This window comes from Silene latifolia, chromosome 6, assembly GCF_048544455.1.
Source record: "Silene latifolia isolate original U9 population chromosome 6, ASM4854445v1, whole genome shotgun sequence".
In the NCBI taxonomy this organism is placed as follows: domain Eukaryota; kingdom Viridiplantae; phylum Streptophyta; class Magnoliopsida; order Caryophyllales; family Caryophyllaceae; genus Silene; species Silene latifolia.
The window spans coordinates 39,495,993-39,557,862 of NC_133531.1; the positions used below are offsets into that span (position 1 = coordinate 39,495,993).

Genomic DNA, 61,870 nt, shown 5'->3' on the forward strand with positions numbered 1-61,870 from the left:
AAGGTGACGACAAGCTTCGTTACCTTACCGAGGCCTCTCCACCCGAGCCCACCACTAGGTCCACCGCGGCCACTAGGGAAGCCTATGAGGCTTACCAAAAGGAGTCCGCCGCAATGAAAAATGTCTTAATATTTGCGATGGAGGCGGAACTCCAAAGGAGAGCCTTCAAAATGGGCAATGCTAATGAGATTTACTCCAAACTTGTGACCATGTTTTCACAAACTCCGCGGATCGTCCAATATGAGGCGGCCGCGGCATTCTTTGATCTCGACTTCAAAGAGGGCCAAAAGGTTAGCCCTCATGTGCTCAAACTCATGGAGCTTGTCGAGACCTTGAAGATTCAAAAGGTTGAAATCCCCAAAGAACTCATCGTAGATAGGATTCTACACTCCTTGTCTAAGGTTAAGGCATATGTACAATTCCGGGTGAATTTCAATATGCAAGACAAGGATGTGTCTCTTGAGGAGTTGCACAAGTTACTTGTGCAAGCCGAGAGGGACATGGGGTTAAATGTGAACCCTCCCAAGGATGTGCTTAACATAAGCACAAAGAGTAAGGGGAAGTTCAAGAAGAATGGGAGAAAGGGCAAGAAGCAAGCTCCCACATTCACCAAAGCTAAGTCTTGTGAAGCTAGCACCTCCAAAGTCAAGAAGGGTCCTCTTGATAAGTGCCATTATTGTAATGGCATGGGACATTGGAAGAGGAATTGTTCCAAATATCTTGGTGATATCAAAGCTGGAAAGATCACTCCAGTAGGTAAATGACTAACCTTCTTTTATGTTTCTAAATTCAACTATGGTAATGTGATACAAAGTTGTGATAATGTATCTCCCTTTTTATTGTAAATAGGGCCTCCACCAAGCAAAGACAAGGGAAAAGAAAAACAAGCATGATAAACCATGGAGAAGCTAAGGATAGCTTTTATGGAGCCTTGTTTTTCATTGTCTTATTTTAAGTAATGTTTTGAATTTTTAGAACTTTAAGTTTCCGTGTTCGACATGGAAAGGTATTTTGGATAATGGTTTGTATTTTGGTGGTAATGATAGTGACTTGGTTTGCAACCCAAGTCACCCGTTTTATCATTTATCCTTTATGTTCTAAAATTTCATCTTTAAATGCTTGCGTTTTGAAACATAAGATTATTCACTTAAAAGTGATCAAATAGACAATTATAATGACGGGTTTCATTATATGTCCACATGCTTAAGGCTTGTGTATGATCATTTATAAAGTGACTTTGAGTCTATGAACTCTCTTAAAGGTATGTCAACCACCAAGTACACATATAAAATCAATAACAATTAGTCAACCTATGAGGTAGTTCTCCTTATACTTCAACATCATTAATTTGTGTCTCATATGCTATCTTTGAATGCTTAGTGTATTCATTCTAAAGATAGAGTGGGAGAAAAGATGAGGACACAACACAAGGCAAGATAATTGTGTACTTGTGTAAATAAAGATCTACGCAAGAGAGAATGATTTGAATGAAGGTATATCTATTTACATAGTATACCAAATAGATGAGATCTATAGTCTCAAGTTAGTTCTAAATGACTTAAGAGACCAAGTGAAGTAATCATAAGAGTTTATTCTCAAGATAACTACACGAGGAGACCAAAAGAAGTTTTGGAAGAATAATGACTAATGTAAAGTCTTAACAAGCTTTTGACTAAGGTTATGAATCATTTGACCAATAGTTTCAATCATGAGTTTTACTTAAGAGCCTAAATGAATCAAAGTAACATACTAGTTATGATCAAAATCAAATTGCAAAATTGATATTCCGATATCTTCTTTAGCCAATGTTTTAACCATACAAATGTCATTGCTTAACCTCCCTATGAAATGGTTAAATCTCCTTCCGAAAGGGTATTCCGAAGGACCTATTCTAAATATTATTCGTATTTGAATAATGACATTGCTACACATCATTATGACATGAGTGTGTTAGAGATTTAAAATCTCTTTCCATAAGGTTAAGATGAGACCACTTCAAAATAGGCATTTTGAAAGGATATGGTGGGAACATATATGGTTTTATCCTAGTAACTTGGCACGGCAATTTATATTTATATTCTTGACAAATTTTGATTGAGAAGTCAATTTCAAAACATGTTGAATTGAGTGGGAGTTAGGATATTCTCATGTGAAGACATGGAATTTAGTGGGACCTATCATCCTTGAATGTATAAAACCCATTACTCATTAAAGAATGACGAGCTAATACCTTCTTTCATAAAGAAGCTTTTGAGTTTTCAATTCTGGATGAAAATGGACAATGATGAATCCAATTACATCATGGGATGTTGGATTAGTATTAAGAGATACACATCACATCAACATACGCGTAGGTTATTCGTATGAATGAAAATGGGATTACCATTAGCAGTCATGGTAGTTCATTGAACCTGAGAACGGTTGATCTCATGATTATTAGTAACTAATGTTTCCGCCATTAGGATAATCATGTACATGTCCAATTTTGAATCGTATGCATAAGAGCATGATGATTGGTTGGTGTGCCACAACAGAAACGTCATGAATTCTCGAGTAGAATCCGATGAGCGATTTCAGTGATTGACGGAATGTTCCATTGTGTGTTAAGAGGTTGCACATACTGTAGAAAATCCGAGCACATATGAGGATTTATGAGAATCCCAATTCTTTCAAGCCAAGAAAGAGAAATGAGAATTTTTGGAAAGATGCCTGGTTGAATAAGAGGTTATTCATAAACAATCTTTCCTAGTAAAAGCTAGGACTGATGAGAAGTGCTAAGCTAAATAATCTTGTCAATTGCTACAAGATTCTACAAAACACATACCTAGTGCATTGTGTGTGGATGAATACTTGATCAGTACAAGTTATATTATTCATCGCAAATTTGTTCGTTATGAAATGATCAGTAAGAGAGTTCTTTCAAGTTAAAGAACCAAAAGCAAGGTCGAGAACCTTGATGTGTACTTGGTAAGATTCATGCTATGAGAGAGAACATGAATGTGAAGGAAAATGCAAGTGTAAGAAGTTTGAACACATGGACACATGGGATGTTAAACTTCTATTGCAAATCAATGAGTGTTTACACTTATGATAAACATCACAAGGTTGTAATATGATATTAACTACCCGAGTGTGATGTCGACATTTGTCGTTTGAGTTATTATTAACTCACATTGAACATTGTTATATCCAAACGGGTTGTAGAGACAATTGAACCCCGTTAAAGTGAACATGGATTAACATTGTTTTTGCCCATAGTTACTTATATGAGGTGACGTCTCGAAGTGACTAGAGTGTGAGGCGATTGATGGCAAGTTCAAATGCCATAGAGTCATGTGAGATGACTAGTCGATCACATAGGCAGATTGTTAGGAACATTTGGTCGGGCCTTATGACCGCTTATAGAGTTCTGGCAAATTTATATAGCCTGGTCGTGGCGAGAGCTACTATAGTATTCAAATGAGTCGATTCTTTTGACTAAAGACTATTCTCCTAAGATGGCACGATTTGATTAACTTTGATTTGTGTTACTACGACCTTCGTAAATGGGGTCAAATGGGCATATTTTGGGTTATGATGGCTGTGGCTAGTCGAAGGGAATGAGTGCAATAGGAATTGTCCACCCCTAGTCAGGGTTATAACAATATCTCAGGGCCACTCGAGGAGTAATGAACTGGAAATGCGTGGCCACGCTCGGAATGTATCCATGGTGGATAAATCCGGTCAATCAGTTATTCTCCAGATCGAGGAAACCACTCTCGATATGATCACTTGCAAGTACGACCTGAAAGACACCTTGCATTGAGTGGGAGATAGTAATAGGACAAGAGAATTGGTGACGCACACTTGTCGAGGACAAGTGGGAGATTGTTGGAATATGTGTCCTCCGACAATAATGCGATCACGACTGTTGATCATGATGATCACATGTTTAAGTCTCATTAAAATGAATACAATTGGGAAGTAATTTTGTTATCACAACTGGTCAACATATATCGGTAATGATTGAGTGACTAGAGTTTGACATTACTGTCGTGTGACGGTGGTGATCAGTTGACCCCCTAGGTCATACCTAAAGGGCAACCCTCTTAATTGATTATTTAATTAATCGTATAATGTTACGAGTTAATTAAATTACTTGAAAATTGACGGACGATTTTGGAAGTAAAATTTACGTATCATATTGAAATGTGATTAAATGAGATACGGTCTGAGTAATTAAATTGTATAGTTACTCGGATGAAATAAATTGTTTAATGTAACAATTAAATCGAATGAATTGTTATTAATACAATCAGTTGTGATTTATAAATTGGTAAAATATTTTTGGCACAAGTAATTATGAAATTACTAAGTCAATTTTTGTATGTGACGTATTTTATTAATACGTTGATTTTTAATATGATAAAAATTACATAACAAATATATGTGACATGTGACATGTAACATATAGACAATTGACAAAAATAATATGGATTCCATATTATCAAATGGACCGAAATATAGGAAGTGGATTAAGCTAATTAATTGTTTAATTAGTAGCTAAACATAATGATTGTTTTGCTTTTTAGCCATGCAACCCTACTACTCCTTGTGAAGACAAAAGTGATCATGCATTGGCTCCCCAAAAGCCTTCCTTCCAACCGGTTTTTCATGTGAAAAATCATCATTGGTTTTTCAATTTAATTTACCTATTACTCTAAAATGTGTTAGAGATTAATTCATTCCACACATCATCCAAAATATAAGTTTTCTAGAGAAATAAAATCCTCTCTTTATCTCTCAACAAAACTGAAAATATTCAAAGTGTTAACAATATTTTTGGTTCAATTTTCTTATAGATTAATATTATACTAGTATTATAATATTAATTAGATTAAGTGAAAGCCTTGGGTATTAAGCTTAGGGAGAGATCTTGCTCTTAGATCTTTGTTCTTCCATTGGAATAAGCTCAAGAACAAAAGAGAAAGGTGATCTCTTTTGTGCCCAAATATCCGAAATTTATTATGTAAGGACATGATTTCTCCTCTATTCATTTTATAGTTTGCATGCATAAGTTCCGTTATTAATTTTATGACAAATTATTAGACATATAAGAGTATGTTATAATATATATGAATTTACATTTCCTTCAGTGTGAACCATTTGTCCATGTTTATTAGTCATTGTGACTCGTTGTGTGAAACATTTGTCCATGTTTTTTAGTCATTGTGACTCGTTGTGTGAAACATTTGTCCATGTTTATTAGTCATTGTGGCTCGTTGTGTGAACCATTTGTCCTTGTTTATTAGTCATTGTTACTCGTTGTATGAACCATTTGTCCATGTTTATTAGTCATTGTGACTCGTTGTGTGAAGCATTTGTCCATGTTTATTAGTCATTGTGATCCGTTGTGTGAAGCATTTGTCCATCTTTTTAGTCATTGTGACTCCTTGTGTGAATAATTTATCCTTGTCATTGTGACTCGTTGTGTCAACCAATTGTCTTTGTTCATTAGGCATTGTGACTCGTTGTGTGAACCATTTGTCCTTGTTCATTTGTCATTGTGACTCGTTGTGTGAAACATTTGTCCTTGTTTATTAGTCATCGTGACTCGTTGTGTGAAACATTTGTCCATGTTTATTAGTCATTGTGGCTCATTGTGTGAACCATTTGTCCTTGTTTATTAGTCATTGTTACTCGTTGTGTGAACCATATGTCCTTTTATTGTGACTCGTTGTGTGAAACATTTGTCCATGTTTATTAGTCATTGTGACTCGTTGTGTGAAACATTTGTCCATGTTTATTAGTTATTGTGGCTCGTTGTGTGAACCATTTGTCCTTGTTTATTAGTCATTGTTACTCGTTGTGTGAACCATTCGTCCATGTTTATTAGTCATTGTGACTCGTTGTGTGATACATTTGTCCATGTTTATTAGTCATTGTGACTCTTTGTGTGAACCAATTGTCCTTGTTCATTAGTCATTGTGACTCGTTGTCTGAAGCATTTGTCCATGTTTATTAGTCATTGTGACTCGTTGTGTGAAGCATTTGTCCATGTTTATTAGTCATTGTGACTCCTTGTGTGAATACTTTATCCTTGTCATTGTAACTCGTTGTGTCAACCAATTGTCCTTGTTCATTAGTCATTGTGACTCGTTGTGTGAAGCATTTGTCCATGTTTATTAGTCATTGTGACTCGTTGTGTGAAGCATTTGTCCATGTTTATTAGTTATTGTGACTCCTTGTGTGAATAATTTTCCTTGTCATTGTGACTCGTTGTGTCAACAAATTGTCCCTGTTCATTAGTTATTGTGACTCGTTGTGTGAACCATTTGTCCTTGTTTATTAGTCATTGTGACTCATTGTGTGAACCATTTGTCCTTGTTCATTTGTCATTGTGACTCGTTGTGTGAAACATTTGTCCATGTTTTTTAGTCATTGTGACTCGTTGTGTGAAACAATTGTCCATGTTTATTAGTCATTGTAAGTCGTTGTGTGAACCATTTGTCCTTGTTTATTAGTCATTGTTACTCGTTGTGTGAAACATTTGTCCATGTTTATTAGTCATTGTGACTCGTTGTGTGAACCATTTGTCCTTGTTCATTTGTCATTGTGACTCGTTGTGTGAAACATTTGTCCATGTTTATTAGTCATTGTGACTTGTCATGTTAAACATTTGTCATTGTTTATTAGTCATTGTGACTCCTTGTGAGAACCATTTGTCCATGTTTATTAGTCATTGTTACTCGTTGTGTGAAGCATTTGTCCATGTTTATTAGTCATTGTGATTTGTTGTGTTAATAGTTTATCCTTTATTGTGACTCGTTGTGTGAACCAATTGTCCTTGTTGATTAGTCATTGTGATTCGTTGTGTGAAGCATTTGTCCATGTTTATTAGTCATTGTGACTCGGTGTGTGAATTATTTATCCTTGTCATTGTCATTCGTTGTGTGAACCATTTGTCCTTGTTTATTAGCCATTGTGACTCGTTGTGTGAACCATTTGTCCATATTTATTAGTCATTGTGACTCGTTGTGTGATACATTTGTCCATGTTTATTAGTCATTGTGACTCGTTGTGTGAACCAATTGTCCTTGTTCATTAGTCATTGTGACTCGTTGTGTGAAGCATTTGTCCATGTTTATTAGTTATTGTGACTAACAGTGTGAAGCATTTGTCCATGTTTATTAGTCATTGTGACTCCTTGTGTGAATAATTTATCCTTGTCATTGTGACTTGTTGTGTCAACCAATTGTCCTTGTTCATTAGTCATTGTGACTCGTTGTGTGAAGCATTTGTCCATGTTTATTAGTCATTGTGACTCGTTGTGTGAAGCATTAGTCCATGTTTATTAGTCATTGTGACTCCTTGTGTGAATAATTTATCTTTGTCATTGTGACTCGTTGTTTCAACAAATTGTCCCTGTTCATTAGTCACACTACTACACATACCTCGCATTGGTGACGCTTTTCTATTGATGCTTTTATAAAGCGTGGACCCGTAAATAACCCTCCAATATTTTTTTTTGAAAACCGCCATATCTATGCTAAATTAGATGGCGCAATTTCTAAATTCACTAAAATAATCCCCCGCTAATTAACTCACGCGCACCGCCAGCACTACTTCATCATTTCATCTTCTTCACAATAACAAACCCTAACCTTAAATTTTCTCGATTTCATCGCAAATTTCCGTTCAATCACCGGCAAAGACAATTCACGCTGCCAATCAATTCTAATTCTTCACCTCACAAAGACGATACAATCTGCTTATTGCATATCATAGGTAAGGTTTTCTCATTCATTTTCAATCGTTGTATGTTATTGTTGGTAATTTTAATTGCTTTATAATCGGGTTATGGGCGTTCTTTGTAATTTTGATCATCAAGAAATATTATTATGTTATTGCTTAGGTCCGGTGTTTGTTAGGGTCATAATTCAGGTCATTGATCAGTCATGAATAGTAAGTTATAATCGGGTTAGGGTTATGGGCGTTCTTCGTAATTCAGATCATTGATCAGTCATGAATAGTAAGTTTTTGATTCAAAGTAGTAGTTAAACCCTAGGATCTCTTTTATGCTTTGTGTTCTGGGATGAATCGGGTAACAATAAGGGGCTCAATTATATTTGAGCAAATGCCGTGAACGAGACCCACTTGCAACTCCATGACCGTCAACTATCGGTACATTGTCAGCTTGGTGCTTCGTGGCACTTGGGCTTGTTGGTTCAAATTCATTGACATTAACCATAACATAGTCTTCATGAACCGTCTCGAGTTCATTCCACTCAACTAACCGTGGAATCAAGGTAAATAGTTTCTTGGTTCAAAGAAGCCAGGGAAATTAGATATACAACAAATGTGTCTGTTAACTTCAAATGTGTATGTTAACTTCAAAGTACAGAACATCACCAAGTTGGATATCAAATAGCTACCGCGAAAGTATCCCTCATATTATTTCTTCTACTAATGTGTCTGTTAACTTCAATGGACTACTTATTAATTGCAATTGGTCTGGTGAGATAAACTCTAATTTATATGGTGCTGCAAATGTTAGGAGCAATTATCAAAGGTTCTAGTAGCAGCACGGTTTTCTGCTAAGTTGAATAAAAATTCTCTTACTAATAAGTTGAATAAAAATTCTCAATAGTTTTCCCTCCAAAAAGAATCTAGTTAAATAAGGAAACAAAACTCTATTTTTATTCAATTATTATCTTTTAATTAAGATTTAATCTTTAACCATTATAATCATTTTTTTAACTAAATTATTGAAGCAAATCAAACCGAGGAAGGCCTCATTTCACGCGGTTTTGGACCTCGTCACAATTTGAGGTCTAACACCAAAACCGTCTAAGAAGTCATGGCTCCAACCGTCCTAATTCTTATCTTGGGTGAGTTTGGGACGTTTTTGTGTAGGATCTTTTATCTCCTAGAGCTGCCATTCAGATTTTAATTCAAGAAACATTGCAATGGTACAAGGGGACCCAGTTTTGAACAATGAGCTTAATGTCGCTATCAATCTTTCTTCTTTTGTTCCAACAAAGCTCAAGGGACTTTTTGGCTGCAGCAAGGAGTCTTACACGGTTTCCTCAAGCCCCATTCAGTCCATATAATCATAAATAAGAAGTTGAGCTACAAACAAGGAAGATTGGACTATTAGTTTACTTTCTTTACTTTATGTCATTTTCATTTCAACATTGTCATAGTCCTTGGCTGCCGTTTTTCTTGGTCTTTAGCTACTCATTTTGTGGCCCTTAGATGTAACCTAGTTTTCTCTCTTATAATTCTTTGCTTAGTGCTAGAAGAACCTCCTTTGCTTAGTGCTAGGGGCTGAGTAAGTTCATTGCTTTGTGCTTGAACCAACTCTTAGTCTTAAACCTTGGCTTTGTGCTTGGTTTAGGTCTTATCCCAATACTCAATCCTTAGCATTTGGCAATCGTTTTAGCACTCAAATTCTGTCCAAATTGGAGTTCTAATAGTTTTATTCCAATTATAATCTTTTAGTTAAAATAAAACAAAATCTGGTACAAGGCTTATGCTTACTCAACTAAGCAAGATTACTCCAAATTCCGAGTATATTTAGATAATTAATTGCATTTTATCCTTCAAACTTCTGCATGTAGGATGTATATATTTCATTGTTACAACTTACAAGTTTAATTAGTAAAAAGCACGAGAAGGAAACAAAGAAGCATACCTTATACTAAATCAGAGAAACTCATTTCAAGGCTATTTGAAAATTGCGTGATGAACTTTCTATAGAAAACTATTATGCATCTGCATGCCAAGGTAACTGGACAGTCAGCACCGCCAGCACTACTTCATCATTTCATCTTCTTCACAATAACAAACCCTAACCTTAAATTTTCTCGATTTCATCGCAAATTTCCGTTCAATCACCGGCAAAGACAATTCACGCTGCCAATCAATTCTAATTCTTCACCTCACAAAGACGATACAATCTGCTTATTGCATATCATAGGTAAGGTTTTCTCATTCATTTTCAATCGTTGTATGTTATTGTTGGTAATTTTAATTGCTTTATAATCGGGTTATGGGCGTTCTTTGTAATTTTGATCATCAAGAAATATTATTATGTTATTGCTTAGGGTCTGGTCAGTGTTTGTTAGGGTCATAATTCAGGTCATTGATCAGTCATGAATAGTAAGTTATAATCGGGTTAGGGTTATGGGCGTTCTTCGTAATTCAGATCATTGATCAGTCATGAATAGTAAGTTTTTGATTCAAAGTAGTAGTTAAACCCTAGGATCTCTTTTATGCTGTGTTCCTGGACTGAATCGGGTAACAATAAGGGGCTCAATTATATTTGAGCAAATGCCGTGAACGAGAGACCCACTTCCAACTCCATGGCCGTCAACTATCGGCTGTCTGCAGTTGGTGCTTCTGTGGCACTTGGGCTTGTTGGTTCAAATTCATTGACATTAACCATAACATAGTCTTCATGAACCGTCTCGAGTTCATTCCACTCAACTGCCGCTGTGCGGAATCAAGGTAAATAGTTTCTTGGTTCAAAGAAGCCAGGGAAATTAGATATACAACAAATGTGTCTGTTAACTTCAAATGTGTATGTTAACTTCAAAGTACAGAACATCAGCTTGAAGTTGGATATCAAATAGCTACCGCGAAAGTATCCCTCATATTATTTCTTCTACTAATGTGTCTGTTAACTTCAATGGACTACTTATTAATTGCAATTGGTCCGTGAGATAAACTCTAATTTATATGGTGCTGCAAATGTTAGGAGCAATTATCAAAGGTTCTAGTAGCAGCACGGTTTTCTGCTAAGTTGAATAAAAATTCTCTTACTAATAAGTTGAATAAAAATTCTCAATAGTTTTCCCTCCAAAAAGAATCTAGTTAAATAAGGAAACAAAACTCTATTTTTATTCAATTATTATCTTTTAATTAAGATTTAATCTTTAACCATTATAATCATTTTTTTAACTAAATTATTGAAGCAAATCAAACCGAGGAAGGCCTCATTTCACGCGGTTTTGGACCTCGTCACAATTTGAGGTCTAACACCAAAACCGTCTAAGAAGTCATGGCTCCAACCGTCCTAATTCTTATCTTGGGTGAGTTTGGGACGTTTTTGTGTAGGATCTTTTATCTCCTAGAGCTGCCATTCAGATTTTAATTCAAGAAACATTGCAATGGTACAAGGGGACCCAGTTTTGAACAATGAGCTTAATGTCGCTATCAATCTTTCTTCTTTTGTTCCAACAAAGCTCAAGGGACTTTTTGGCTGCAGCAAGGAGTCTTACACGGTTTCCTCAAGCCCCATTCAGTCCATATAATCATAAATAAGAAGTTGAGCTACAAACAAGGAAGATTGGACTATTAGTTTACTTTCTTTACTTTATGTCATTTTCATTTCAGCATTGTCATAGTCCTTGGCTGCCGTTTTTCTTGGTCTTTAGCTACTCATTTTGTGGCCCTTAGATGTAACCTAGTTTTCTCTCTTATAATTCTTTGCTTAGTGCTAGAAGAACCTCCTTTGCTTAGTGCTAGGGGCTGAGTAAGTTCATTGCTTTGTGCTTGAACCAACTCTTAGTCTTAAACCTTGGCTTTGTGCTTGGTTTAGGTCTTATCCCAATACTCAATCCTTAGCATTTGGCAATCGTTTTAGCACTCAAATTCTGTCCAAATTGGAGTTCTAATAGTTTTATTCCAATTATAATCTTTTAGTTAAAATAAAACAAAACTGGTACAAGGCTTATGCTTACTCAACTAAGCAGTATTACTCCAAATTCCGAGTATATTTAGATAATTAATTGCATTTTATCCTTCGATTCTCATGGTAGGATGTATATATTTCATTGTTACAACTTACAAGTTTAATTAGTAAAAAGCACGAGAAGGAAACAAAGAAGCATACCTTATACTAAATCAGAGAAACTCATTTCAAGGCTATTTGAAAATTGCGTGATGAACTTTCTATAGAAAACTATTATGCATCTGCATGCCAAGGTAACTGGACAGTCAGCACCGCCAGCACTACTTCATCATTTCATCTTCTTCACAATAACAAACCCTAACCTTAAATTTTCTCGATTTCATCGCAAATTTCCGTTCAATCACCGGCAAAGACAATTCACGCTGCCAATCAATTCTAATTCTTCACCTCACAAAGACGATACAATCTGCTTATTGCATATCATAGGTAAGGTTTTCTCATTCATTTTCAATCGTTGTATGTTATTGTTGGTAATTTTAATTGCTTTATAATCGGGTTATGGGCGTTCTTTGTAATTTTGATCATCAAGAAATATTATTATGTTATTGCTTAGGTCCGTGGTGTTTGTTAGGGTCATAATTCAGGTCATTGATCAGTCATGAATAGTAAGTTATAATCGGGTTAGGGTTATGGGCGTTCTTCGTAATTCAGATCATTGATCAGTCATGAATAGTAAGTTTTTGATTCAAAGTAGTAGTTAAACCCTAGGATCTCTTTTATGCTGTGTTCCTGGACTGAATCGGGTAACAATAAGGGGCTCAATTATATTTGAGCAAATGCCGTGAACGAGAGACCCACTTGCAACTCCATGGCCGTCAACTATCGGTACTCTCCGAGCTTGGTGCTTCGTGGCACTTGGGCTTGTTGGTTCAAATTCATTGACATTAACCATAACATAGTCTTCATGAACTGTCTCGAGTTCATTCCACTCAACTGCCCATTGTGCGAATCAAGGTAAATAGTTTCTTGGTTCAAAGAAGCCGGGAAATTAGATATACAACAAATGTGTCTCATTAACTTCAAATGTGTATGTTAACTTCAAAGTACGTAACATCGCTTGAAGTTGGATATCAAATAGCTACCGCGAAAGTATCCCTCATATTATTTCTTCTACTAATGTGTCTCGTTAACTTCAATGGACTACTTATTAATTGCAATTGGTCCGTGAGATAAACTCTAATTTATATGGTGCTGCAAATGTTAGGAGCAATTATCAAAGGTTCTAGTAGCAAAGACGGTTTTCCGCTAAGTTGAATAAAAATTCTCTTACTAATAAGTTGAATAAAAATTCTCAATAGTTTTCCCTCCAAAAAGAATCTAGTTAAATAAGGAAACAAAACTCTATTTTTATTCAATTATTATCTTTTAATTAAGATATAATCTTTAACCATTATAATCATTTTTTTAACTAAATTATTGAAGCAAATCAAACCGAGGAAGGCCTCATTTCACGCGGTTTTGGACCTCGTCACAATTTGAGGTCTAACACCAAAACCGTCTAAGAAGTCATGGCTCCAACCGTCCTAATTCTTATCTTGGGTGAGTTTGGGACGTTTTTGTGTAGGATCTTTTATCTCCTAGAGCTGCCATTCAGATTTTAATTCAAGAAACATTGCAATGGTACAAGGGGACCCAGTTTTGAACAATGAGCTTAATGTCGCTATCAATCTTTCTTCTTTTGTTCCAACAAAGCTCAAGGGACTTTTTGGCTGCAGCAAGGAGTCTTACACGGTTTCCTCAAGCCCCATTCAGTCCATATAATCATAAATAAGAAGTTGAGCTACAAACAAGGAAGATTGGACTATTAGTTTACTTTCTTTACTTTATGTCATTTTCATTTCAGCATTGTCATAGTCCTTGGCTGCCGTTTTTCTTGGTCTTTAGCTACTCATTTTGTGGCCCTTAGATGTAACCTAGTTTTCTCTCTTATAATTCTTTGCTTAGTGCTAGAAGAACCTCCTTTGCTTAGTGCTAGGGGCTGAGTAAGTTCATTGCTTTGTGCTTGAACCAACTCTTAGTCTTAAACCTTGGCTTTGTGCTTGGTTTAGGTCTTATCCCAATACTCAATCCTTAGCATTTGGCAATCGTTTTAGCACTCAAATTCTGTCCAAATTGGAGTTCTAATAGTTTTATTCCAATTATAATCTTTTAGTTAAAATAAAACAAAACTGGTACAAGGCTTATGCTTACTCAACTAAGCAGTATTACTCCAAATTCCGAGTATATTTAGATAATTAATTGCATTTTATCCTTCAGCTTCTGCGGTAGGATGTATATATTTCATTGTTACAACTTACAAGTTTAATTAGTAAAAAGCACGAGAAGGAAACAAAGAAGCATACCTTATACTAAATCAGAGAAACTCATTTCAAGGCTATTTGAAAATTGCGTGATGAACTTTCTATAGAAAACTATTATGCATCTGCATGCCAAGGTAACTGGACAGTCAGCACCGCCAGCACTACTTCATCATTTCATCTTCTTCACAATAACAAACCCTAACCTTAAATTTTCTCGATTTCATCGCAAATTTCCGTTCAATCACCGGCAAAGACAATTCACGCTGCCAATCAATTCTAATTCTTCACCTCACAAAGACGATACAATCTGCTTATTGCATATCATAGGTAAGGTTTTCTCATTCATTTTCAATCGTTGTATGTTATTGTTGGTAATTTTAATTGCTTTATAATCGGGTTATGGGCGTTCTTTGTAATTTTGATCATCAAGAAATATTATTATGTTATTGCTTAGGTCTGGTCGGTGTTTGTTAGGGTCATAATTCAGGTCATTGATCGATCATGAATAGTAAGTTATAATCGGGTTAGGGTTATGGGCGTTCTTCGTAATTCAGATCATTGATCAGTCATGAATAGTAAGTTTTTGATTCAAAGTAGTAGTTAAACCCTAGGATCTCTTTTATGCTGTGTTCCTGGACTGAATCGGGTAACAATAAGGGGCTCAATTATATTTGAGCAAATGCCGTGAACGAGAGACCACTTGCAACTCCATGGCCGTCAACTATCGGGTGCTGCAGCTTGGTGCTTCTGTGGCACTTGGGCTTTTTGGTTCAAATTCATTGACATTAACCATAACATAGTCTTCATGAACTGTCTCGAGTTCATTCCACTCAACTACATTTGTCAGTGGAAATCAAGGTAAATAGTTTCTTGGTTCAAAGAAGCCAGGGAAATTAGATATACAACAAATGTGTCTATTAACTTCAAATGTGTATGTTAACTTCAAAGTACAGAACATCAGCTTGAAGTTGGATATCAAATAGCTACCGCGAAAGTATCCCTCATATTATTTCTTCTACTAATGTGTCTGTTAACTTCAATGGACTACTTATTAATTGCAATTGGTCTGGTGAGATAAACTCTAATTTATATGGTGCTGCAAAATGTTAGGAGCAATTATCAAAGGTTCTAGTAGCAAAGACGGGTTTTTCTGCTAAGTTGAATAAAAATTCTCTTACTAATAAGTTGAATAAAAATTCTCAATAGTTTTCCCTCCAAAAAGAATCTAGTTAAATAAGGAAACAAAACTCTATTTTTATTCAATTATTATCTTTTAATTAAGATATAATCTTTAACCATTATAATCATTTTTTTAACTAAATTATTGAAGCAAATCAAACCGAGGAAGGCCTCATTTCACGCGGTTTTGGACCTCGTCACAATTTGAGGTCTAACACCAAAACCGTCTAAGAAGTCATGGCTCCAACCGTCCTAATTCTTATCTTGGGTGAGTTTGGGACGTTTTTGTGTAGGATCTTTTATCTCCTAGAGCTGCCATTCAGATTTTAATTCAAGAAACATTGCAATGGTACAAGGGGACCCAGTTTTGAACAATGAGCTTAATGTCGCTATCAATCTTTCTTCTTTTGTTCCAACAAAGCTCAAGGGACTTTTTGGCTGCAGCAAGGAGTCTTACACGGTTTCCTCAAGCCCCATTCAGTCCATATAATCATAAATAAGAAGTTGAGCTACAAACAAGGAAGATTGGACTATTAGTTTACTTTCTTTACTTTATGTCATTTTCATTTCAGCATTGTCATAGTCCTTGGCTGCCGTTTTTCTTGGTCTTTAGCTACTCATTTTGTGGCCCTTAGATGTAACCTAGTTTTCTCTCTTATAATTCTTTGCTTAGTGCTAGAAGAACCTCCTTTGCTTAGTGCTAGGGGCTGAGTAAGTTCATTGCTTTGTGCTTGAACCAACTCTTAGTCTTAAACCTTGGCTTTGTGCTTGGTTTAGGTCTTATCCCAATACTCAATCCTTAGCATTTGGCAATCGTTTTAGCACTCAAATTCTGTCCAAATTGGAGTTCTAATAGTTTTATTCCAATTATAATCTTTTAGTTAAAATAAAACAAAACTGGTACAAGGCTTATGCTTACTCAACTAAGCAGTATTACTCCAAATTCCGAGTATATTTAGATAATTAATTGCATTTTATCCTTCACTTCATGTAGGATGTATATATTTCATTGTTACAACTTACAAGTTTAATTAGTAAAAAGCACGAGAAGGAAACAAAGAAGCATACCTTATACTAAATCGTAGAAAACTCATTTCAAGGCTATTTGAAAATTGCGTGATGAACTTTCTATAGAAAACTATTATGCATCTGCATGCCAAGGTAATCGGACAACAAGACCGCCAAAGACTACTTCATCATTTCATCTTCTTCACAATAACAAACCCTAACCTTAAATTTTCTCGATTTCATCGCAAATTTCCGTTCAATCACCGGCAAAGACAATTCACGCTGCCAATCAATTCTAATTCTTCACCTCACAAAGACGATACAATCTGCTTATTGCATATCATAGGTAAGGTTTTCTCATTCATTTTCAATCGTTGTATGTTATTGTTGGTAATTTTAATTGCTTTATAATCGGGTTATGGGCGTTCTTTGTAATTTTGATCATCAAGAAATATTATTATGTTATTGCTTAGGGTCTGTCGTTGTTTGTTAGGGTCATAATTCAGGTCATTGATCAGTCATGAATAGTAAGTTATAATCGGGTTAGGGTTATGGGCGTTCTTCGTAATTCAGATCATTGATCAGTCATGAATAGTAAGTTTTTGATTCAAAGTAGTAGTTAAACCCTAGGATCTCTTTTATGCTGTGTTCCTGGACTGAATCGGGTAACAATAAGGGGCTCAATTATATTTGAGCAAATGCCGTGAACGAGAGACCCACTTGCAACTCCATGGCCGTCAACTATCGGCTGTCTGCAGTTGGTGCTTCTGTGGCACTTGGGCTTGTTGGTTCAAATTCATTGACATTAACCATAACATAGTCTTCATGAACCGTCTCGAGTTCATTCCACTCAATCGCTACTGTGAAATCAAGGTAAATAGTTTCTTGGTTCACGAAGCCAGGGAAATTAGATATACAACAAATGTGTCTCATAACTTCAAATGTGTATGTTAACTTCAAAGTACGTAACATCGACTTGAAGTTGGATATCAAATAGCTACCGCGAAAGTATCCCTCATATTATTTCTTCTACTAATGTGTCATTAACTTCAATGGACTACTTATTAATTGCAATTGGTCCGTGAGATAAACTCTAATTTATATGGTGCTGCAAATGTTAGGAGCAATTATCAAAGGTTCTAGTAGCAAAGACGGTTTTTCTGCTAAGTTGAATAAAAATTCTCTTACTAATAAGTTGAATAAAAATTCTCAATAGTTTTCCCTCCAAAAAGAATCTAGTTAAATAAGGAAACAAAACTCTATTTTTATTCAATTATTATCTTTTAATTAAGATATAATCTTTAACCATTATAATCATTTTTTTAACTAAATTATTGAAGCAAATCAAACCGAGGAAGGCCTCATTTCACGCGGTTTTGGACCTCGTCACAATTTGAGGTCTAACACCAAAACCGTCTAAGAAGTCATGGCTCCAACCGTCCTAATTCTTATCTTGGGTGAGTTTGGGACGTTTTTGTGTAGGATCTTTTATCTCCTAGAGCTGCCATTCAGATTTTAATTCAAGAAACATTGCAATGGTACAAGGGGACCCAGTTTTGAACAATGAGCTTAATGTCGCTATCAATCTTTCTTCTTTTGTTCCAACAAAGCTCAAGGGACTTTTTGGCTGCAGCAAGGAGTCTTACACGGTTTCCTCAAGCCCCATTCAGTCCATATAATCATAAATAAGAAGTTGAGCTACAAACAAGGAAGATTGGACTATTAGTTTACTTTCTTTACTTTATGTCATTTTCATTTCAGCATTGTCATAGTCCTTGGCTGCCGTTTTTCTTGGTCTTTAGCTACTCATTTTGTGGCCCTTAGATGTAACCTAGTTTTCTCTCTTATAATTCTTTGCTTAGTGCTAGAAGAACCTCCTTTGCTTAGTGCTAGGGGCTGAGTAAGTTCATTGCTTTGTGCTTGAACCAACTCTTAGTCTTAAACCTTGGCTTTGTGCTTGGTTTAGGTCTTATCCCAATACTCAATCCTTAGCATTTGGCAATCGTTTTAGCACTCAAATTCTGTCCAAATTGGAGTTCTAATAGTTTTATTCCAATTATAATCTTTTAGTTAAAATAAAACAAAACTGGTACAAGGCTTATGCTTACTCAACTAAGCAAGATACTCCAAATTCCGAGTATATTTAGATAATTAATTGCATTTTATCCTTCAAACCTTCATGCGTAGGATGTATATATTTCATTGTTACAACTTACAAGTTTAATTAGTAAAAAGCACGAGAAGGAAACAAAGAAGCATACCTTATACTAAATCAGAGAAACTCATTTCAAGGCTATTTGAAAATTGCGTGATGAACTTTCTATAGAAAACTATTATGCATCTGCATGCCAAGGTAATCGACAACAAGACCGCCAAAGACTACTTCATCATTTCATCTTCTTCACAATAACAAACCCTAACCTTAAATTTTCTCGATTTCATCGCAAATTTCCGTTCAATCACCGGCAAAGACAATTCACGCTGCCAATCAATTCTAATTCTTCACCTCACAAAGACGATACAATCTGCTTATTGCATATCATAGGTAAGGTTTTCTCATTCATTTTCAATCGTTGTATGTTATTGTTGGTAATTTTAATTGCTTTATAATCGGGTTATGGGCGTTCTTTGTAATTTTGATCATCAAGAAATATTATTATGTTATTCCTTAGGGTCTGGTCAGTGTTTGTTAGGGTCATAATTCAGGTCATTGATCAGTCATGAATAGTAAGTTATAATCGGGTTAGGGTTATGGGCGTTCTTCGTAATTCAGATCATTGATCAGTCATGAATAGTAAGTTTTTGATTCAAAGTAGTAGTTAAACCCTAGGATCTCTTTTATGCTGTGTTCCTGGACTGAATCGGGTAACAATAAGGGGCTCAATTATATTTGAGCAAATGCCGTGAACGAGACCCACTTGCAACTCCATGGCCGTCAACTATCTATCGTCATAGCTGGTGCTTCAGTGGCCCTTGGGCTTGTTGGTTCAAATTCATTGACATTAACCATAACATAGTCTTCATGAACCGTCTCGAGTTCATTCCACTCAACTGCCGCTGTGCGGAATCAAGGTAAATAGTTTCTTGGTTCAAAGAAGCCAGGGAAATTAGATGCAGTGTAATGTCCAAGGGTTTAGACAAAACAACAATCAAACCAGCAGAAATAAAAGAAATTCTCAGGAATGCAATAAACTTGTGCTAATTAATAAAATTATGAATTGAACTCCTAAAATCATGAAACTTGGCAAAAATTATTTTGACATAAGAACTACTTCGAAAGCAGAAGACCAAGATTTTTAGAGGACTCAAAGTATTTTTAAGACTCAATCAACAGATGACAGGACACAAAGGACTGTAATTGAGACAGTTCTGGGATAATGCTTGAAAGGAGGAAACTTGGATATAATTATCAACCGAAAAACCCACGAATACTCACAGGAATCAAGCTAATAATTTGGGGTGTTAGAGTTAAGAAATTCCACAGATTAACACAGAAAGACTCAACTGAAACTACAAAAAAGCTAAACTAACCACAGTCTCAAAGACAGAAAGTTTATACTCTACTAACAGTACTTAATCAATAACCACAGTCTAAGCACAATGTTATTATCAAGCCCGACTCTAATCTACAGACTAAGCACAAGATTAAGAGGTTTAAATTTGAGAGAAATCTCGTGTTTCATTCATAAATCACCAGTGTTACAACAATCGAGCTAAGGTCCTTATATAGGCCTTTTTAGGTTACAATCTTGAAAGAAAAACTACATCCAAGGGTCAGGATCTCTCCTCACATGCTGGTAAGAGTCTAAGTACAATATTACAACGGTTTAAAAGTTCTTAATTGTAAACTGGAATGAAAACAAAAGAGAAATGCAGGTGACAGTGACAGGTTGTGGTCCTTTGCTGCATTGCTGGCTTTTCTGTTGAATGTAGGCACTTGAGGACGAAATGATTGAGTCCTTGGCATTAAAATTGGCTCTAGGTTGTATCTGGTATATGGGAAGACAAGCCAAAAGTTCCTTGCATGCTTTTTCCTCATGGTTTAGCCGAGAAATGGAAAGATTGCTTTTGTTGTTTGTCAAATGTCAGCAGTTCTGCTCCACTAGTTTTCTATGACTTGCATTGTGATTCTTCCTTGGACCCCTAGGACTTTTCTCGAGCTTAGTTTAATCGCCAACCACTGGCCATGGTGGCACCGGTGGTTGGGCTTGTACTCGTACCTATTAGCCACTAAACCTAGCCCACTCTGGTTGCTTCCCGAAGTGGTTGTGGTGCTTTGTTTTGGCCTGCTTGCATTTGTGGAGTATCCTGGTCGCAGCTCCCCGCCGCAACCTCCCTGGTTGAACAGGGGCTTGTCCTCAAGCCTCGGTGGCTCCTCCCCCTCAAAGATCCTCATAATAGGGACTTAGGTCACCTACATTGAAAGTGCCATGCACCTCATACTCTCCCCGGTAGATCCACCTTGTAGGCATTTGGACCAATCCTCTCAATAATTTCAAAGGGGCCATCAGCTCTTGGCATTAACTTGTTCTTTCTTCTTGATGGAAACCTCTCTTTCCTTAAATGAACCCACTAAATCCCCGGAACAAATTCTTTCTTTTTCTCGAGGTACCTTGGATCAAGCTTCTGTACTTCTCATTGGCCTTCTCAATCTCTCTTTTCACAGTTTCATGGAGTTTCAACACTGTTCTGCGCCTGGCCTTAGCATCATGATTCATCTCATTTCTTGGTACAGATGATAAGTCTATAGGCATTAGGGGGTTAATCCCATAGACAACCTCAAAAGGACTATGACCATGTAGAGTTGATGGTGATCTGTTGAAGGCAAATTCTGCTTTGCTAACTTGATGTCCCAATCTTTTAGACTCTTGCTTACAATACATCTCAGAATCCTACCCAAGGTTTTGTTGGTGACCTCAGTTTGGCCATCTGTTTGGGGGTGGTGAGATGTACTGAACAACAGCTTGGTCTTGAGTAGCTTCCATAGAGTTTTCCAAAAGTAACTCATGAACTTTGTATCCCTATCTGATACAATTGTCTTTGGAATCCCATGAAGCCTTACAATTTCTTTCAGGTATAGCTCAAGAACACTAGCAAGATCCTCTGTCTTCTTGCAAGCTATGAAATGGGCCATTTTACTGAACCTATCAACAACAACCATGACTGAATCCTTTCCTCTCTGTGTCCTTGGTAATGCAACAATAAAATCCATGCTCACATCCTCCCATGGCTTACTTGGTACTGGTAATGGGATATATGGACCAGTTTGGAAGGAACTCTTAGCCACTTGACACACTCGAACATCTCCTGAGAATATTTTGGACATCCCCCATCATCTTTGGCCAATAGAACTGTTCTTGTAGTATGTCCAGTGTCTTTTGAACACCAAAATGCCCTCCTAAGCCTCCCCCGAATGGACTTCTCCCGATTAGGAGGTCCCTGTAGGAACCCCTTGGAACACAGAGCTTGTTCCCTTGGAATAGAAACCCATCTTGCAGCAGTATTTGTTCCCTGAACCCTATGCCCTTCAAACTGTGTGATCCACTCCTCGAGAAGTCGGGTCTTCCTTGTACATCTTTTTCATGAACTCAAAACCAAGGACCCTGGTTCCCATAGTTGACAGTAAGGAGTGCCTCCTTGATAGTGCATCTGCCACTACATTTTGTTTTCCTTCTTTATACTTGCTGGAAAAGGTGAATGATTGCAAGTACTCCACCCATTTAGCATGTCTGTGGCTCAATTTGTGTTGACCATTGATATATTTCAAAGCTTCATGATCGTAGTGTAACACAAATGGCTTTGGCTTCAAATAGTGACTCCAATGCATGATCGCCGATAATTGCATAAAATTCCTTGTCATAGGTAGAATACTTCAACTTAGCTCCATTCAATTTTTCACTGAAATAAGCTACAGGTTTCGAGCTTGGATTAGACTGCACCAATGCCTACCCCACTGGCATCACACTCTACTTCAAAGAGTTGATCAAAGTCCTGCAATTTCGAATAGGAGTTTCACACATCAATTTCTTAATTTTCTCAAAGGATCTGTTGAGCATTCTCACCCAAAGTGGAACTCTCCTTTCTTCATGCACTCGTAATTGGGGCAACAACTGAATCAAGTTCTTGATAAATCTCCTATAAAATGAGGCCAATCCATGGAACCCTCTCACCTCGGTGATTGTTTTGGGAGTTGGCCAGATTGAATGGTCAGTAACTTTGTCCCGATCAATCGTAATCCCTCTCCCAGAGACAATGTACCCAAGGAATGCCACTTCTTCAACCATAAAAGTGCATTTTTCTAGTTTACCAAATAGCTTTTGTTCCTTGAGAATCCCGAACACAAACTTCAAGATGTTTCAGTGTTCTCTTTCACCGCCGCTATAAACCAAGATATCATCAAAGTAGACCACTGCAAATTTGCCTAAACATGGCCTTAACACCTCAGTCATCAGTCTCATAAAGGTGCTTGGTGCATTAGAAAGACCAAATGGCATCACAAGCCACTCATACAGTCCATGTTTAGTTTTGAAGGCGGTCTTCCACTCATCTCCTTCCCTTATCCTGACTTGATGGTACCCTTGCCTGAGATCAATTTTAGAAAATATCATGGCACCACCGAGCTCATCCAAAGATGTCATCCAACCTTGGTATTGGGAACCTGTACTTGACAGTGATGTTGTTAATGGCCCTACTGTCAAGACACATCCTCCATGTTCCATCTTTCTTGGGAACAAGTAGAGCAGAACTCGCACAAGGACCGAGAGATTCCCCGACAAATCCTTTGCTCATAAGCTCCTCAATTTGGCTTTGCAATTCTTTGGTAGCAGCTGGATCACTTCTATAAGCTGGCCTCGTTAGGAAGCACCGAGCCTGGAACAAGGTCTATGTGATGCTCAATGCCTCTCAATGGTGGCAACCCACTAGGCGACTCTTTTGGAAACACCTCCTTATACCTCCGAATTAATGGCCTAACTTCAAAGAGCATCTCAGGGCTCCTCCTTGCTCACTTCTTTGGATAGTAACATCCGATAGGTTGTTCCTTCTTTATCTCTTTGATCACTACGCTTTCGAAAAGAAATAGCACACCATTGCTCTCTTCTGGCATGTTGGGACTTCCATAGTTTTTCTGGTTGGGTGGTAATGGGGTCAGGGTGACCTTCTTGCCTTCATGCTTGAAACTATAGATGTTATCTTTCCCATGGTGAGTGGTATTCCTGTCATATTCCCATGGTCTTCCTAAGAGTAGGTGGCAGGCATCCATTGGGACAATATCACACAAGACTTCATCTTTGTACACCTTCCCAATAGAAAATGGAACCAAGCATTGCTTGTCCACCCTTACTTCTGCTCCCTTGTTCAACCATCTCAATTTGTAAGGGTTTGGGTGCTCTTGAGTTGTCAGGTTGAGTTTACTAACCATGGCATTTGATGCCACATTTGTACAACTTCCCCATCTATGATTAGGTTACAAACCCTCCCCCGACTGTGCATCCGGTTCAATATCGGATCTTTGATCGCCTTCCAGAGGTGAGTGTTGGGAATGCATGACCCTCCACAAGACTAAGCCGTGACCTGTATCGGGGGGCCACAACTGCATCTTGTTCTGGTTCTCCTTCAGTCTCTACTTCCTCCATTATCAGGGTCTCATCTTCTTCATACTGAACCAACCCTTCCCTCTCCCATTGTTCTACTTCCATTGCTGTCAAGGTTCTCTTAGAAGGACAGTCCTTCCTAAAATGGCCATACCCTTGGCACTGGAAGCATTTAACTCTCCCATCGATTCTGATTGTGTTAGTTCTAGGGTTCACATGACTCTTCCCCTTGTCCTGGTGTTGGTTGGGTTGCAGTTTTGGGACTTCTCCAATCCTAACCCCAAAAAAGGTTTGAAAGTGGGTCCGTAAGGGGTTTGGAAGCAGTGACCTTGGCTTTTCCCATCTTTTCAATCCTCAATGCCAGGTTGACTGCCTCATCAAAGGACCAAACTTGTTGCATTCTAACTCTTATAGCAATCTTAGGATCTAAACCCTCAACAAACCTAGCAATTTTCTGTTCAGGCTTTTCAGTGATCTCACATTGCAGGGTGAGTTGTTCAAAGCTCCTAAGATAAGACTCAACAGATTGTTGGTCTTGCCTCAGCTGGGTTAACTTAATGAACATATCCTGGGTGTAATCCTTAGCTATAAACTTATCCTTCAATTTCTTTTTAAGCTTTAGCCAAGATTTAATGGGTTCCTTGCCCTCTCTCATTCTCCGGCCTTTCGTGTTTTCATACCAAAGTGAGGCATAACCTTTGAATTTAAGGATAGAAACTTTGAAAGCTTTCCTGTCAGTATATCCTTTAAATTCAAAGACTCTCTCAACAGTTCTAATCCAGTCTAACAAATCTTCAGGGTTTAAACTACCATGGAAATCAGGAATTTCTACCTTTATGTCTTTGTCTCTTTCCATGTAGATGCCCTCCGCCATAGATTCATCAAGATGTCGACAAGTCTTCTCCATGTTCCTGGTGGTATGGTTGTCCTCTTCCCGCTCCAAAGAAAGCCTCTACCCCCGCCCGCCTCGTAGGGTGGCCTGTTAGGAACTCCTTCCGCAAGAGTGTTGACAATATTTACCAGTTCATTGATTCTTCCCGCTATCCGATCCACCCTGGTTTCAATACCAAAATCTCTTCTCACTCATGGGTTATTTTTGTAGTTTTGTTGTAGTTAGGGTAAAAATGAACTCACTTTCCTTCCCAAGACTAACACAAGATGGAATCGTGTTAAAACCTTGCTCGATATACCAATTTGCGTGTAATGTCCAAGGGTTTAGACAAAACAACAATCAAACCAAATAAAATAAAAGAAATTCTCAGGAATGCAATAAACTTGTGCTAATTAATAAAATTATGAATTGAACTCCTAAAATCATGAAACTTGGCAAAAATTATTTTGACATAAGAACTACTTCTGAGCAGAAGACCAAGATTTTTAGAGGACTCAAAGTATTTTTAAGACTCAATCAACAGACCGACAGACACAAAGGACTGTAATTGAGACAGTTCTGGGATAATGCTTGAAAGGAGGAAACTTGGATATAATTATCAACCGAAAAACCCACGAAATACTCACAGGAATCAAGCTAATAATTTGGGGTGTTAGAGTTAAGAAATTCCACAGATTAACACAGAAAGACTCAATCAAACTACAAAGAAAGCTAAACTAACCACAGTCTCAAAGACAGAAAGTTTATACTCTACTAACAGTACTTAATCAATAACCACAGTCTAAGCACAAAGTTATTATCAAGCCCGACTCTAATCTACAGACTAAGCACAAGATTAAGAGGTTTAAATTTGAGAGAAATCTCGGGTTTCATTCATAAATCACCAGTGTTACAACAATCGAGCTAAGGTCCTTATATAGGCCTTTTTAGGTTACAATCTTGAAAGAAAAACTACATCCAAGGGTCAGGATCTCTCCTCACATGCTGGTAAAAGTCCAAGTACAATATTACAACGGTTTAAAAGTTCTTAATTGTAAATGAATGAAAACAAAAGAGAAATGCAGTGTGACATGTTGTGGTCCTTTCGCATTGCTTTGGCTTTTCTGTTGAATGTAGGCACTTGAGGACGAAATGATTGAGTCCTTGGCATAAAAATTGGCTCTAGGTTGTATCTGGTTTATGGGAAGACAAGCCAAAAGTTCCTTGCATGCTTTTTCCTCATGGTTTAGCCGAAATGGAAAGATTGCTTTTTGTTGTTTGTCAAATGTCAGCCTGCTTTCGACTTAGTTTTCTATGACTTGCATTGTGATTCTTCCTTGGACCCCTAGGACTTTTCTGAGCTTAGTTTAATCGCCAACCAGCTGGCCATGGTGGCAGGTGGTGGTTGGGCTTGTACTGCACCTATTAGCCACTAAACCTAGCCCACTCTGGTTGCTTCCTGAAGTGGTTGTGGTGCTGTTTTGGCCTGCTTGCATTTGTGGAGTATCCTGGTCAGTAGCTCCTGCTGCATTAGATATACAACAAATGTGTCTGTTAACTTCAAATGTGTATGTTAACTTCAAAGTACAGAACATCAGCTTGAAGTTGGATATCAAATAGCTACCGCGAAAGTATCCCTCATATTATTTCTTCTACTAATGTGTCTGTTAACTTCAATGGACTACTTATTAATTGCAATTGGTCTGGTGAGATAAACTCTAATTTATATGGTGCTGCAAATGTTAGGAGCAATTATCAAAGGTTCTAGTAGCAGCACGGTTTTCTGCTAAGTTGAATAAAAATTCTCTTACTAATAAGTTGAATAAAAATTCTCAATAGTTTTCCCTCCAAAAAGAATCTAGTTAAATAAGGAAACAAAACCTCATATAAGTGACTATGGGCGAATACAATGTTAATCCGTGTTCACTTTAACGGGGTTCAATTGTCACTACAACCCGTTTGGATGTAACAAAGTATAAAGGAGTTTTTAAAGAAAAACTCGAACGACAAATGCGATTATCACATATGAATAGTCAATGCCTGATTACTATTTCATATTCTATAATCTAATTTGATCTTGTATGTAGTTGCTCATTTCAATTCAATTGAAATGACATGACTCATCATGTTAAGCCTATGAGAAGGCTTTGGTTAGTAGGTTTTATCAACTTCTTGTACCTTACTCAACCCTACTACATACTCGTTTTCCTTTGTAATGTATACATTTGCATTACAAAACTTTCCGAGTACGTGTCGAGATCCAATCAAGACATAGGCCCTCTAGCCTAAGAATAGCTCCCACTGTTTTCACAGTGTGCGGGACTCATCCTTCTTGCACATCTCATGATTGCAAATGTACTCAATTTCCGTTACAAATATCTCTCATTGTTCTTTATTGCCTAGAACGATTCTAGAAAATCTACTTCTTAATTATCATAGCCACAATGGTATCTTAACCATCCTAATGTGTTTTGATTATGGTTTTGTCGGAAACCATGCGCAACCTCAATTGTCAATTGTCACTTGTGTAACACTCTTACACAAAATTGCATCATAAACACTTTGCTTTACGTCCTTAATGCTTCTGCAAGCACTTAAGGGTAATCTTTATGGCTTACTTGGCAAGGATTACTTAAATTCGATTTTGAAAACAATTCATCATACTCAAAGCATATGAAGTGTTATACATCATTACTCATTTAATTGATCCGCAAATGCGAAGCAAATGGAATCAATCAAATATGTTCAATTTAATTGAACTAGTCATGAATCTTATCAACATAAGACTTCTTACTGACGCTGATATCATGTGGATTTATCTTCATAAATCCGGATATTCAAGATGTATTATAATACTCCAAAAGTCTTAAATCATTCTCAATGATCAATATGTCATCCACATATCGGACTAATTAAAATTTCCGTAACTCCCACTAAACTCCATGTATAAACACAACTTCTCGACTTATCGAGAAATGTTTTATCACATGATCAAAATGTTGATTCTAACTCATTGATGTCCTACTTAAGACCCTCTCTTAAGTTTCACATTATCTTAGGATTGCAAGAATCTATTAAACTCAAGACATGTATTGAATACATTCCTTCTATTGAAGAAGTGGGTTTTAGATTCACTCGCTATGTATTTCATAACCTCATAATGAAACACAATCCCTAAGAAGATCCAAATAGACTTAAGCATTTCAATTAGTGCAAAACCCTTTGTCACTAATCAACCAATCTTGCTTTGAAATATCTCTTTATTAGTGCAAAACCCTTTGTCACTAATCAAGCCTTTTTATTTCGGATTTTCATGGCTCTAAGCCTTGTATTGAGTTGTGACTTGAACACTCTTATGTAAGTCATATGTTCATTACTTTCTAGAAGTAATCAACTTGAATCAACCAATTTCTTTTGTAAGTTATAAGCTCTTTACTTTCTGAAAAGTAGCATGAATTCATCATTTTAAACAAGTGACGAATTTAACCTCCTAGGTTTTGAAGAAACAACGTCTTGCACAAAACGTCTCATGTAGCCAAGAAAGACCAGTTTCTTGCTACATAACATTCTTTGTGGCTCTTGAATAATTTCTCCCACTCTGTCTTCAAAAATAAACTTGTATTTTAGAAAGACAGCTTCACGAGCCACAAACCCGTCGTACTCGTGATAATTGAAAAGGAAAAATGAGCATTTGTTTCTTGTGAAAACTTACAAATATGGTACCCTTACCATTTCATATCTCATATGATTCGATTTAGTGGAAAAATAATTTAGACAAAAATGATAAAATCCCCAAAATGATCAAGTAACTCAAAGTAACTTGATTGAAATCCAAATCATATCGAATAGCGTTTGATTTCTTATCTAATCACACATTATTCCATGATGCGTGCTAAGAGAGATTAACTTGTGATACTATATCACATTACTTTGGCTTATATCAAAGTCTTCACTTTGATAATCCCATCACGACTAAATCGTGATTTCTTTAACTCTTTAAACTTCTTTAAAGATTTTCTATTTACCTTATTAAGTGAACATATTAGTGTCAACTTAAATCGTTGGTAAAAGATAATGATCAACCTATATTGGATCGATGATATACAACCTCGATCTCCTTTTCAACCAAAAGGCACGAGACATCTTGCTTTGAATACAAGATACGCATATACCATTAACAATCTAATGGTTTCAAGAGTACTCGTTAACTCTTTGCGTTCATCATTCCAAAATATTAAGGTTTAATCTTGGGTTACCAATTTGAGTCTTTACATCATCTACATGATATATCATTCTAGTTTGGTTTAGAATATAATCACCTTGATGATGGGCTAGCCATACATCAAATCATGGTGTATATGGTCACAAAAGTGAAACCTCTTTTGTATCTTTAACAAATTGTATTCTTATTTAGAGTTTATGTACTTAATAGTCACAATTAAGTACAACTCCAAACACAAAACTAGATTGATTACACAATGACTCTATCTCTCAATATGATTGTTGCTAGTCGTCATATTCTAATCATCCTATGTATCAAGTACAATGATGAAAACCTCCATTGGTTTCTAATATTGACGAAGTGGTACTAGCAAAAATTATGTTTAATCAAATAAACATTTAAAGAAGAAGGTCCCATTAGATGTCCCACAACTAACTTGTTGATTCTTCAATAATTTGGGGTAGTTTCCTTTCTCGTGTCCAACATTTGAGACAATGGAAACTTTATCGGTCGGGATTGATAGGTTTAATATCGTCATTCTCAACAACTTTACTTTTAACATTACCTTGTATCAATTCCATTATAATCTTTTACTTCTTGAACCTCGTCCTCATCTTAACGGTTTAAGAGAATGCTCCCACTCATTTCAATGAGTCTTTGCTTTGAGAAGCAAAAATTGAATTCATGAAGATTACTCTCCATTTATTCGTTTTAGTCTTAAAACTTTCATTGAAGTGGTTGCGTTATTTTGGTCAATTACGAATTCTGAAAATCTAATCACCAAAACAATTTATCGCTTCAAGGTACTTAATTCAATTAAGCACATGAAAAATAATCCATTGTAAGTAGATGTGTTAGTCAAAAATCAAAAACCTGTTTGATAATGAATAACTTTATTCTATACTCTTTACAAGAGATCCTTAGCAATGGTTCATTTGAGGTTTTTAGAAGCAAAATTCAAATTTGTCTCTAGTTACGATGTTTTAATGGAGATTTTGGAAAAATCGAAATGATATCGTATATGAATTGTGGTAAAGAAATAGAACAATATAATAACGGAATAGTGGAAAACTTAACATTTATCGTTATATTAATACTTGGAAAAAACAAGTATAGCATTTACATAGTGACCTCTACCCAACTATGATAAATGATTCCAAGATCCAAATTCATATAAACTTGGGCACGGTGGGGCGATACATCCCTTATCAATATAACTCGGTGGATTAACTCTTTAATCGATTCTACTTTTAGAACTCTTGGTCGATAATATTACATTAACAATTATCTTTAGCCCAAAACACATCGACAAGGGCACGGTGGGGCCGATACATCCCTTATCAAATACTTTTGTTGAGTTCAATCCAAATTTCGAATAAATGTGTCCATGATCCAAACCCACATTAACTTGGGCACGGTGTGGCCGATACATCCCTTATCAACATGAATTTGGTGGATTAACATTCATCACCCACTTCCCCTACGTAACAAGGTTTGTACCCGGTGTGGCTAGAGCGCACTCCCTCGCGAAATAGGTTTTCATTGTTTCTACTATTTGGTAAGGCTATGTCTCAATTGATTGTTTTAGCGAGAGGTCATGTCAATTTATTATCTATCACGTTTTAAGTGAACTAAAGCGGTGAACTACGATAATTTTAATTGACACGGTCGATAAACTCGATAAAATAAGGATGCATGTTTTAGTTATGGCGATTTAGCGATGCATGCGACATAAAATAAAATGCAAGCATAAAGATAAATAAATCCTAGTATGGCCTTTCCTAAAATAGAAAAACTATTAAACTATTACATATTCGAAACCAACTCCATTGGTCCCTTGAACTTCGGTTGTGGCACGCATCTCGAGGTAACACCGTCTTTATGTATCGCCATTCTTGAAGAAATCCGTCTTTGGGAACTCCGAATGAATAAAATTACATAATAAATTACATAATTTCCTATTATACATTTGTAACTAAAATAAAATAAATCTATTAAATTACAAAACGGTGATACGAGATCACAATAAAATTACAACCGAATCGATATTCCCATACATTTCGGAAATACCAATTAAAAACTAAGGCCATACTAAGTAAAATTACATAATTCAAAATTACATAAATTAAAAATATGACAATCATAAAGAAAAATGCAGCATTATAATATGTATGAACATGCTCAATTTTTATGCTAAATCGCCTTTAATTAGCCAATATCATATATTACTCGCTTTTACGACGCGTGATTTCAACATTTTATAATCACAAAAATACATAAACTCATATTTATGCATAAGTTAATTACCCTAACCTCTTAGGACTCAAAATATAGTCTTCACTAATAATTTTGACCATAATTAACTTTTATTTACAAAATTGTTCATAAATGGACCAAAAATACAAAAATAAGCCATTAAACTTCAAATAAATCATAAAAATTCCAAATAAATTCAAAATTTGAAATTTAAATTCATGAACATTCTGGAAAAATCCATGACACTCATAATGTTCAAAATCTTTAGGTTAAAAATTTCGAAATTTTTCCGGAAAAACAATGTTGCGGTTTATCGATTTATAATAAAATAATCATAAAAACATGGAAAAATTATTTTCACTAACTTTTCAATTTTAGATCTGAAAAATATGATAAAATGCAACATTATACGTTTTTCCTAAGTCATAGATTATATTTTATTAATTTTTACTAATAATGTCACTATTTATGCCATTTTTCTTCAAAAATTCATAAATCATGCTAAAAGACTTCTTTATAGCCAATTATTTTACACACATCTTGTAAAATTTCATGTGACAACATATAAATTTTCTATGACCAGATTCGAAATTTAACTCATATTAACCTATTTTTCTCTTAAATCCGAATTTAATAATGAAAAATTCATTTTTCGAGCATAACAAGTGCAAAAATTATGAAATTTTACAGGTTATCTCAAAATAATATATGTAACAACATATCCAAAAACCAAGTGAAAATTCGAAGTATAGCTATTTTTAGACCAAAAATGACATTTTTACTCATAAAATCACATTTAAATGCCATTATTGTAAAATATGAACAATAAAAATCCGAAAAAATAACCAAAATATCCTAAAACACTTTAGGACCAGAAATATTAACATGCATGTAATAATTTCGTGATATATCATAATAACACAAATTTTACAAGTTTTATTTTGTTATTCATATAACTCGGAAAAACTTTTAACCAATTTGCATGCAAACAACCGTGGCTCTTGATACCGATTGAAGGAAATGTAGATTCATATACATACTAACATACTCATATATGTCAAAATTAATTTGTCATAAAATTAAATACGGATTTTATGCATGCAAACAAATAAACAAAAGGAGAAGAAATCATATTCTTACAATGGATGATTCGGTTTTATGGGCACAAAAGAGATCTCCTTCTCTTTTGTTCTTGAGCTTTCCAAATGGAAGAACAAGGATTCAAGTGTAGAATCCCTCCCAAAAGCATATACCCAAGGAATACATCTTAAAGACTAAAAATAATGTGATCTAGTATTATTATTAGTCTTACTTAAAAATATGACACAAAATGTTTTTGTTCTCTCATAAATTTCGGTTGAGAGAGAAGAGGATTTTGTGATTTTATTTCTCTAGAAATCTCATAAGATGTAGAGAGCATTTTTAATTTTCTTACTCTAGAAAATTATTGCATTGTGTGAATGAATAAATTTTTTTTAAAAGAAAAAGCTCCTTTTCTTTTCTTGTATGGTGGGCCGAAATGGCTAGGGTAGGATGCCCAATACTTTTTGTTTTTGCTCTTCTCAAAAGCATAGGTTGGCATGCCTACTAGCTAGCTTTCATCATTGTGTTTATATTTAAACAATTAACACAATTTCCACTAACTCCCTCTTAATATTTCGGCACTTATAAAATGGAGAGTCCATTTTATATTTTGTCATTTGTCAATTTTGTCACATGTTACATGTTACATGACATGTTACAATGCAATGTATTTTTATCATATTAAAAATCAACGTATTAATAAAAATACGTCATATACAAAAATCGACTTAGTAATTCATAATTACTTGTACCAAAATATTTTACCAATTTATAAATCACAATAAATTGTATTTATAATAATTCATTCAATTCAATTGTTTCCTTAAACAATAATTTCATCTGAGCAATGATACAATTCGATTACTCAGACCGTATCTCATTTAATCATATTTACAATAAGTTACGTAAATTATACTCACAAAATCATTCGTCAATTTTAAGCAATTTAATTAACTCGTATCGGTATACGATTAATTAAATAATCAATTAAGAGTATTTCCCTATAGGTATGACCTAAGGGGATCAACTCGATCACCACCGTCGCACGACGATGTGTCAAACTCTAGTCAGCCAATCATTACCGATATGTGTGGACCAGTTGACTGTAAAAATTACATCCCACATGTATTCTTAAAATGAGATTTAATAATGATATTTAAATCATGTGATCGCACTATTGTTGAGGACACATTTCCCAACACTAACATATTGAAAGCTCAAGAACAAGTGAGGTAGGAGACCTCACTTGTGCCCATAAACCGAAATATTCAATGTAAGGAACCGGTTTTCCTCTACACTTATTTATATGTTTTGCATGCATAAGATCCTTAAGTTTTTATGACTAAAACTTTAAACTAAAATATGTGATATTTAAAATATGATTTCCAACAAGTGGTATCAGAGCATTATGGTTGTTGCATGCAAGATCGGGATCGTTTTTCCGAGATAATACGATTAACGAATAAAACTTGAAATTGTGTTTTATGTTGATAAATCACGAAATAATTTCGCATGTTAAACGTTTCTGGTCCTAAATGGATTTTAGGTCATATGGGATGATTTATGGATTTTATTGTTCATTTTATATATTATTGGCATTAAAATGTGATTTTTATGATAAAAATGTCATTTTTGGACGAAAAATAGCTAAACTTCGAATTTTTCAGTGGTTTTTGGATATGTTTTCACATATATTATCTATTGATGGCCTGTAAATGTTCATGTTAAAATAAGTTGTTTTGCTCGAAATATGAATTTTATAAGTTAAAATCGTATTTAAATGAGTAAATAGGTTAATATGAGTTATATTTCGAATCTGGTCATGGAAATTTAGTATATTGTCACATGTAATTTTACAAGATATGTGTAAAATATTTGGCTATAGTGAAGTTTTTTTGCATGATTTATGAATTTTTGATGAAAAATCACATAAATAGTGACTAAAACTAGTAATAATGCTAAAACATACTTCATGACTAAAGAAAAACGTCACATGTTGCATTTTATCATATATTTTAGATCTAAAAGTGAAAAGTTGATGAAAATAAATTTTCTCATATTTTAATGGTCATATTTGTTAAAACCAATAAACCGCAACATTGTTTTTTTTTTTCTCGATAAATCTTCGAAATTTTTAACCTAAGTTTTGAACATTATGAGTGTCATGGTATTTTTCCAGAATGATCATGAGTTTAAATTTCAAATTTCGAAATTATTTGAATTTTTTATAATTTAATTTGAAGTTTATAGCATAATTTTGTATTTTTGGGTCCATTTATGAACAATATTAAGAAATTAAGTTTAATTATTGTCAAAATGTTAGTGGAGACTAAGTTTTGAGTCCTAAGATGGTTAAGGTAATTAACTTGTACATAAATATGAATTTATGTAATTATTGTGATTTTAACAAGTTATAATCACGCAAATCCATAAAAACCGATAAAATATACAATATTGGCTCTTTAAAGGCGATTTAGCATAAAATTAAGCATGTTCATACATATTATAATGCTTCATTTTATTTATGATTGTCATATTTTATTTTTTATGTAATTTTTGAATTATTTAATTTCACTTAGTACGGCCTTAGTTTTTAATTGGTATTACCCAAAATGTATGGGAATATCGATTCAGTTGTAATTATTGTGATCTCGTATCACCGTTTTGTAATTTAATAGATTTATTTTTATTTTTAATTACAAATGTAGAATAGGAAATTATGTAATTCATTTTGTAATTTAATTATTCCGGAGTTCCTTGAAGTCGGTGCCATTCGAGAAGACGGTCCATCAAGATTGTGTTGCCTCAAGATGCGTGCCAAGACCGAAGATCAAGGGACCAAAGGAGTTGGTTTCCGAATTTGTAATAGTTTATTAGATTTACTATTTTAGGAAGGCCATACTAGGAATTTTTTTTTTATGCTTTGCATTTTTTTATATGTTGCATGCATCGCTAAATCGCCATAACTAAACATGCATTTTAAATCGAGTTTATCGACCGTGTCAATTACAATTATCGTAGTTCACCGCTTTAGTTCACTTAAAACGTGATAGATAATAAATTGACATGACCTCTCGCTAAAATAAACAATTGAGACTTAGCCTTACCAAAAAGTAGAAACCATGAAAACCTATTTCGTGAGGGAGTGCGCTCGGCCACACCGGGGTACAAACCTTGTTACGTAGGGGAAGTGGGTGATAAATGTCTATCCACCGAATTCATATTGATGAGGGATGAATCGGCTACACCGTGCCCAAGTTAATATGAATTTGGATCATGGACACATTTATTCGAAATTTGGGTTGAACTCAACAAAAGTATTCTCGACCATAGCCGGATGTGTTTTAGGCTAAAGATAAATATTAATGTAATTTTATCGACCAAGAGTTCTAAAAGTAGAATCGATTAAAGAGTTAATCCACCGAGTTATATTGATAAGGGATTAATCGGCTACACCGTGCCCAAGTTAATATGAATTTGGATCTTGGAATCATTTATCATAGTTGGGTAGAGGTCACTATGTAAATGCTTTACTTGTTAAATTATTTACAAGTATTATTATAACTATAAATGTTTTTGTTTTCATTATTCCGTTAATCATATTGTTCTAATTCTATACCTCAAATTATATACGATATCATTTCGATTTTAATTCAAATCTCCATTAAAACATCGTAACTAAAGACAAATATGAATTTTTCTTCTAAACCCTCGTGTTATCCATTACAAGGATCTCTTGTGAAGAGTATAGATAAAAGTTATTCGTGAGCAAAAGGGTTTTTGATTCTTGACTAACATATCTACTTACAATGGATTATTTTTCATGTGCTTAATCGAATTAAGTACTTTGAAATGTTAAATCATTTGGTAACTAGATTTGTTAGAAATCGTAATTGACCAAAATACCGCAACCACTTCAATGAAAGTTTTAAGACTAAACAAACGAATGAAGAGTAGTCTTCATGAATTTCAATTTTGCTTCTCTTAGCAAAGACTCATTGAAATGAGTGGGAGCATTCTCTTAAACCGTTAAGAAAAGGATGAGGTTTAAAGAAGTAAAATTAGAATGGAATTGATACAAGGTAATGGTAAAAGTAAAGTTATTGAGAATAACGATACTAAACCTATCAATCCCAACCGATAAAGTTTCCATTGTCTTAATTGTTGGACGCTAGAAAGGAAACTACCCCAAATTATTATTGAAGAATCAGCAAGTTAGTTGTGGGACATCTAATGGGACCTTCTTCTTTAAATGTTTATTTGATTGACATAAATTTTGCTAGTACTACTTCGTCAATATTAGAAACCAGTGGTGGTTTTCATCATTGTATTTGATACATAGGATGATTAGAATATGACGACTAGCAATAATGATGTCGAGAGATAAAGTCATTGTGTACTCAATCTAGTTTTTGGGTTTATAGTTGTACTTAATTGTGACTATTAAGTGCAGAAACTCTAAATAAGAATATAAACTTGTTAAGATACAAAAGAGGTTTCACTTTTGTGACCCTATACACCATGATTTGATGTATGGCTAGCCCATTATCAAAGGTGATTATATTCTAAACCAAACTAGAATGATACATCATGTAGATGATGCAAGACTCAAATTGGTAACCCAAGATTAAACCTTAAATTCTGGAATGATGAACGCAAAGAGTTATCGAGTACTCTTGAAACCATTAGATTGTTAATCTTATAGTATATGCGTATCTTGTATTCAAAGCAAGATGTCTCGTGCCTTTTGGTTGAAAAGGAGATCGAGGTTGTAAATCATTGATCCAAAATAGGTTGATCATTTTCTTTTACCAACGATTTAAGTTGACGCTAATGTGTTCACTTAATAAGGTAAATAGAGAAATCTTTGAAGAAGTTCAAAGGGTTCAAAGAATCACGATTTAATCGTGATGGGATGCAGCAGGAGCCACTGACCAGGGCCCCTCACCTCAACAGACAGTCCAAAGCAACACTACACCCATCTCAGAAACCAGTCAAGCTGAGCTAAGTTTAGTGGCCAATAGGTATGAGTACAAGCCCAACCACCAGCTGCCACCCTGGCCAGCTGGTTGGTCAATGAATTAGGCTCAGAAAAGTCCTAGGGGTCCAAGGGAAAATCGCAATGCAAGTCCTAGAAATCCAAGCTGGACAGAACTGTAGCAAATGACAAACATCAAAAGCAACCTTTCCATTTCTGGCTAAACCATGAGGAAAAAGCACTCAAAGGACTTTTGGCTTGTCTTCCCATATACCAGATACAACCTAGAGCCAGTTTTAATGCCAAGGACTCAATCATTTCGTCCTCAAGTGCCTACACTCAACAGAAAGGCCATGTAATGCAAAGAAAGGACCACAACTTTGTCCATCACCACACCGCATTTCTCTTTTGTTTTCATTCCAGTTTACAATTAAGATCTTTTAAACCGTTGTAATATTGTACTTGGACTTTTACCAGCATGTAAGAAGGGATCCTGACCCTTGGATGTAGTTTCCTTTCAAGTTTGTAACCTAAAAAGGCCTATATAAGGACCTCAACTCGATCGTTGTAACACAAATGATTTATGAATGAAACCTTAGATTTCTCTCAAATTTAAACCTCTTAATCTTGTGCTTAGTCTGTAGATTAGAGTCAGGCTTGATAATAACCTGTGCTTAGACTGTGGTTATTGATTAAGTACCTGTTAGTAGAGTATAAACTTTCCTGTGCTGAGACTGTGGTTAGTTTAGCTTTGCTGTTTGTTTTAGTTGAGTCTTTCCTGTGTTAATTTGTGGAATCTCTTAACTCTAACACCCCAAATTGTTAGCTTAATTCCCTGTGAGAACTCTGTGGGTTTTACAGTTGATAATTATATCCAAAGTTCCCTCCTTTCAGTCAAATACCAGAACTACCTCATTCACTGTCCATTTGTTTCTATCAGTCTGTTCAGTTGAGTATTTATACTACTTTGAGTCTTCTACAAATCCTAGGAATTTACTCAGAGTTAGTTCTTATATTAAAGGGATTTACTGCCAAGTTTCATGATTTTAGGAGGTTATTTTATAATTTTATTAATTAGCACAAGTTTATTGCATTCCCGAGAAAACTGTTTTATTTTTTGCTTTGGTTTGTTGTTGATTTTGTCTAAACCCTTGGACATTACACTGCAAATTGGTATATCAGAGCAAGGTTTTAACACGATTCCATCTTGTGTTAGTCTTGGGAAGGAAAGTGAGTTCATTTTTACCCTAACTACAACAAAACTACAAAAAATAACCCATGAGTGAAGAGAGATTTACTTGGTATTGAGACCGGGGTGGATCGGATAGCAGGAAGAATCAATGAACTGGTAAATATTGTCAACACTCTTGCAGAAGGAGTTCCTAACAGGCCACCCTACAGAGTCGAGAGGCGGGGTAGAGGCTTTGTTGGAGCAGGAAGAGGACAACCATACCACCAGGAACATGGAGAAGACATGTCGAATCGATGAATCTATGGCAGAGGGCATCTACATGGAAAGAGACAAAGATATAAAGGTAGAAATTCCTGATTTCCATGGTAGTTTAAACCCTGAAGATTTGTTAGACTGGATTAGAACTGTTGAGAGAGTCTTTGAATTTAAGGGATATACTGACAGGAAAGCTTTCAAAGTTTCTATCCTTAAATTCAAAGGTTATGCCTCACTTTGGTATGAAACCCTGAAAAGCCAGAGAATGAGAGAAGGCAAGGAACCCATTAAATCTTGGCTAAAACTTAAAAAGAAATTGAAGGATAAGTTTATAGCTAAAGATTACACACAGGATATGTTTATCAAGTTAACCCAGCTGAAACAAGACCAACAATCTGTTGAGTCTTATCTTAGGAGCTTTGAACAACTCACCCTGCAATGTGAGATCACTAAAAAGCCTGAGCAGAAAATTGCTAGGTTTGTTGAGGGTTTAGATCCTAAGATTGCTATGAGAGTTAGAATGCAACAAGTTTGGTCCTTTGATGAGGCAGTCAACCTGGCATTGAGGTTTGAAAAGATGGGAAAAGCCAAGGTCACTGCTTCCAAACCCCTTACCAGATCCACTTTCAAACCTTTTTCTGGGGTTAGAATTGGAGAAGTCCCAAAAACTACAACCCAACCAACACCAGACAAGGGGAAGAGTCATGTGAACCCTAGAACCAACACACCTGTGACTGATGGGAGAGTTAAATGCTTCCAGTGCCAAGGGTATGGCCATTTTAGGAAGGACTGTCCTTCTAAGAGAACCTTGACAAAGAATGGAAGTAGAACAGTGGGAGAGGGAAGGTTTGGTTCAGTATGAGGAAGATGAGACCCGATAATGGAGGAAGTGGAGACGAAGGAGAACCGAGAACAAGATGCGCTTGTGGCCCCCCTTGATACAGGTCACAACTTAGTCTTGTGGAGGGTCATGCATTCCCAACACTCACCTCGAAGGCGATCAAAGATCCCGATATTCAGAACCGGATGCACAATCCAGGGAGGGTTTGTAACCTAATCATAGATGGGGGAAGTTGTACAAATGTGGCATCAAATGCCATGGTTAGTAAACTCAACCTGACAACTCAAGAGCACCCAAACCCTTACAAGTTGAGGTGGTTGAACAAGGGAGCAGAAGTAAGGGTGGACAAACAATGCTTGGTTCCATTCTCTATTGGGAAGGTGTATAAAGATGAAGTCCTGTGTGATATTGTTCCAATGGATGCCTGCCACCTACTCTTAGGAAGGCCATGGGAGTATGACAGGAATACCACTCACCATGGGAAGGATAACATCTATAGTTTCAAACATGAAGGCAAGAAGGTCACCCTGACCCCATTACCACCCAACCAGAGAAACTATGGAGGTCCAAGTATGCCAGAGGAGGGCAATGGTGTGCTATTTCTTTCTGAAGCAGCCATGATCAAAGAAATGAAGCAAGAACAACCTGTCTGGGTGTTACTATCCAAAGAAGTAAGCAGAGAAGGGAGCCCCGAGATGCTGCTTTGAAGTTAGGCCATTAATTCAGAGGTATAAGGAAGTATTTCCAAGAGAGCTGCCTAGTGGGTTGCCACCATTGAGGGGCATTGAGCACCACATTGACCTTGTTCCGGCTCGGTGCTTCCTAACAGGCCAGCTTATAGAAGTGATCCAGCTGCTACCAAAGAATTGCAAAGCCAAATTGAGGAACTTATGAGCAAAGGATTTGTCGGGGAATCTCTCGAGTCCTTGTGCGGTCCTGCTCTACTTGTTCCAAAGAAAGATGGAACATGGAGGATGTGTACTGACAGCAGGGCCATTAACAACATCACTATCAAGTACAGGTTCCCAATACCAAGGTTGGATGACATGTTAGATGAGCTCAGTGGTGCCATGGTATTTTCTAAAATTGATCTCAGGCAAGGGTACCATCAAGTCAGGATAAGGGAAGGAGATGAGTGGAAGACTGCCTTCAAAACTAAACATGGACTGTATGAGTGGCTTGTGATGCCATTTGGTCTTTCTAATGCACCAAGCACCTTTATGAGACTGATGACCGAGGTGCTAAGGCCATGTTTAGGCAAATTTGCAAAGTGGTCTACTTTGATGATATCTTGGTTTATAGGAGCAAAGAAAGAGAACACCTAAAACATCTTGAAGCTGTGTTCAGGATCCTCAAGGAACAAAAGTTATTTGGTAAACTGGAAAAATGCACTTTTATGGTTGAAGAAGTGGCATTCCTAGGGTACATTGTCTCCGGGAGAGGGATTACGCTTGATCGGGACAAAGTTGCAGCCATTCAATCCTGGCCAACTCCTAAAACAATCACTGAGGTGAGAGGGTTCCATGGATTGGCCTCATTTTATAGGAGATTTATCAAGAACTTCAGTTCAGTTGTTGCTCCAATTACTGAGTGTATGAAGAAAGGAGAGTTCCACTGGACTGAGAATGCTCAACAATCCTTTGAGAGGATTAAGAAATTGATGTGTGAGACTCCTATTCTGAAATTGCCAGACTTTGATCAACTCTTTGAAGTAGAGTGTGATGCCAGTGGAGTAGGCATTGGTGCGGTCTGATCCAAGCTCGAAACCCGTAGCTACTTCAGTGAGAAGTTGAATGGAGCTAAATTAAAGTATTCTACCTATGACAAGGAATTTTATGCAATTATCAGGGCAGTCATGCATTGGAGCCACTATTTGAAGCCAAAGCCATTTGTGTTACACTCTGATCATGAAGCTTTGAAGTATATAAATGGTCAACACAAATTGAGTCACAGACATGCTAAGTGGGTGGAGTACTTGTAGTCATTCACTTTTTCCAAAGCAAGTATAAGGAAGGAAAACAAAATGTAGTGGCGATGCACTATCAAGGAGGCACTCCTTGCGTCACTATGGGAACCAGGGTCCTTGGTTTTGAGTTCATGAAAGAGATGTACGAGGAAGACCCGACTTCTCTGAGGAGTGGATCACACAGGTTAAGGGGCATAGGGTTCCAGGGAACAAATACTTACTGCAAAATGGGTTTCTATTCCAAGGGAACAAGCTCTGTGTTCCAAGGGGTTCCTACAGGGACCTCCTAATCAGGGAAGTCCATTCAGGAGGCTTGGGAGGGCATTTTGGTGTTCAGAAAACATTGGACATACTACAGGAACAGTTCCATTGGCCAAAAATGATGGGGGATGTCCAAAATGTTCTCAGGAGATGTTCAGCATGTCAAATGGCTAAGAGTTCCTTCCAAACTGGTCCATATATCCCATTACCAGTGCCAAGCAAGCCATGGGAAGATGTGAGCATGGATTTTATTGTTGCATTGCCAAGGACACAGAGAGGAAAGGATTCAATCATGGTTGTTGTTGACAGGTTCAGTAAAATGGCCCATTTTATAGCTTGCAAGAAGACAGAAGATGCTGCCAGTGTTGCTGAGCTATACCTGAAAGAAATTGTGAGGCTTCATGGAGTTCCAAAGACAATTGTTTCAGATAGAGATACAAAGTTCATGAGTTACTTTTGGAAAACTCTATGGAAGCTGCTCAAAACCAAACTGTTGTTCAGTACATCTCACCATCCCCAAACAGATGGCCAAACTGAGGTCACCAACAAAACCTTGGGTAGGATTCTGAGATGTCTTGTAAACAAGAGTCTAAAAGATTGGGACATCAAATTAGCAGCAGCAGAATTTGCCTTCAACAGATCACCATCAACTGCTACTGGTCATAGTCCTTTTGAGGTTGTCTATGGGATTAATCCCCTAATGCCTGTAGACTTATCATCTGTGCCAAGAAATGAGGTGAATCATGATGCTAAAGCCAGGGCAGAGCAACTCCTGAAACTCCATGAAACTGTGAAAAGGGAGATTGAGAAGACCAATGAGAAATACATGAAACAGTCCAAGGTGCCTCAGAAAAGAAAGGAGTTTGTTCCAGGGGATTTAGTCTGGGTTCATTTAAGAAAAGAGAGGTTTCCATCAAGAAGAAAGAACAAGTTGATGCCAAGAGCTGATGGCCCCTTTGAAATTGTTGAGAGGATTGGTCCAAATGCCTACAAAGTAGATCTACCAGGAGAGTATGAGGTGCATGGCACTTTTAATGTGGGTGACCTAAGTCCATATTATGATGATGCTGAGGGGGAGGAGTCACCAGGCTTGAGGACAAGCCCTGTTCAACCAGGGGAGGTTGCGCGGAGCCACCGACCAGGGCCCCTCACCTCAACAGAGGCAGTCCAAAAGCAACACTACACCCATCTCGAAACCACTCAGTGAGCTAAGTTTAGTGGCCAATAGGTATGAGTACAAGCCCAACCACCAGCTGCCACCCTGGCCAGCTGGTTGGTCAATGAATTAGGCTCAGAAAAGTCCTAGGGGTCCAAGGGAAAATCGCAATGCAAGTCCTAGAAATCCAAGTCGATGAATCGCAACAAATGACAAACATCAAAAGCAACCTTTCCATTTCTGGCTAAACCATGAGGAAAAAGCACTCAAAGGACTTTTGGCTTGTCTTCCCATATACCAGATACAACCTAGAGCCAGTTTTAATGCCAAGGACTCAATCATTTCGTCCTCAAGTACCTACACTCAACCGAAAGGCCAGAATGCGACAAGGACCACAACCCGTCACTCACACCGCATTTCTCTTTTGTTTTCATTCCAGTTTACAATTAAGATCTTTTAAACCGTTGTAATATTGTACTTGGACTTTTACCAGCATGTGAGAAGGGATCCTGACCCTTGGATGTAGTTTCCTTTCAAGTTTGTAACCTAAAAAGGCCTATATAAGGACCTCAACTCGATCGTTGTAACACAAATGATTTATGAATGAAACCTTAGATTTCTCTCAAATTTGAACCTCTTAATCTTGTGCTTAGTCTGTAGATTAGAGTCAGGCTTGATAATAACCTGTGCTTAGACTGTGGTTATTGATTAAGTACCTGTTAGTAGAGTGTAAACTTTCATGTGCTGAGACTGTGGTTAGTTTAGCTTTGCTGTTTGTTTTAGTTGAGTCTTTCCTGTGTTAATCTGTGGAATCTCTTAACTCTAACACCCCAAATTGTTAGCTTAATTCCCTGTGAGAATTCTGTGGGTTTTACAGTTGATAATTATATCCAAAGTTCCCTCCTTTCAGTCAAATACCAGAACTACCTCATTCACTTTGTCCATTTGTGTCTATCGATCTGTTCAGTTGAGTATTTATACTACTTTGAGTCTTCTACAAATCCTAGGAATTTACTCAGAGTTAGTTCTTATATTAAAGGGATTTACTGCCAAGTTTCATGATTTTAGGAGGTTATTTTATAATTTTATTAATTAGCACAAGTTTATTGCATTCCTGAGAAAACTGTTTTATTTTTGCTGGTTTGTTGTTGATTTTGTCTAAACCCTTGGACATTACACTGCATGGGATTATCAAAGTGAAGACTTTGATATAAGCCAAAGAAAATGTGATATAGTATCACAAATTAATCTCTCTTAGCACGCATTATGGGATAATGTGTGGTTGGATAAAGAAATCAAATGCTATTCGATATGGTTTGGACTTCAATCAAGTTACTTTGAGTTACTTGATCCTTTTGGGGATTTTATCATTTTGTCTAAATTATTTTTCCACTAAATCTAAAACGAATCATATGAGATATGAAATGGTAGGGTACCATGTTTGTAAGTTTTCAAAAGAAACAAATGCTCATTTTTCCTTACTATAATCACGAGTACAACGGGTTTGTGGCTCGTGAAGCTGTCTTTCTAGAATACAAGTTTATTTCTAGAAGACAGAGTGGGAGAAATTATTCAAGAGCCACAAAGAATGTTATGTCGCAAGAAACTGGTCTTTCTTGGCTACATAAGACGTTTTGTGTAAGACGTTGTTTCTTCAAAACCTAGGAGGTTAAAGTCATCACTTGTTGAAGATGATGAATTAGTGTTACTTTTAGAAAGTAAAGAGCTTGCAACTTACAAAGAAATTGTTTGACTCAAGTTGATTACTTCTGGAAAGTAATGAACATATGACTTACATGAGAGTGTTTAAGTCACAACTCAATACAAGGCTTAGAGCCATGAAAATCCGAAATAAATTCCAAGTGAATTGTTAGATATCAAAGCTTGATTGGTAGCAAAGGGTTTTGCACTAGTTGAAATGCTTAAATCTATTTGGATCTTCTTAGGGATTGTGTTTCATTATGAGATATATATAGCGAGTGAATCTAAAACCCACTTCTTCAATTAGAAGGAATGTATTCAATACATGTCTTGAGTTTTGTAGATTCTTGCCATCCTAAGATAATGTGAAACTTAAGAGAGGGTCTTAAGTATGACATCAATGAGTTGGAATTAATATTTTGATCATGTTATAAAACTTTTCTCGATAGGTCGAGAAGTTGTGTTTATACATAAAGTTTAGTGGGAGTTACGGTAATTTTAATTAGTTTAATATGTGGATGACATATTGATCATTGGGAATGATTTAAGACTTGGAGATATATAATACATCTTTAATATCCAGATTTATGGAGATAAATCCACATGATATTAGCGTCAAATAAGAAGTCTTATGTTGATAAGATTCATGACTAGTTCAATCAAGTTGAACATATTTGATTGATTCCATTTGCTTCCGCTGCCGGATCATTAAATGAGTAATGATGTATAGCACTTCATATACTTTGAGTATGATGAGTTGTTTCAAAATTGAATTTAAGTAATAGTTATCAAATAGCCATATAGATTATTCTTAAGTGCTTGAAAAAGCATTAAGGATGGAAAGTTAAGTGTTTTTGATGCAATTCACAAATTTGTGTAAGGGCTTACACTAATGACTGTTGAGATTGCATAAGGTTTCGGACAAAAACAATATTTGAAACACCTAAAGATGGTTAAAGAACCATTGTGGCTATGTTATTTAAGAAATGGATTTGCTAGAATCGTTCTAGGCAATATAGAACAATGAGAGATGCTTACAACGGAAATTGAGTACACTTGCAATCATGAGATGTGCGAGAGGGATGGGTCCCGCACACTGTTAAACAGTGGGAGCTATTCTATGACTAGAGAGCTTTTGTCTAGATTGGATCTAGACACATACTCAGAAAGTTTTGTAATACAAGGTATGCATTACGAAAGGAAAACGAGTATGTAGCAAGGTTGAGCAAGGAGTTACTAAAACCTACATAGCAAGGCCTAATCATAGGCTAAACATGATGAGTCATGTCATTTCAATTGAATTGAAATGAACAACTACATACAAGATCAAATTAGATTATAGAATATGAAATAGTAATCAGGCATTGACTATTCATATGTGATAATCGCATTCGTCGTTCGAGTTTTTACTTTAAAAAAAAACTCTTTTCTTGTACTTTGTTACATCCAAGCGGGTTGTATGACAATGTTGAACCCTGTCGGGCAGTGTGATGCGATTGATGGCAAGTTCAAGTGCCATAGAGTCATGTGAGATGACTAGTCGATCACATAGGCAGACTGTTAGGAACACTTTGTCGGGCAGTGACCGCTTATAGAGTTCTGGCAAATTTATAAAGCCTGGTCGTGGCGAGAGCTACTATAGTATTCTAATGAGTCGATTCTTTTGACTAAAGACTAGTCGCCTAAGGTGGCATGGTTTTAGATTAACTTTGATTTATGTTACTACGACCTTCGTAAATGGGGTCAAATGGGCATATTTTGGGTTATGATGGTTGTGGCTAGTCGAAGGGAATAGTGCGATAGGAATTGTCCACCCCCTTGTCAGGGTTAAAACAATATTTCAGGGCCACTCGAGGAGTAATGAACTAGAAATGCGTGGCCACGCTCGGAAGGTATCTATGGTAGATAATTCCGGTCAATCAGTTATTCTCCAGATCGAGGAAACCACTCTCGCAAGTACGACCCGAAAGACACCTTGCATTGAGTGGGAGATAGTAATAGGACAAGAGAATTGGTGACGCACACTTGTCGAGGACCAGTGGGAGATTGTTGGAGTGTCTCCAACAATAATGCGATCACAATTGTCGATCATAATGATCACATGTTTAAATCTCATTTTAAGAATACGTAAGGGATGATTCAATTATATAGTCAACTGACCAACATTAATCGGTAACGATTGGCTTGCTAGAGTTTGACGTTCTTGTCGTGGGACGGTGGTGGTCAGTTGATCCCTTAAGGTCACACCTAAAGGATGATGACCTTATTCGTAAAGTTGATTAATTGTATGACGATACAAGTTGATCAATTCCTTAAAATTGAACAATTCAATTGTGAGAGAGAATATTATTTCTTATTGTAATGAGATTAAATAAGATTTGTTTTAGTAATAAAAATGCTTTATTACTAAAATTGTTTATTGTTTGAGAAACAATAGAGATGAGAATGAATGGTTAATTATAATTACAAAATTTTGTGAATTATAATTAAATGACCCATTTTATTCATGTGATCAAGTATCACTAGTCAATTTGTTATATGTAATTTAATTAATTTATAAAATGATATTTATGTGATAAATATGCATTAAATTAATTAATAACAAGTATTATACTACATGTGACATATTGTGTGACAAATGACAAATTGACAAAATAAAATGGTAGTCCATTTTATGGAAGTGGACCGAAATGGAGGGAGTTATAATGCATTATGGTTGATTTATTTTATGTGATAAAATAGAGCTAATCATACCTATAGCATGATAGTCTTACACACCTATTTCTTCTGTAGACCAAAAAGCAAAAAGAAAAGATGTCATCCCTTGGCATTGGCTCCCTCCCCACCGGTTTTCCATGCTCATAAGGGGAGAATTTTGTTCTCTCTTTTAAGGTGTATTCATTCTCTATATGCATAATTAATTCATTCATGCATACCTCTCTCTTACACTCTTTCATCTTTCTCCAAAATTAGAGAAATCTTGATCCAAATTGTTCAATCAAATTACTAATATTATTAGTGTAATATATGAGTATTAGTAATTAATTTTAAGGTAAACTACTAAACAAATATCTAGCACATATTATTTAGTAGAGATAAGGGATAATCTTGGGTGCAATCAGGAGGAGTGGCTTCTATACTTGAAGTCTTTGGAGGATCATCCTAACATATTGAAAGCTCAAGAACAAGTGAGGTATGAGACCTCACTTGTGCCCATAAACCGAAATATTCAATGTAAGGAACCTGTTTTCCTCTACACTTATTTATATGTTTTGCATGCATAAGATCCTTAAGTTTTTATGACTAAAACTTTAAACTAAAATATGTGATATTTAAAATATGATTTCAGTGAACTTTCTATGAAAATTACAGAGTTTGGTTTTTGTGTTAGTCTAGTAGAAGTGTCTAAAATATTGGTTGATTGTATGCCTATGATCTGAATTCCTGCTTCCATCTACATACCATTTATTTTCGGGTCTTAACTCTTGATTTTCCCTGCTCATTATTCACCTATAAAAATAACTAAGCCAGAAGCATACCTTATACTAAACCAGCACCATTAGCAGCATAGTTTTCTATAGGCCTCCCTCCATAATCCATGAACTGTCCTTGCTTCATTTTCACCGCCATGTCCAATCCCGATATCTGGACTGACTGACTATATTGGTTTCCATTTCAGATAGTTCGGTGCTTGATAAGATTCAGATAGTTGCTGCTCGGGACTATTCAGACACTTGGTATGTATCAATCTTTTCTCTTCTTTTCAATTTTTCTCTCCAAATGTTTGTTTTTGTTCAGAACATGCGATTTCTGCTTGGTTTTAATTTCATTTCTGCTCATATTTTCATTTTTTTAGGTGTTTAATGTCACGATTTTATGATTAATTGTGCTGTTATGATAATGACGATGATTTATTTGATTAGTGTGTTAATTTTGGGGATTAGAGATAGTTCTTGCCTTAGGTAGGGTTTAATGATTTTAGTTTGCATCTGTGGTGTTGTTTGATAACTGAGACTTGAGATAGCATTTGTGGTGTTGCTTGATAATTGAAGGGTGGAACTATTGTTTTAAAATTAACACTGTTTCATGTGCCCTTGCTATTTCTAGATGTCCCTTTGTGTGTTCTAAACATTGCCTGAAACTTGGTGAGTTGCAGACCATGTGGTGATAGTATTTGAGGATAATCCAAAGGCTATTCAGGTTTACCTGTGTACAGAACTAAGAACTAAATTTAAAGTGTATTTAAATAAGCACATTACCTTCCGGTCAGATGGCCATCTGCAAACCTAAATAACTAAAGAACATAATGCTACAATACTTCAGTAATGATCCACTTCTTTCCCGTTTCAGATGCAGATGGCAGGTTCCCCCACCCAAGTTGTAATACCCTTCCGCCCACTATTATTGCAGATTACCAGCTGCCTTGAGTTCCACCCCTCAAAAAATACACCCTTGTTGGTGAGGATAGAAATTATGTGGTACTGCTGTACAATTTGGTGAAGGTTAAGTTAACTGAGCTTTTGGGTTTGTCTGCATCTCCATTATGAGTGTATTAGTATTACCACCAGGTCTTAGTATAATGGTTATGACGGACGTATCATGACAATATAGATCACAGGTTTAAAATCCCCCTTCCCTATTTATTGTACTGGCCAGCTGCCCTTGCGCCTCATTTGACACCAAGATATTACTCACTACTTCATATGTTTGGGATTTCATGGTCTGTTTTCTTCCTTAAATTCGCCCTCTGACAACGAGATTATGGGTTTCCTTGAGTATAATTTGTATAATTCATTTGCCAATTAATTCGACTTTAATTTGCTTGTCTATGTGTATAATTTGTCGTATTCATTCGACCTGACCAGAATGTTTGAGTTAACCCCTTTCAGTGCCTCTTTCATTGAATCTTCTTTAGTGAACACACACTGAAAGTGCAACAAAATTTGTTGCATTGTGATTGCAGCGGGAGCTAGGGATGAGGGTCCTTCATTTTTCAAGGCAAGAAAGCATTCCATGAATTTGTGCAAGGAAATGACAAGATTGGAGTTAATGAAAATTATGAGTTTTATGAGGTTTCTCAAAACCCTTGATTAGTTCTTTGCTTAGTGCTAGAACAACCCCATTACTTAGTGTTTGGGGTCGTGTATCTTGGTTTGCTTTGTGATCTGACCAAGTGCATAAGGGGATTAGTTCTTGCTTTGTGATCTTGAACAACATCCCGAGTCTTGAGATTGCTTTGTGATCTTCTCAAGTCATATCCCGAGTCTTGTTATTGTTTTGTGTCAAAACAGTCCCAAAGTTTCTGTTTTGTTGCCTTAAGTTATTGTGGGAATTGTTATTTGAATGTTTAGTTCATAAGCATTTAAGTTACAATCTTATTTCCATTGCTTTCTTTCAAAGTTATCAAGCTATTTAGGATCTTATATTCGTCCAAAACAGGCTGTTTCGTGCCTTGCTTTGGTTGAATCGTTTATTAGCTTCTAAATGTGTCCTTATATAGCTTGTTAGTCCTTAAAACAATCCATCTAAGTGTCCAAATCGAGTTCTTTGTTGAGTCTAATTCTGTCCAAGTTAGTTCTTGTTTTCGAGTCTTATATGTCCAAAAATCAAGTCCTAAGAGTTTTACTCCAAATTGGTATTAGAGCTTTGGTTGAGTGTTCATCTTTCCTAACTACATCTAAAACTACAAAAACAACCCAATGAGTGAAGAGAGGTTTTCAAAGCTTTGGTTTGTTTCTTGAAAAATCAGTTTTACTTAAGTTGTTGTGATTCTGATTTTTCATGGGAAAATTAGTAGCTATTGGTGTTGTACCCTATGTTCCATGCTCAAAGATGAAGCCTTGTGATCTTGGTTCCATTTCCAAGTCATTAGAAGCAGCTATGATGAAGTTGCAAACTCTAACAAAAGGGTATGAAGGTGATGTGCATACAAGGAGTGGAACAAGCACCCATGGGGTTCCAAGGGAACCAAAACCTCCTGATTTGTATCAAGGAGAACACCTCCTGCCCTATGAGTGTTCTAATTCCTCTTCTACCCTTAGAAGCAAAGGTAACACACCATTACTTCCTTCCTTTAATGGTGAAAACAGTAGAGCAATTGTGTCTTGGTTGTTTGATGTTGAATGCTATTTCGAGAACAAGTGTTTTTCTGATAAAGAGAAGTGTAAACAGGTTGTGTCTTCTTTAAAGGGTGTTGCTTTGTTGTGGTATAATACTCTTACATTTTCAAGGAGGATGGAAGGGAAGGGTAGAATATGTTCTTGGTTTAAACTTGAAAGGAACATGAGATTAAAGTTTCTACCTTTTTCTACCATGGATAATTTGTTGGCTGAACTTAAGACCCTTAAACAAAATTCCTTGAGTGTTCATGAGTATGCTAGATTATTTAAGGAGTTACACTTTGTGTGTGACATAGAAGTTGATTTTGTCCAAGAGAGAATCAGATTTTATCTTGGCTTGAAATCTGAAATTGCTAGGAGAATTAACTTAGAAATGGTGCATTCATATGGTGAGTTGTTTGAGTTGGCTTTGTTTGTTGAAAGGAGTTTATCAAGGCCTAGAACACATGAGGTCTTAGCTAAAGGGGACAGTTTAGAAGCTATAAAAACAGTTGGGAAGGAGGAGGGGCTAATCCAAAAGGATGTTGTCCCATGCTTGGTCTCTCTTGAGTCTAAAGCTAAGGATGCTCAAAGGGAAGATGTAGGTGATGCCCTTACACACCACAAGGAGGAATCAGAACCAACACACTCTATACAAGTCCTTGTTGGGAAACAGCATGGGGCCGAACTTGTCGTTAGCTCAAACATCATCTACTTGAGTCCATTAGAGCTATCCATAAACAAGAAGTTGCAGCAACCTTTAAGCCTTAAGATGGATGGTTTCTTAAGCTCCTTTGAAGGTGATATGTGTTTGGATTCAAGCAAGGGTGAAGCAAGAAAGGAGTCTTGGGTCATTCCATACTCAAGTGCACCAAATGTAACCTCCTACACCAGCCATGGTCCTAACTTTAAAGCTTACATCTTGAAGGGGCCTGATTTGTCCAAGAACTTTGCTGACAAGAGTGTAACAACACCACTCTTGCCATACACAATTCTGGTCTATGATCCAGGAGGAAGTCATGATAATCTATCTCTTGAGGTGTGCGTTGTCTTGTTGTGAAGAGGTTGAATATGACAATGTCGAGAATTTGAGGGCAAATTCTTTTGAAGAAAGGGAGTTTGCAACAAAATTTGTTGCATTGTGATTGCAGCGGGAGCTAGGGATGAGGGTCCTTCATTTTTCAAGGCAAGAAAGCATTCCATGAATTTGTGCAAGGAAATGACAAGATTGGAGTTAATGAAAATTATGAGTTTTATGAGGTTTCTCAAAACCCTTGATTAGTTCTTTCCTTAGTGCTAGAACAACCCCATTACTTAGTGTTTGGGGTCGTGTATCTTGGTTTGCTTTGTGATCTGACCAAGTGCATAAGGGGATTAGTTCTTGCTTTGTGATCTTGAACAACATCCCGAGTCTTGAGATTGCTTTGTGATCTTCTCAAGTCATATCCCGAGTCTTGTTATTGTTTTGTGTCAAAACAGTCCCAAAGTTTCTGTTTTGTTGCCTTAAGTTATTGTGGGAATTGTTATTTGAATGTTTAGTTCATAAGCATTTAAGTTACAATCTTATTTCCATTGCTTTCTTTCAAAGTTATCAAGCTATTTAGGATCTTATATTCGTCCAAAACAGGCTGTTTCGTGCCTTGCTTTGGTTGAATCGTTTATTAGCTTCTAAATGTGTCCTTATATAGCTTGTTGGTCCTTAAAACAATCCATCTAAGTGTCCAAATCGAGTCCTTTGTTGAGTCTAATTCTGTCCAAGTTAGTTCTTGTTTTCGAGTCTTATATGTCCAAAAATCAAGTCCTAAGAGTTTTACTCCAGAAAGATAATCCATCTTGTTGCTCTATTTGAAAACTAGGTTATAGCAAGAGATATAGTGACCAGATAATTTCTCATTTGGATCTGTTTATTCTTTAGACGAACTAGAATCTTAGGCGTATGATAATTTCCATGAAGCAGTTTACAAATAATATTTTTGGCTAACTGTGGTGTCATTTGAGCACAGTTGTTTTTATCTATGAGAAATGCTTTCGAATTTAGAAAGCTTTATGTGAAAGAGCATGAGAAATTTTAGTAATTTTTTTTTCTTTTATAAGTGGCAACATCCAATTTATGAATCACTTTTTTTCTTTGAAGTCTGACCCTCCAATATTTTATTAGTAATAACTTGTTTACATTTTGAATCTCAGGTGTGCTGTTGATTGCTCGCAAAAATTAGGGTTGCGATTCGTAGTTTCCGATTCATCTGTTTTTCGATATCAGGTACCACAAATAAAATAATTCTCTCCTCTTCTCTTCTTTTCTCTTCTTTTGTTTAGTTTCCTATTGGAGTTTTTATTGTTTGTGATCAACTTCGGTGATTCTCGTTTTATGTCTATTTTCTCTAGTTAATTAAGCCATGTTCACTTCTTTATCTACTTAAACATACAATGAGTATTAAAATACTTAAAACGTTATTACTTTTACAGTTTCATGATTAGTCGTTATTTATCTTGTACTTTTGGGACAATAGCAAATGTTTTTTTTTTCTACGAGTATTAAAATACTATACATGTTTAATCCATATGGGCGTGTCTGGTGTTTTTGGTTTGTGTAGACATGGATACAAGTTGGATTACATTGGCAAATGACCATTCGAACTACATAGATGGTTGTTTGAAATTTATTGCGATAGCTAAAGAAAGTCTTGTAGAAGGAAAAATAAAGTGTCCTAGTAAAAATTGCAAATTACGTTATTGGTTGCCGCTTAGTGAAGTAGAGGGGCATATTTTGTTCAAAGGCTTTTATCAAAAGTATACAAATTGGATTTGGCATGGTAAAGGGGATGTTCTTGATCATATAACTAGTGCTGATGTTGGTAGCACTAGTAAAGGATCATTTGTAGGTCGTGATGATATGAGTGGTCTATTCGATGCAGCTAATTTGGTTAACGTTTCTCACTTTTCTAAAGGGGTTAATGATGAACTTCCTCACTCACACATGAAAAATAGTGATATTGATGATCTATCTATGGGATGTAGTTATAATGATGATTCAGATCATGAGTACGGCTCTCATAAGTTATATGGTGATGAATCTCATAATGAATCTAATAAACCATCAAAAGGAAACAACATTGAGGAAGAGGCAAAGTATAAAAGATTGTTTGAGGCCGCAAATGAAGAACTTTATGAAGGATGTCAAACTTTCTCAAAATTGTCCTTTATTTTACACTTATTTCATATTAAGTGTATGTTTCATTGGTCTAATGATTCATTCAATAAATTAATTGAACTTCTACTCGAAGCATTTCCCCAAATGAGAGAATTCCCGTCATCTTATTACGAGGGGAAAAAGTTAATTAATAACTTTGGCCTTTGATACGAACTGAGCGGCGGAATTAAAAACAAATTGGACAGTGCTGAGGACTGTTCGTACTAGGTACGCGCAGACCTGAAACTGATTAATTTAGAGAACAAAAGATTAAAGATTAACGGACTGTTTTTGGCGAACCGAACGTACTAGGTACGACCAGTTCTGATTTTTGTATATAAGGGATAGTGTTTTGAACAAGCAAGACCTATTACTTGATCAAAGTGAGTGAGATCAAGACCTATTGATCAACAACTCGAGAATTTTAATTAGAAACGCGTTCCAATCAAAACCAGTTTTGTTTCTAAGCAAGAAACGATTTTTGTAAACATAAGTTTGAGCAAATTTCTGGATTATTTTATTCATGAACTTGAAGGCTTTATATAAGCCCCAAGGCTGCCGTCCTAAATGGTCCAAGTAAGGTGAAGAGTTGAGCAATCACTCTTCACTTAATTACAATACTTAAAGCTACTAGTTCATTGAACTTAGACAATCACTAATTAAGCTAAGATATTATTGTAAAACATAATCTGAAAAATGCTAATAAAATGTAATATTGGTCCGTCCTTTCCTTGGTAAACGTGCTCCCCATCAGCCCCCTTGTTCCATACTTAGCAAATTCACAAAGGAAGGATTATTGAAACACAAAGGCTGAAAATTACGAGCCACAATCAGACTGTCACCGTGACTGTTCACAACCAGCTCGTCCAGCCCGTTAACCAAATTCGAGTCATTAGCTTGGATCGCATCAATGAGTACAAGCCCAACCACCAGCTGCCACCATGGCCAGCTGGTTGGTCACTAAATTAGGCTCAGAAAAGTCCTAGGGGTCCAAGAAAAATTACAATGCAAGTCCCAGAAATCCAAGCTGGACAGATCTGCGGCAAATGACAAACAACAAAAGCAACCTTTCCATTTCTGGCTAAACCATGAGGAAAAAGCACTCAAAGAACTTTTGGCTTGTCTCCCCATCTACCAGATACAACCTAGAGCCAATTTTAATGCCAAGGACTCAATCATTTCGTCCTCAAGTGCCTACATTCAACAAAAAAGCCAAAGAATGCAACAAAGGACCACAACCTCACACACACCGCATTTCTTTTGTTTTCATTCCAGTTTGCAATTAAGAGCGTTTTAACCATTGTAATATTGTATTTGGACTCTTACCAGCATGTGAGGAAGGATCCTGACCCTTGGATGTAGTTTCCTTTCAAGTTTATAACCTAAAATGGTCTATATAAGGACCTCAACTCAGAATGTTGTAACCCAGCTGATTTATGAATGAAACCTGAGAATTCTCTCAAATTTAAACCTCTTAATCTTGTGCTTAGTCTGTAGATTAGAGTCAGGCTTGATAATAACTTGTGCTTAGACTGTGGTTATTGATTAAGTACCTGTTAGTAGAGTCTAAACTTTCCTGTGCTGAGACTGTGGCTAGTTTAGCTTTGCTGTTTGCTTCAGTTGAGTCTTTCCTGTGTTAATCCGTGGAAATTGTTTACTCAAGTATCCCAAATTGTTAGCTTAATTCCCTGTGAGTATTCTGTGGGTTTTCAGTTGATAATTATATCCAAAGTTCCCTCCTTTCAGTCACCATTCCAGAACTGCCACACTTACAAATCCATTGTGTCATCGGTCGGTTCAACTGAGTTTTAAAAATACTTTGAGTCCTCTAAAAATCCTGGAGTTTTGCTCAGAGTTAGTTCTTATATTAAAGTAATTTACTGCCAAGTTTCATGATTTTAGGAGGTCATTTCATAATTTTAGTAATTAGCACAAGTTTATTGCATTCCTAATGATACGAATTCGCAGCGGACATATTCAAAGAATCAATAAAAACAAACAAAAGGGATAAGCAGACACCAAGTTAGACCTATAACTTAATGAACGAGATTGGCTAACCAAGACCTATTGGTTCCAATCGGGCAACAATTAGGAAACGCGTCCTAATTAATCACTATTTTGGATTGTAAGCAACAATCCGAGTTTCACAACCAAACGTACCCACGTTTAATTTGAAAACACTTTTTTTTTTTATCAAAGTTCAATCATTTTTACACTCGTATACGTATCATACTCCCTTTCTTCAAAAAGAATCGTCCCGATTCTTAGACCGTTCAATGTCGAGATGTGCTGCTCCTTGGCTTGTCATATATGACCGTCATTCTCTGGTTGATACCGGGATCGAATACCAATTTGGTTCGAACGCCTTTTTTGAAGGCCTCGACATATGCACAGGCTGTCAGTTTCATTAAAAACCCCGAGTTGAAACGAGCTTTGAATGATCCAAAGAAATGGTGAGGTTGAGCGTGCGATTGAGGTGAGTTGAACGAAGCCAAAGAACAGCAAAACAACGAGCAACGTGTTTTGACAACGTTATTTGCCAAGACCTTTTGAGAGTAGCCATGAAACTTTGCAGCCATATGAATTTCCAATGGAGATTTATAGTAGCTATAAGATGAGAATTCCACAGGCTCTTCCGTGACTTGAATCTCATCAAAAACAGGTTGTAATTCCGGGTTAAAATAATACGTATCTTCATTTTGATAAACATCGAAAATAGGAGGTAGACTTGGGTCGAAAAATTCTGATTGGAACTCCAAGAACTCCTCCATGGATCGTCTTGAATTTAAGGAAATCAAGAAGCTACCTGACGCGCCAAATGATGCGAAATAACAGAGGAAATAATAAAGAGTAACCGGATATTTATCAAACTATGATGCCAAAATGTTTTTGATACCACTTAATGAATCAGACCAATGAGTACGAGTTGTTGGATAAAGGGAAGATGGTAGTTTTAAGGCCTATGTCGTCCGATGCTACAAGAGCTATGCGTTCTAATGGTAAGAAGAACTCGAGTCTAACCATGTTAGCATTGGAAGGCAAGTTCGATGAAGGTCTTGACAAGGATGAGTTATGGAGCAGCGGCATTGGTTCGTCATTAGATTTCAACCTACCACCTGTAATTGACGAATATGAAGATGATGGAGCGTGTGATGCTACAGCCAAGAGACCGTACCATTTATCCAATTTCGGCCATAAATTCGGAAAACGTGCTGCACCATTCAAGCATACTATCGATGCTCACAAGTTTTCGGTTCATCAATGTTTTTATTTGGTTGATTTTCAGGTACCAAGGGCTGCTGCAATTGTGAAAGTTTCTGGTTGTTCTATGGGTTCAATCGACAACACAGTTAGGGATGAAGTGTCTAGGCTTGTGCATGGAGGGTGGTGGGGAGGTTGGCACAAAGACATTCTGCAATCAAATGAAAGGGACATGATGCGGCCGTGTCGCGAAGATGGTTCCAGTTTGCTATTTGGGTTCGTCATTTTTGTTTTTTTGTTCTTATTGTTCTTTTTGGTACTGGTGAATTCAAGCATCTAGAATTGAGGTCAGTTCCTTTCGGAGAGGGAGGAGATGATACAGGTGCGGGTACGGATTCAATTAACAATGGGTCATTGGGCCTTTTAGCAACTATGGGCTATTTGATGGGTCATTCACGTCCGCAGCTGGAGTTCGTTTGTTTCGTTTCTTGTGGTGGAATCTAGCATTTTCTTAATTAGTTTACTTTGTTGTTTAATGGCCTTTAATTGCTAGGATTATGGCCTTAATTAGCTGATTTATTTCTGTCATTAGTAGTCTTTTCAGTAGCTTGAACGGATGTTTTAGGAGGCTATTTATAGTCTTAAATCTACCCATAATAGGGCATCAAAGTTTTAATCAAAAATCACAGAAAACGCTTGTTAAGCACAAACCTTGTTTTTATTCGAACGCGCTTTGAATATTAACTTGATCGACTCAATAGGTCTTGAGATCGTTCACTATTGATAAGTTATAGGTCTAGCTTATCAAATATCGCTTTCGAAATTTTAATTCGTATCATAAGTGGTATCAGAGCTTCGGCTCTTGATTTCCTATAATCGAGACGATCCAAGCATCTGATTCATATTTTATAATACCAAAAAAAAAAAAAAAAAAACAACACAAAAACATGGCAGAATATGACGATGACATGTTACTCGAAAATCTTCGAGAATTATTACATAACCGTCCTACTGGCAGTCGATCTAGCCTTAGGCCGAAGCAAGATGAGTTCAAGGTGACGGATTTTCCCGAATTCACCGGTGGAACTAACCCAGAGGATTATTTAGAATGGGAAAGGAAAATCGAACGAATGTTCGATTTCAAGGATCTTAGTGATGGGAAAAGATGTAAATATGCCATCTTGAAACTTAGCAAAGGCGCGTCATTATGGTTCGAAGGGCTGAAATCAAAACGAACTCGGACGGGAAAAGAAAAGATTACCTCCTGGGATTCTCTGAAACGCAAGTTACGAAAACGGTATGTCCCTGCTACTCATCGCCTTACTTTATATCGGAAAATCGCGGACTTGGTTCAAGGCAAATTAAGTATTAGTGAGTATATCGATGAATTTGAAAAATTAGCCTTAATGGGTGAATTAGAGGAGAATGAGGAACAAAAGATGTCACTTTTTGTGCGAGGTTTGAATCGTAACATTGCTAATTCTGTCGAGTTGTATCCTTATGCTGATTTCGATACCTTATGTGGTTTATGCGTAAAAATTGAGGCACAAGGGAAGTCGAGATATGGGAGTTCAAGTGGGGAATATAGCAGTTCTGGTGGGTGGTCTAAACCAGAAACATCCGAGGTAGGAGGGTCAACTTCCGTATCCAATTCGGGCCCTAAATCCATTACCACAACCGTAGCAACTTTTGGTGGTACGAAAACGGTTGCCCCTCTGAAAGAGCAAAGCTTAACTAAGGTTCGATGCTTCAAGTGTCAAGGTTTTGGACACTATCAAAATGCTTGCCCTAACAAGCGAGTTGTTACTTTGAGAGAAGCGGTGGCTGTTCGTGACGACTTACCTGTTGAGGAAGACGAGTCACTTGGTGGTGTATTCAATCTCAACGAAGTTGAGGAGGATGAGTTGGATGTCGTGGCATATGAGGCTCAAAACTACGATGTAAGCTTAGTCATTCGTTCTTTGCAAGTCCAATCCGAGCCAATCAGACCTGAAACCGAACAGCGTGATCAACTGTTCCATACGAAATGTCAAGTGAATGATAGGTGGTGTAGCGTGATCATTGACGGTGGAAGTTGTACGAACGCGGCTTCAAGTGAGATGGTTACGAAACTAGCGTTGCCAACTACGGTTCATCCCAAGCCTTATGCAATTACTGAGTCGAATTGACGCGTTCGATCCAAAAATCGTTATTGTTTGACGCGTTTTCAAACTTTAACCCGATTCGTATTCAATAGGTCTTGAATACAATCACCCACTATCAAGCTATAGGTCTAGTTTGATAAATATCCGGTTACTCTTTATTATTTCCTCTGTTATTTCGCATCACCTGAAAAACTGTCTTTGGTTTGCTGGTTTGGTTGTTGTATTTTGTCTAAACCCTTGGACATTACACTGCAAATTGGTAATCAGAGCAAGGTCATAACACAATTCCACCTTGTGTTAGTCTTGGGAAGGAAAGTGAGTTCATTTTTACCCTAACTACAACAAAACCACAAAAATAACACATGAGTGAAGAGAGATTTACTGGCATTGAGACCAGGGTGGAGCAGATAGCAGGAAGGATTAATGACTTGGTAAATGTTGTTAACACTCTTGCAGAAGGGATTCCTAACCATGATCCAAGGAGGCCACCCCACGAGGCGAGAGGGGGTAGGGGCTTTCTTTGGAGCAGAAGAGGACAACAATACTACCAAGATCAAGAGGAAGATATCTCAGATACTGATGAATCTATGGCAGACGGCATCTACATGGAAAGAGACAAAGATATAAAGGTAGAAATTCCTGATTTCCATGGTAGTCTAAACCCTGAAGATTTATTAGACTGGATTAGAACTGTTGAGAGAGTGTTTGAATTTAAAGGATATACTGACAGGAAAGCTTTCAAAGTTTCTATCCTTAAATTCAAAGGTTATGCCTCACTTTGGTATGAAACCCTGAAAAGCCAGAGAATTAGAGAAGGCAAGGAACCCATTAAATCTTGGCTAAAACTTAAAAAGAAATTGAAAGATAAGTTTATAGCTAAAGATTACACACAGGATATGTTTATTAAGTTAACCCAGCTGAAACAAGACCAACAATCTGTTGAGTCTTATCTTAGGAGCTTTGAACAACTTACCCTACAATGTGAGATCACTGAAAAGCCTGAACAGAAGATTGCTAGGTTTGTTGAGAGCTTAGATCCTAAAATTGCTTTAAAGGTTTGAATGCAGCAAGTTTGGTCCTTTGATGAGGCAGTCAACCTGGCATTGAGGATTGAAAAGATGGGAAAAGCCAAGGTCACTGCTTCCAAACCCCTTACCAGACCCACTTTCAAACCTTTTTCTGGGGTTAGGATTGGAGAGATCCTAAAACTTGCAACCCAACCAACACCAGACAAGGGGAAGAGTCATGTGAATCCTAAAACCAACCCACCTGTGACTGATGGGAAGCATTTAAATGCTTCCAGTGCCAAGGGTATGGCCATTTTAGGAGGGACTGTCCTTCTAAGAGAACCCTGACAGCAATGGAGGTAGAACAATGGGAGAGGGAAGGTTTGGTTCAGTATGAGGAAAATGAGACCCTGATAATAGAGGAAAAGGAGACTGAAGAAGAACTAGAACAGGAGCAAGTTGTGGTCCACCCTGACACAGGTCACAACTTGGTCTTATGGAGGGTCATGCATTCCCAACACTCACCTTTGGAAGCTGATCAAAGGTCCCTGATATTCAGAACCAGATGCACAGTCCAGGGAAGGGTTTGTAACCTGATCATAGATGGGGGAAGTTGTACGATTGTGGCATCAAATGCCATGGTTAACAAGCTCAACCTGACAACTTAAGAGCACCCAAACCCTTACAAGTTGAGATGGTTGAACAAGGGAGTAGAAGTAAGGGTGGACAAACAATGCTTGGTTCCATTTTATATTGGGAAGGTGTATAAAGATGAAGTCTTGTGTGATATTGTCCCAATGGATGCCTGCCACCTACTCTTGGGGAGGCCATGGGAGTATGACAGGAATACCACTCACCATGGGAAGGATAACATCTATAGTTTCAGGCATGAAGGCAAGAAGGTCACCCTGACCCCATTACCACCTAACCAGAGGAACTATGGAAGTCCAAGTATGCCAGAGGAGGGCAATGGTGTGCTATTTCTTTCTGAGGCAGCCATGATCAAAGAAATGAAGCAAGAACAACCTATCTGGGTGTTACTATCTAAAGAAGTAAGCAAGGAAGGGAGCCCTGAGATGCCTGCTGAAGTTAGGCCATTAATTCAGAGGTATAAGGAGGTGTTTCCAAGAGAGCTGCCTAGTGGGTTGCCACCATTGAGAGGCATTGAGCACCACATAGACCTTGTTCCAGGCTCAGTGCTTCCTAATAGGCCAGCTTATAGATGTGATCCAGCTGCTACCAAAGAATTACAAAGCCAAATTGAGGAACTTATGAGCAAAGGATTTGTCAGGGAATCTCTCAGTCCTTGTGCAGTCCCTGCTCTACTTGTTCCAAAGAAAGATGGGACATGGAGGATGTGTACTGACAGCAGGGCCATTAACAACATTACTGTCAAGTACAGGTTCCCAATCCCAAGGTTGGATGACATGTTAGATGAGCTCAGTGGTGCCATCATTTTTTCCAAGATTGATCTCAGGCAAGGGTACCACCAAGTCAGGATAAGAGAAGGAGATGAGTGGAAAACTGCCTTCAAAACTAAACATGGACTGTATGAATGGCTTGTGATGCCATTCGGTCTTTCTAATGCACCAAGCACCTTTATGAGACTGATGACAGAGGTGCTGAGGCCAT

General features: G+C 36.7%; 1 long non-coding RNA gene across 1 annotated transcript; it reads left to right on the forward strand.

The window, feature by feature from the left end:
- The first annotated feature begins 18,674 nt into the window (after window positions 1–18,674).
- On the forward strand, window positions 18,675–52,993 carry LOC141658722 (uncharacterized). The gene is made up of 3 exons (XR_012549373.1): window positions 18,675–18,769; window positions 48,278–48,335; window positions 52,884–52,993. It is a non-coding gene; the product is annotated as an uncharacterized LOC141658722 (long non-coding RNA).
- The last annotated feature ends 8,877 nt before the right edge of the window (window positions 52,994–61,870 follow it).